This window comes from Leptinotarsa decemlineata, unplaced genomic scaffold (assembly GCF_025532065.1).
Source record: "Leptinotarsa decemlineata unplaced genomic scaffold, Ldec_3_MD MMD2_tig00003736_RagTag_RagTag, whole genome shotgun sequence".
Taxonomy (NCBI): domain Eukaryota; kingdom Metazoa; phylum Arthropoda; class Insecta; order Coleoptera; family Chrysomelidae; genus Leptinotarsa; species Leptinotarsa decemlineata.
Genome location: NW_027412593.1, coordinates 6919784 through 6991872, shown reverse-complemented (window position 1 = coordinate 6991872; position 72089 = coordinate 6919784). Strand labels below are relative to the sequence as shown.

The following is a 72089-nucleotide window of genomic DNA, read 5'->3' as shown; positions in this document are numbered from 1 at the left end:
AATCTGGTTCTTTTTTATATAACAAATTACTGAAGTGGTAACTGAAGAGGTAATAATAATAATATAGAAAATGATAATGAAATTTACATGAAATGAAGTTGATTTTCTGAACATCACGAAAGACATTTGGACCGGCCATGGGGCATAAATCAGAATGGATCTGCGCTATGAAGAGCTCCCAGATTATATATTGAAACTAGCAGACCCGGCCACGCGTTGCTGTGGCTAAGGTTTTTTTTATATAATGTAATATAAGTAATATAAGTAGTAAACTATTTGAGAGGAATGGTAGGAGAACATCAGTCACGGGGACCACCATGCTTTTTTACATAGACTAGAGAAATTCCCACTGGGAATCAGATAGCGGACAGCTGGAAAAAGCCGAAATCAGAAATTATTCACCCCCATCAGCCCCGGCCTAACAACCCGTACCAAAATACCAATGACCACTGCTACTGACCCGGGCCACCCTACCGGAACAACTGAAAAAACAAGAAGAAGAGGAACACAAAACAACACAACACTAGACATCAATACACAAAACAACACAACACTACACACCACTACATAACACAACACACACAACCCACTACCCTGAAGAGGCATAAGCCTACAGCAAGGCCCCACACAAAACACACTTAAACAACATGTTTTGTAATCATTTTTCAAAAAGATCAATGAACGTTTTTGACTTGACTTTACATAGACGCCATTTGTAAATAAATATAGCGCCTGCCATGACAGACTTTCTACTACCGTAATCCCTTAGTACAATGAAATTATTGTTTACGAATGAAGACGGAAACGTTAAAGCTGGTATAAAAATCCACTGGATTGGGATTTGAAGGGGAAGGACTTTGAAGACGATTGATTAAAATTTTCGTACAGTTGATATTTAGCAAAAATCAATACAAAAGAATTGATTTTGAAGTTTATTATTATTTTTATTCAATTTTGTAACAAATGAGTATATTACAAAGTTGTGAGTAAATAATATGTAACACTTACACTTATGAATGAGGTAGGTAGGACAGATAGACTTAAATTTTTAACAATGATATTTATTATTTTGAATTTATTATTTTGATTTCAATTTAATTCAGAACTGATCGGTGCACAATTTCCTGTGATCTCTTTGATGACCAAACGCGTACCATTGCATAATTGAGGTAGATTAAAATTTCGTAAGAGAATAATAGGGGAACCAATCTTCAATCGAAGATTATGTGGTGGCATTCCAGATAATAACAATTGAATTTCACGGTATTTCGTTTACTACAAAATAAATTTAACCAACACTTATATAATAATTTATTCATTTCCACAAATTAGTTTGCACATCAACATTGTGATAATGCAAATAGAAAAGCCAAAAACGTCAGTAAATTCAAGTAGAGAAATGATATAGAAAATGTATATACATTTTGAATGTCTAGAATAATTAAATATCTCTGGATGTGTATAAGACATCCACGTCACAACCAATTACTAAAAATAATATAAAATATATTAAAGTTCCTAATTCTACGTTTGTATAAATAAAAAAGTGTATATTAAATAAACCGTACACCTCAGATGGAAATAATGTTATGGTTGAAACTCCTCAACAGTGTAGCAGTTTTTTGACAATAAGAGTGGCCTAACTTTTCTTTTGAAAATATGGACATTTCCTGAAACTTCAATGTCGTCGGGGAGTTTGCTATACAGTTTGCATCCCTGACAGTCAATTTTTTTTGGTAGAGAGCAGTTAGATGTTGACTGGGTAGGAATAAGTGGCCATTTCGTGTCAAATGGGTATGTGAGAGTCTGTTGGCAGCCAATTTGTTTTTATTGCGGTATACATATGTACCTGCCACAAGTATGTATATTCCTGCAACTGTTAATATTTTTGAATTCTGAAATGCTCCCTTACATGACTCCCTAATTCCTAACTCAGCAATGATCCTTACTGCATACTTCTGTATCATGAACACTTGATACACAGAGGAGCTTGTGCCCCAGTTCAGTATTCCATACCTGAGGTGAGAATTAAAATTCGCATAATAAAGCGTAAGTAGAATCTCTTGACTGCAGTGAGTGGAGAGATACCTGAGAGAATAACAGGAATTGCTGAGCTTTTTACACAAATTATCTACTTGCGGCTTCCATTGCAAGTTGTTATCGAAGGTAACTCCTAACAATTTAGTTGTTGTTGTGAGATCCAATTGTAATTCGGGATTCTGGAATAGACTCACCTCATGGTGTTGTCGTCCTAGCGTGAATTGCAACATACTAGTTTTTGTTTTATTCATTATCAAGTTGTTTTTTTTCACACCAAGTGATAACTCTACTTAAAGTGTTTTCAGCTGTATTCATAACAGTGTTTAGGTCATCTTCAATGACCAGTATATTCGTGTCATCAGCGTAACATATACAGTGAGTGGCAGAATTTCCATTTAGATACACTAATACATAGATCGTTTGCAAATACTAAATACAGAAAAGGTCCCAAAATGGATCCCTGAGGCACACCATCAGCAATGTGTTTCTCAGAACTTATATTCTCCCCAATTTTCACTATTTGTCTCCTATTTTTAAGATAGGAGGTCAATAAATTGAGTGGCAATCTTCTCACCCCATATCTCGAGAGTTTTTCCACCAAGAGGCTGTGATTATCACAATCAAACGCACGTGAAAAAATCAATGAACAATCCTAGAACATATTTTTTTTCCCAAGGCCGTTATTATGCGACTATGAAAGTCGCAGAGAGCTGCATCAGTGCTTTTGTTAATCGTGAAACCATGTTGTGATTGTGATAATAATTTCATCGCAGTAAAATAACCATTCAACTGCTCTTTTCGATTCATTTCATATAGTTTAGAAATGCTAGAAAGAATACTGATTGCTCTGTAGTTATTCAAATAATTTTTATTCCCTTTTTTATATACAGGGTGTCCCTGGACTTCCTCTTTTCCTCTCGGGAATGTATAGATGGGGTCAAAATATCACCAGTACTTCATATAACTTTTTTTCCTAAAATCCTTCGTTACCAAGTAACGGGTCCTCGAAGTTACAAAATGAAAAATGTTTTTCTTTGATAACTTTTCAAGTGAATATTCAAAATCATTCAAATTTTGGTAATTGACTAAACAAATGAATTCCTTCGATGAGCTTTCATGCAGGAGTCAGTTGTTTTGCTACAAAGTCAGGAACGGACTACCCCCGATGGTCCACACCCCAAAACTTTGAAATGACAGATATTTTTCAATATTTTTCAACAAAATAAGGTTACTTGGACAATTTTATGAATAAAAGTACTCGTGTGGAAAGTCGATCGGAGCAACGAGTCTTGATAAAAATGTAGTTTCACTCGACGACATCAAACCCGCTCGTCCACCATTATTTGAAATGAATAATTATCAAAGCAGAAATAATAATGATAACGTTAATTCAACAACATTTATCCTGAGATGTCTACCATTATTCGAAAATATTAGTTTTTAAGAAAAATGGAAATGATAGGTAAAATGTTCATAACGAATTTTTATAATGCAAACACGTTTAACTAACGAAACTCAAGAGCCTCAAGAGCAAACAGAAATGAAAAATCCGCTACAGAAACTGCTCGATATGACCACCTTCTGTCTCTATACATTTTCTTAGTCTGCGAAGACACCCTCTCTGTACTTGAAATAGCATTCCAGGGTCGTTTCGTATGGCTTCATATAATGTAATGTTATTCTATTCAACAATGCATCTCTTGTGTGAATAGGTGTAGCGTAAACAAGGCATTTTAGATGCCCCCACAGAAAAAAATCCAATGGATTTAAATCCGGAGACCGCGATGGCCATGAATATGGCCCACCTCTACCAATCCATCTATTGTGGAAAATATGGTTCAGTTGGTCACGCACAATCAAACTAAAATGAGGAGGAGCGCCATCATGCATAAACCACATATCTCTTCGGGTTTGCAATGGAACATGTTCCAAAAGTCCATTCAAATCGTTCTGAATGAATTCCAAATAACGTTCTCCATTCAATCGGTCCTGTAGAACGAATGGTCCTATAAGATGGTTTCCTATGATACCAGCCCAAACATTCACGTTGAATTTCCGTTGGTGTTTGGTTTGCAATATCCCATGGGGATTTTCTTCGGCCCATATATGGAGATTATGAGAGTTGATAACCCCATCTCTACTGAAACCTGCTTCATCAGTGAATAAAACTCGATTAATAAAAGTCATATCCTCTCTTTGCCTATCCATGAACCAATTGGCATATTCCAGTCGTGCTGGAAAATCTTGAGGTGTCATGGCATGTACCTTCTGGATGTGAAATGGGTGGAGCAGTTGTTCCCTAATTATTCTATGAATAGTGGACTTGGATGTATGGAACTGTTCTGATAGACTTCTGATGCTCATTGAAGGATCATCAGCGACGGCTTCCAAAATATTTTCCTCCAATACAACGGTACGTACAGTCCTAGGAGCACCCTCACCACCTCGTTTTGGCAAAATTGTACCTACAATAATATCGAAATAAAACAACGTGCTTAAATTAATTATCAATTATTACATACCTGTCTCCCTCAAGCTGCGATCGACACGCTCGAATGTTTCTCTTGACGGTACCGTTCGATTGGGAAAATGCTCGGAATACACACGACGAGCTTCTGCAGCATTACAAAATGCTCGTCCATAAAATACATGCATATCTGCATATTCATTGAATGTAAACTGTTCGGCCATATCAAAAAAATTCAAAATATCCTATAGAATATTGACAATACAATTATAGTCATATGACAACGCACCACTCAACAAAACAAAATCGCATTCCAGTTTCTCATTTTTTATCAAAACTTTCTAAAAGGTTTTTTTGTCAACATCTGTGAAAGAAATGGAACATAATTATTTCCTGGATATTTTTCACCTGATCATGTGCAGCCGTTTTTGTAGTTCATTCGTTTGCTTTTTATTAGTATAGTAAATATTTTTTCCGATGTGCGTTATTTCAGCTAAATTTAGATTCGTGTTAAAGAATTTCTCTCATAAAATTATAATTATCAGTGAAACTCCTCAACAGTTTAGCTGTGAAGAAGAATTTGAAACATTCGAATGTTGAGTTTCATGAGATTCAGATAACTGATCAACACGAAACGTGATTACTCCACACGTATTATGTACATACAAAATATGGAATGAATTCGATATTTCATAGTAGAGTAGCTTGTTAGTTTAAAAACACCACGAATCTACAGAACTTGATATTTCTTTTGAAAAAATATCTGCTATCACAATTGTGACTTAAACTTCCATATAGTTACTGTACTTTTTGTTTACGATTTCACTTTAGCATACTTTGTATTATTCCTGTTATAAATGTTGTTGAATTAACGTTATCATTATTATTTCTGCTTTGATAATTATTCATTTCATATAATGGTGGACGAGCGGGTTTGATGTCGAGTAGAACTACATTTTTATCAAGACTCGTTGCTCCGATCGACTTTCCACACGAGTACTTTTATTCATAAAATTGTCCAAGTAACCTTATTTTGTTGAAAAATATTGAAAAATATCTGTCATTTCAAAGTTTTGGGGTGTGGACCATCGGGGGTAGTCCGTTCCTGACTTTGTAGCAAAACAACTGACTCCTGCATGAAAGCTCATCGACGGAATTCATTTGTTTAGTCAATTACCAAAATTTGGATGATTTTGAATATTCACTTGAAAAGTTATCAAAGAAAAACATTTTTCATTTTGTAACTTCGAGGGCCCGTAACTTGGTTATGAAGACTTTTAGGAAAAAAAGTTATATGAAGTACTGGTGATATTTTGACCCCATCTATACATTCCCGAGAGGAAAAGAGGAAGTCTGGGACACCCTGTATAGGCGTCACCCTGGCTAATTTCAGATTATTTGGAAAAATGCCTTCTTCTGTTGATATATTTATTAAAAAGGTGAGTACAGTACATAGATCAGAGGAGCAACATTTAATAAACCTGTTTGATAATTGGTCTGTTCCGCATGCATTTGTGTTTTTCAGTCTATTCATTAACTGTATCAATTCCCTCTCAGTGATGGGAGACACAAAAAAGTGGGGAATTGAGGAGGATGTTATTATCAAGAAATCCGGTATCTATTGAGAAATTTTCCGATAGCGGCTTCGTAAAGTGGGCATTGAATTTTTCCGCTAGTATTTTACCTGTATATTGTATACCGTTTTCAACTAAAATCAGTTCATGTTTTTTGGATTGTTTCTTTTGTACGTCATTGATGATTCTCCAGGTTGCTTTAGACTTGTTGTGTGCATTGATAACCAATTCATCATTATATTTCCTATTCATAGATTGTAGTTCTTCTCTGTATTCCTTGTTAACCTTCCTACAAATTTCATTATAATTGTCATCATAATTTGCTAGCCTATCGAACAGTGAAACTCTATTCTTTTTCTAGCTCGGGAGACACCGCTATTTTTGAATTAGATTTCTTCCTCAATGGTCCAGTCGATACCTTTCTTGATGGGAAAGATATTTCAAAATAATAAGTTAGAAGTTGTGCAAAGAGATCATATGCCAAGTTAGGACACTGCTGCACAAATACTTCGTTCCAGTCTTCACACTGCAAGTAATTTCGAAATCTCATTATATTATCATCACAGAAATCCCGACGATGAATTTTTTTTGTCTGTTTCATTGCTGGCTTCATTTTGTGAATTGTAAGCGATTTTCAAGAATTGTGAGTAATGGTCAGACAAATGTAGGCCTATTACTGCTACATCGTAGAGGTAATTTGTCTTAATTAGGAAATTATCGATACATGTCAAAGATTTTGCATTCACTCTTGTTGGTATTCTCAAACTAATATCAATTTTATAAGAGGAAAGCAAGTCTTCCAATAGTGTTAAATTAGTATTATCAACCATAAAATTGATATTAAAATCTCCACCAATAACTAGTGTTGTTATTTCATTATTTATGATAGACAGAATTCCATTGAATAATAACAAAAATTCTTTAGGTGGTCTATATAAGACAATACAAATTATGCTTCGAGTGATTAACTTCATTCCACAAACTCCTAGAGTACCTCTTTACAAAAGTTGGACAGGTTCAACTCACAAATGTTTTCGATAAGAGTGTTCTTTTTATATATAGCAACCCCCATGTATCCTAGTGCTCCTAGAATAATAGGAACACAGATCAAAGTTTTTCAATTTGAAAATTTCCAATTGTTCAGCATTTAGCCAATGTTCCGTAATGAGAAGAAAATCACAAGTTTCATCTCCATTAAATATCTCATCTATAAGTACAATTTTGTTGCTGATACATTGAATGTTTTTATGAGGGAAACAAATAAACTTATTTTTTTTAATTAGTTTTACGCCCATAGCTCCCTGTGTTAGAGTTATAGACAAATGTTACGTGATTATTTACATTGTAATCATTATCATGCTCTGTATCACGTGAGTTGGGTAAATATTTAATACTCTGTTCTGGGAGTCAGAACTTCGTCTAAAAAAGAATTTGATGACTCTGTAGCAGAAGAATATACCGGTTCAGTGATAGCTAATTCAGTTGTTACTACAGTTTTCAAGACAATATTTTGCTGATTACGAGATATGCATTCAAGAACTCTCTTCATTTTCTCCAATAGTTCAAATTTACTGTTTTTTGTGTTTTTTGTCGCGCGCGAATGCTTTTATTCGATTCAAAATTAGTCTATTAATATTTTTGTCGTGAAAACTGTTGCATTTTGAGACAGTAATCAGATTTGAAGACCTTCCAAGACTCAAAATATTCTTCAGAAACAAGTGTGAAGTTTTACTATTGCTTACGTTTTTTGTATTGAACATAAGGATGATTATATCTTCCTGACCATAACTGACCGTGTCATAGAATAAATTTTTTGTCAACGTACAAAGTTCAATATTGTTTTTCATTTTCACATTTATAGCATACGTGGATGTATCCACAATCTTGGTAATAACCTTGGGAAACCCTGTCGCATAATGGTCTCCACAGAAGTACATTTTTTTGGGGGATTGACATGATTCTGATCGGTGAAGTCTTCTTTCTCCTTGCTGTTGTTTCCGCTTAGTAGTGATTGTACCATCTGATTTTCATTATCAGTAATTTCATATTCCTCAGGTTCCTGGTCGTAGCAGCTGGTAGAAATATGTTCACATAATTCATTTGACTGTATGTTTGTTATAGATTGACTCCTCATCTGGACTATTTCATTCGAGAGCAGGAGATCAGTAGATGTTGACTGGGTTATTTGTTTCACATTGTGTTCTGTTTGTGTTCCAGTACAGTTGGTCATTTTTTGCGACTTGGCTATTTTTAACTTGAGAGCTTCGATTTCAATTACATTTCACTGATAATATTCTTTTGTTGATGAAGTATAGGTATCATTCATTTCCGATTCTGTCCTCATAGCTTCCTCCATTATGAATTCCTTCTCCTTCCTTAGTTTTTCTATGTAATTGTCTTTCAGGTTTCCGTCAGTTGAGAGTTCATTTATAGTTTTCTCTAGTATACTCATTTCTTCTCGCTTATATGTGTATAGAAAGAGAGAGCAGCAATTTTCAAAAATTTTCGAACAAGAAGGTGATCTAGTGTACTGCTCAGACATTCCAGGTCTGATCAAAGAGTTTGGTGTTGAATACAAAAAAGAAGACTGGATGTTGTTTATTGATTCTTCCATAACTAGTTTAAAAGCTGTTTTATTAAACAATAGTAGCACTTATGCATCTATACCTGTTGGCCATTCTATACATATGAAAGAGACCTATGAAAACCTTGAAATAGTGTTGAATAAAATTGGTTATTCGGCTCATGGTTGGATGATATGTGGTGACTTGAAAGTAACATGCATGCTTCTTGGTCAGCAAGGCGGTTTCATCAAATTACTATGTTTTTGTGTGAATAGAACAGAAGAACAATGGATCAACATTGGTGCAGAAAGAACTGGCCTGTGAGGGAGTCTTTAAAATCCGGCGAGAAGAACATTCTCCGCAAAAACATTGTAGATTCTAGAAACATTCTCTTACCACCTCTATATTTGGCATCAAGAAACAGTTTGTGAAGGCATTGCCTAAAGATGGACCTTGTTTCAAGTATCTCTGTTAGAAATTTCCAAACCTCTCAGAGGCTAAACTTGAAGAAGGTGTCGTTGTAGGTCCTGACATTCAAAAAATGATATTCGACGTAAAGTTTGAAACCACAATGACCATACATGAGAAAGAAGCATGGGTATCATTCAAGCAAGTTGTTACAAAATTCTTAGGAAATGCAAAAGACCCAGAATATCGCACCATTGTAGCTAACATGCTAACGAATTTCAAGAAACTAGGATGTTTGATGAGCCTGAAAGTCCACTTCTTGAACAGTCATCTTGATTACTTCTCGAAAAATTTGGGAGATGTTAGTGAGGAGCAGGGTGAGCGTTTTCTCCAAGATATTGAATTGATGAAAAAACGTTACCAGGGCCGCTGGAACACCAACATGATGGGAGACTACCGTTCCTCTTGGCTGGGATTAAATCAAATAGGTGAATGAATGTCATTACGATATCATCGATGACATAAGCAGATCAAGCTTATTCCGTGACATTCAAAAATCGTAATTCATGAATGAATTGTGTGTATTTTCTATAATGTTTTGGTACTGAAGAGCCTTGGGGCAAGTGTCTTAAGGCGAAACATCGGTGTATACCAGTGAGGGTGACAGTGTTCCATGTAAGTGCAATTTATTACCATTCATTCAAAGTAGAACTCATGTGAATAATATCTGATTTTCATTCCATAACGAATGTTTGAAATACAAATTGAGTAGAGAAAAGTATCTTCTGTATATCAGTGTTCATATAGAAATATTTGTTTCGAAATAATTTTTTTCTTTCGTGTTATTCAATGTTTATATGAAAGTAGCTGTTTCAGGAGGACTTTCTTTCAGTTTGTGTCTAAAAGTTACTTTTTTGTATGATCTACACATGCATGTATAGAGTTACTTGTTTTAAAATTGATTACTTCTTTCCTTTCTTTGGAAGATTCCCTCATTCCTTTTTTTCTATCATGATGGAGTAGTAGAAAGCCAAAAAGTTTCTTTCCCAAAAAAAAACACTGTATCATCATTTCAAGTAAACTACTGTGAATAAAAACCATGATAGTGATTTAACATAGTGTTCCATTAATTTTACCATATACCGTACAGATTTCAAATTATATAAAAATATCAATTTCTCAAAAACTATGGGTGATACAAAAAACTAAGACCAGATTAGGATTCAGCACACAAAACTCTATAAAAATCAGCTATTGTAAACAAAGTTTTCGAAAACATTTTTTTTGTTGGCCTGTGTAATTTTCATTTATTTTTGAGATCGATGATTTGATGTATGTATGAGAGGTCGTGAGTACAAATCCATTGTTCAATTCTTGTTTTGTATCAATTAAAGGAGTATACAGCATCAGCATCTTTGTCCTATAATTTCATTCATTTCAGAAATAATTAATGTATGTTGGACATGTCTTACCTGGTGTACCATTTCTATGTAATAGAATAGAACTGGCCGATACTTGACGAAAATCGCTATACAATAGCTTTCTCAAGTGTTAATTCTGAATTACAATAATTTTATACTCTAAGATATTACCTACTTGTTTGCCTACTTTCTAATGAACGACTCTTCCTGAAAAGGTCAGGTATAAATTCATTATGTATATGAATAAATTGAATTTCCGAAAATCCCGTAATTATACTTAACTTTTTTAGCCTGGAAATAAACAGATTTAATAATGGCGAATTATTCAGTTCACTTTCATCGTTCATAATATTAATAGTTTTTAAATTTATCTATTTCCATACTCTCCAACTTAAGTTTTGAACTTTATTCTGGAAATTGAGAGACTTGAATTCATGATTGAACTCATAATCCTCTGTGATTGAAAGAGTGGCATATGTGGAGTTTATTTTTACATTCTGATAACTATTTGTGTTCCTTTATGCTGGCTTTGAACGTTCTTTCAGTTTGACCTATATAAAATATCGGACATGACCCACATGATGATTTTTACACTCCCGATTTTTCTAAAACTGAACTTTTATCATTCTTAATGTGCATGCCTAAGTTGTTGTTGGTTTTGAAATCAATATTTTACACCTTTGTTGTGCAGAAAATTTGAAATATTCGTAGACAGTTGGTCTAAGTGGGTTGAGGTTCTATAACTTTTATCCTCAACTCTTCGAATTGGGTAAACTTCCTTCACAGCTTGGTAGTATAACTTTTGTGATAATAGAGAATGTATTAGACTACTGTCGTAATCATTGTTGACGGCTATTTTTTTTATTATGTTCAGTTCTTTATTGAAATTCGCATCTGAAAAGGAAAAATTTATCAGTATGTTGATCATACTGTTGAATGCTGCTACTTTGTGCTGGTATGGGTGGGAGGACGAATTATGAATGATAATATCTGGGTGTGCTGGTTTACGATAAACTGAAAAATCATGTTAATTGTTCCTGTGACGCATATCAGGAAATCATCTACATATCTATACCAATACACGAAACTTCTTACCAGTGAGTTACTGTGTATTTTTCGCTCCAAATCGTTCATGGAAAAATCTGCCAGAATCGGACTAACTGGTTTTTCCATTATGAGACCTTTGCGGGATGAGTAAAAAATTCGTCCAATAGATTCTCTACAAAAGTAATCGTTTCATTCGGAGGGATACTGGGAAACAGATTCTTCACATCGAATGAAATCAATTTGGAATTTTCCGGGAGCATAACATCTTCAATTTCATTGATCATTGGTATGCATTCTTCAAACTGAATTTTGATTTGAAATTAGTGTGGTTTTGAATGAGTTTTTCGAATATTTTAACTGAAGGAGCTGCGACAAATAAAATTACCGACCTAAACAGTTAGTTATCTTTGTGTAATTTAATCAACAAATGAAGTTTAGGTGGTCGTGGGTTCATGACTAACAATCTGGATTTTTCTGTGTTGTGTAATTGTTCCAATTTCGAATCAAAAAGTTTCAGTAAAATCGTTTGGAAATACAATTGCTGAATGTTAACAGTTATACTGATATGGTCAGTCTGAGAAATATCTGAAACCTTTTTTGAGAATAATTTTTATGATCCGTTTTTAGTCAATATCCAGTTTATTGGGATAGTTGTTGATAAGGCCACCCCAAGCAATTATCACGTATGCCAGAAGTGATTGAACGATAGCATAGTGGAGTATTCTTATTTGATTAAAGTTACAAAATTGTGAACATGCTTGAAATTTTACAGATAATCGTCTTATTTTGCCAAATAATTTTTTTACATATACGTCCCATCTGAGGTGACAATCAATAACTATTCCCAGATATTTAATACTTCCTTGTCCCATTATCTCTACATGCTCATCTGAGAGGTACAAGCTCAAAGTGTTATAATGTTTCAGATTTGGTGAATATTTAGTGATAATATGATATTTCATCTGATGAGTAAGTGAAATAAGTCATTCATAAATATGAATAAATATGCTAGTCACAATTAATATTTTGAATAGCAATGGCCAAAGTATCGTCCCTTGCGGAACTCCAAGTTTCAGTTTTTCAATTGTACTCTTCTCAATTCCAATTTCAACATGTTCTTTCCTCTCATTTGAATAGCTAGTTAACGAAGATATATTATTTTTCCGAATTCCAATATTTTCCAATGCTTTTAGCTATCAATTTGTCCTTCAATATTTTTTTAGAGAACCTTAGCCAAGCTTGATATAATCGATATAACCCTACAATCTTCAACTAATCTTTTTTTTCGCCTGTTTTATAAAATGGGGAGAAAACTGCTACTTTAAATGAACGAGAAAAAATAGCCGCCTTCTATATACAAGTATTAATAATATGAGTAGAAGGTAGTCCTATATTTTTTGCTTTACATCTCAGCCTTTCAGCGAATATGTTGTCATACCCAGGTGCTTTTTTAAATTTGGGACTAAAAATCGCTTTGTGAACCTTTTCTGGAGTTATTTTATTTGTTATTGTATTTCCTCTGGAGTCTTTCAAGATTTTCATCTCCGTTTTTTCAGTTGATATGCCTCTTTGATGCATTTCCAGAGATGTTTCTTACAATTTTTGATTTTTTCAAATTGAATAATCTAAGTGTTTTTCATATTCTTTGAAATCCTTAGATACATTGTCATTGAAAGGGTTATTTTTTATTTGTTCATACAGTTTGTTTTTGTTTTTAATCGATTTTATCAGACCGATAAAAGTCTAAGGGCTTCTATTTCTAAATTTACTTTTAATTTTTATAAGTGAAGCAGAGTTTTTATTTTTGATTTTATATATATATATATATATATATATATATATATATATATATATATATATATATATATATCGTCTACAGTCGTCTACTGAAAAATGGAAACAAGAAGAACAAAAAAGAGCTGATAGTCAGAACAGACTACAGAGGAAAATGTGGAAGAAGTACAGCAGGAAATAGGAGACACCATCATGGAAGAACCAGTAAGACAAACACCGATGGACATGAATGAATTGTTCGAAGGACTGGAAAGAATGAAGAAAGAAGCAACAGAAACCAGGAAAGAAGATATGGAGAAACCTAAGTAATAGAGAAGAATCAATAAGACCAATTATAGCTATAGGTAATGAAAATAAATTAATATTTTATGGAAACATTAAAGGACAACATCCAGTACCTTTCATAGAATTCATAAAAAGTAAATATGAAAATTTGTCATTTAAAGAAATGAAAGAGGTTATTAGAAGTCAATTGCAGGAAGAAGCATTATTGTGGTTCACTGATAAAGAGAAAGAATTGACAAATTTTGATGAATTTTCAAATAAATTTTTGAGCTATTTCTGGGGATCTTCCCAACAAAAGTTAATAAAAGATGAATTGTTAGGGGGAAAATTCAATTTCAATAGAGGAACATCTCACCACAAATATGCCATGAAAATATATAGTGCATCACAGTATTAAAATTGCAATTTCACAGAAGAATTTATAGTCAACTTAATAATTCAACATTTTGATAATAGTTAAGAGGAGATTATGATGCTGTTCAATTTTAAAGATATGGATAGTCTATGTCAATTTTTGATGACACAGGAAAGAAGGAGAATCAATTACAATAATTTTCAAAATAGGGTTGATCAAAATAATAATAGACAGGAATATGCTAATAGAGAAAGTAATAATAATTATAATAATCGGAATCAATACAACCAATCATATAGGAGACAGAATAATAACAGAAATGATAATAATAATTATATAAATGTCATATATTACAATAATAGAACACAAAATAATAAATAATAGATACAATAATATGAATTTTAATAACAACAATAATAATAATACAAATAGAAATAATTATAACAGAGAAAATAACAATAACAGATATGGACAAAATAGTTACAATAATAATAATAACAGAAACTATAACAGCAATAATAACAGATATAATAACAATAATAATAGAAACAACAATAATAATACATACAGACACAGAGCTAATAGTACAGACAGACAAAATTACAGAGACAATAGGGATTACGATGACGAAAGAAATGATAATATGTACAGACATAGGAGGAGTAGAAGCGTAGAAGAAATTCGACAGCTAAACAATATACAACGAACACACGCTATGAATGAGGTACAGAGTAATAATAATGAGGTATAAATTACAAATTAACAAAATTCTTAGTAAAATAAATAAATAACTTATCTAATATAAACATATTACAAAAATAGTAAACATATTACAAAAATAGTAAACATATAGAGGTGCATGACTTTTACAAGAGTATGATCTTGAGTAAACATATTAAAGGTAGAGATACTATAATAGTACATGCATTAACAAGATCAGATGGCAAAGTAAAAAGAGAAAGAACTTTGCAAATTGGGGTAAATATATCAATTGACCAACAGGGAATATTTTCAATCAATAAAATTATAGAAGATCAAAATAAATTAGAAGCAAAAGAAATAATCAAATCTAAAAAAACCAATGGTATTTGGATAAAAATCATAAAGGATCAGGAACTATATGTAATTAGTAATGAATTAGCTTATAATATATTGAAGTATTAACATGAACATAATGGTCATCCTAGAGTGAGAAAAGTATGGATAATGTTTAGGGAAAATTATTTTTGCAGAAAAGATATCCAAATAACCAAAGATTTAATAAATAATTGTAACATTTGCCAAATTTATAAGAGCAAAAATTTTGTGAATACAAATATCCAAAGAAATATAATTACCACCAACAAATTAGAAGGAATTGCCATGGATTTTATTAGTGATTTAATAACAACAAATGGTAGAAACAAACATATTCTTGTAATAGTAGACATTTTTACAAAATTTATAAAATGATATCCTTGTAAAAGAACAAATGTGTATATTATAACAAATTGTCTTCATCAATATTTTAATGAAGTAGGAAAACCACAAAAATGTATTTTGGATAATGCAACTTATTTTCAAAATGATAGATCTAAAAACTTTTGTCATAAAAATAAAATTAAATTGATATTTACCAGTATTAGACATCCAGAGTCAAATCCATCGGAAAGATATGTTCAAGAAGTGATCAAATTTCTCAGAATATTATCCAGAGAAAATCATCAAAATTGGGACAATAATTTACCAGAGGTAGAGAAATATCTCAATCAGTTGCCACACATGGTAACAGAAATCAGTACATATTTCTTAATGAGACAACATCCTCCCAGAAAATGGCTGAAAGAGGAATTTTTAAAACAAGTAAGAATAAGACAGAATAAAAGTGGTAGTAAATATTTGAAAAGAAGGAATAAAAAGAAAACACATAAAAATATAATCTTTGAAAAAGGTCAATTGGTTTTGATAAGGGCAAATAGAGTAACTGATTCAAAAAAGAAAATGTGTGCAAAGCTACTTCCAATATTTGAAGGTCCGTATGAAATTGTCAGTGAAAATAATGTGAATAGCTATTGATTGAAATATTTAAATGAAAAAAGAATAAGAGGAATTTTCAACATAAATGATATTTATTTATATAAACAAACGTAAAAATAGAAACATGTCATAATCATAATCATGATCATAATTGAAAGTATGAGCTATATTTTTTTGTTTATAAAAAACATATATCTAATACTCGAGGTATTTATTATGAAAAGACTCGAAATACAACAGTGTATGGGAATTTTAAAAAACATCACGAAAGAATTCAGATACAGCAAGGACACCCTGTACATGTATTGAAACCCACAGTTTTGACCGGAAACAAGCAAATAAGAGTGGGAAATTCAAATATTACATTGAAACGCATCAAAATACGAAAAACTGATAACCGATATAGGTTAGAAAGAAATGTCAGATAAAATTAAATTAACATCTGTGATGAAAAAACGAAAAAGGCATGATAAACTAATTGTTATTATTTAGGAATGATGTAAAATTCAAAATTTATTATTGTGCATAACTTCCTTAGAAACTGACATGAAGTGATGTTTTTGAAAAATATTTATATTTACATAAAAGGGAGGTTAACTATTGTTGTACGAAACTATAAAAAAATGTATCTAAATTTAAGAGCCAATGTTGAATTAGTAGAATAGAAAATTTTCCTGGAAAAGAATTTGAAAATTTGTATATGTGAAAATTGATAGATCTAGGGGAACGAGATAGATTTTCAATTTTTTTATCAACAACGAGATTCTTTTTGAGGCAACGAAAGAGACGCCACGCTAAATTTTTCTTTCCGTAAAATTTTAATTATATAGTATATGAATTAATAATTGAACTGAATAGTAGTGAATACTGATTAGTAATAATAAATTCAGCGAAAAAACCTACCTGTTCAGCCAAGTCAAGTAAGAAATCCATGAGTTCCAGCTTCACAGAAATATCACACCACACACACACAGCAGCGTTGGAGGAAAGTAAGGTATTTACTTAAACCATTTATAAACCATATATGCATATATCAATGAAAAGACCTACGAACTGAATAAGAATAAAAAGTACTTGAAATCAGAACCAGAAATTGGACTCTGCCGAATTACAGTGACCTGCAATTCATAAACTGACAATTACCACATTTGTTCGGTGTTTCTATATTGAATAGTTCGTTGTTCGGTGTAGATTTAGGACTTCCGCAGAAATTTTCTCTTTTGGCAATTGATGCATTTATATATTTCTGAATTAAACATATTTTTACTTTCACAATTGAAACTGTTCTATATTTCCTAAGAACAATTGTGTCTTTTTCCAAATTTTTCCACAGGTGAAATCTACTAGAAAAATCAAAGTTTGGTAAGTAATTGTTGTGTTTTTGCCTGAATCCACCTGAGAGGTTGAGAAAAATCTCTATATACTAAGGTATAAAATTTAAACTCAACATAAGAGTCTAGCCGATTGAAATTTTCATCAAAAATAATAATAATGATGAAAATTGAAAATGTTTAGATTTTTCAAAACCCAAATCAAATTTAAAATCATTCAACAACATCATCACGTGATCTCGTGACGTAACAGTGGTGACTCTGGATTAATTCGATAGTGCACTTTTAAATTAAAATAAACGAATTTCATGTAAATCCCTTATTAAAATTTTATTTTTATATAGGATTAAATACTTAATATAAATGGATTAATCCTAAGTGAAAATTTTTCTTTTGTGGATGATAGGGCGAGCTATTTTGCCCTTTTAAAAAGTAGGAGGTTTCATCAGTTTTTTATTATTTTCGTGAAAATTGTAACTCCCTCAGGAATTTTGTAATGAACTTCATTTTAGATAATAGTATTATCTAAAAAAAATTCTATAACTTTTTGTTCCATCTTTGATAATAAACGCTTGATAATCAAGAATATATAAGTAATAAATTGTTTATAGGTGTAACAACTTTTTTCATTTACCTGATAGAAAATACATGATACGGTTTTAATTTTTTATCAAGAGAATAATTTAACTTAAACTTTGTTCCATAAATGATGAAATTGATAAATCTACAATTTAATATATTATAATACTATATTATAGCAAAAATGAACTACTTTATCCACTAAATATATTTTATATAATTTTAGTTTGCATGAATGTAGAAAAATAAATTTAAAGTACTAATGTATTACTTCATTTAATTTTCGACTTTTTTTCTAATATCAGAATTGTTTAAATTTTTTCTTTCAAGTGACCTATTTTCGTCGGCCTTTAAGTTATTATATTTCATTCTGATAATTGTTATCAGTTTGAAAAATTCAAAAATAATATTTAAAGGAAAATTTTTTGCCAAAAAAATTATCCTATCAAATTCGTCTATTTCTAGTCATGTGTGTCGAAATAACCAATGAAACCATCATTACACTGATAACTACCCATGGATAGTTTTCACGGGTAGTTATCACTTATGTCATGACATTGCTAAACAACCAACACAATAAAGTTGTTTGACATTTCAGTAATTCAATTTATTTCGAAAATGTCACTTCCTCGCTTTGGTGTTCAAAATGATGCGACAATTGACAAAATCATTGAAGAAAATACACCAAAAAATACTGTCAATAGTAAAAAATACACTTGGAAAATATTTATGGAGTTATATCATTATACGAATCGTTCTTTCAATAACTGTGTGTTCAATAAATAATTTTGTTCGAATTGCAAAAAATTTTCTCACCGAATATCCCTCGAACATTGATAAATAACTCATAATTTTATCACAACTTCCTCAAGCACGTTATTTTAGGTAACATCCCTTCGCCTTCGGCGTCGGGATGTTACCAAATAACGTGCTTTCGAAAACTGTGATAAAATTATTTCGTTAGTTATCAATGTCCTTGGGATATTATAGTTGAAAATCTTCCCTTTTTGCTTTTTTTTGAAAGAATTTTTACAACTCCGGGCTCTTTTCTAAATCCATTCAAATGATGTTTTTCGAAAAGCTTGTTCCACTTTTTTTAATTTTCTCTAACCAATTATCTGTGGCTTCAATAAGACCTCCCAATGAAAGTTGCTGGACCCAAGAAGGTATATTATAATTATGATCTTCTGCTTTTATTTTATAAGTATAATCGCCCAAACCAGGTAGATCATTTTTATGCTTTTTTGCAAAATATCCGACAATATATTCTAAAGAGTCCTCTGTTATTTCTGGAATATTTGTATTTGAAGTTGAAGGAATGTTAGTAGAAATATCAGAACTACTAGATGAAAATGAGCTACTGCAATTTGATCCTATTGTCTGCTCTAAAATCGTGTCTGCGTTAATTTCAATTCCATTTGGACCACGGCTTCTAGTTTGAGAAAATTCATTTTTGAGACTGAATATACTCCCTCTTTTGCAGCGACGAATTCATTCTTTTTGCAAAGTTGTGGAAACCATATCCTTAGCAATAGGAAAAATAAACAAAAACAATGTAATACTGTCCGAAAATAATCCTCAAAAATATTAAAAAGTGGCTTCAAACAGTACTGCAGAAAGAGTGAACCAAATTATCGAAAGAAGGATATACTGAATAGTTACCTCGAACAGTGAGTTGAGTATCGAGAGTTCGAATTCCATTGGGTATAATTATAGAAATTATTCTATTTTCAAAATCGTTTGTTATAAAGGAGGTGTACGTGAATCCAAATAGAATTGAATGCATAATTCACAGATATTTAGTCATTTTTTTAATATAATATATTATGTACTTATTAGGTCAAGATATAATTTCACATTCATATTTCTTCAATTTCACATCTTTACTTTCATACATATTTTTTACAGTTTAACATTAGAAATTTAATTTTTTTACATCTTTACAATCTATATTTATACATTTTAAAATTTATATTTAGGCGTCTGCTGACATTACTATTTCACATTTATACATTTTAAAAATTTATATCTTTACAAATTTTGATGTTTACATTTCACATTTGAAATCTCCAACGTTCATTGATAGATTATTTAACTTGTTCATGCACAAGGTTATAGGTACCTTTCATGAACAATAAACCGATCTGTTTGCTGAATTGGATTGAATAATTGATATTGTAATTTTATATATTTTCGATAGTAAATAAAGAATAAAAAAAAAAAACAAATCGTCAAAAAATGTTGAAAGCATTTCAAGCTTGAGTTGCCAAATGAGTTTGAAAGTACATTTTCTTCATTCTCACCTCGACTACTTTCCAGAAAATTTAGGAGATGTGAGTGAAGAGGAGAAGGAAAAAAATACCAGAGAAAATGGGGCATCTCAATGATGGCAGACTACTATTAGACGCTTCAGAGAGACCACCCAGATGCTTCATACAAACGAAAATGTACCAATAGGAGTTTCACTAGAAAGAAGAAATGTGTTTAGTGCTTACTGCTGAATCTATTTCAGATACAGAATAAGTTTCGTTACGCAATCATAAATATAAAAAATTGTTTAGTCTTTCATGGTTTATGTCAAGATGATAAGTCGTTCAACATATATATTTACATTGGCAGAATACGTGAAAGTCATTTTCTGATTCAACAAATCTAAAAACATAAGGATTACGTAAAACAAACAAAACAGCTCCCAATATTTTTGTTGCGGACCTGTGTAATTATTTTTGACTTGAATTTTCTTGCATTTTTGTAGAACTATCAACTTCCCTTCATACAGAACACCTTCATAATTCACTTTCGTATGAAACGAATCAATTTTAATTCACCGTTAATCACCTTTATTTCCATTCGAAACTTCCAGTTCGTGAATTATTTTCCTAGTCTGTCATGACTCATTTGAGTCGTCGATGTCTACATCAATTCTTAAACCTGATAATTTCGGACTGAAATAAAATTCACGTCACCATATATGAAAAGTTACTTGACTGGCTCACTAAAAACTTCTGCCGATAATTTATTTTGAGAATTACGGATGTTCATAGAATATACGAAGATTTTCATTTCCACAAGTTTCGTCAGTACATAAACTCTCTAAATTGTTTACACAAAAATGTAGAAAGCGCACTTTGAGAGACACGACCTTGTTAATACTCAACTTGAACAAGTGTCGACTTCTGAGGATTGTTGTTCGTAGGGGCGACAGTTGGTTGACGGAAAACAGTTTTTAATAGATTGTTTAATGGATATTCTCATTGAAATTCTATCTACCTGTAAACTATTTAAAGGAAACAAACAAAGAAAGAATTCAATTCAAATTATCTACAAGATTAATTCGTTCAGGCCAGTCTCAACTTGTCTACATTGTAGGTTAATGGACTGATACCTGTCAGAAAATAACTACTCCCCTGGCTAATACCACGAAGGGCGTTGGATTATACCCGACAGGTGTCAGTGCAGGATTTTTCACTGAAGTTATTCCTGCATATGCTGTTGGCGATACAACTGCCGGAATAGATTTTAAATTATTGAAACACACTTTCGATTCGAACTGTTTGGCCATTCGTCAGTGCAAGGTAGTATCTATCATCAACATAAAGTTGATGATTTCCCATGATTGAAAATCGAATTCTTTCAGAGCATCACTTCTCGAACTAGCCTGAAACGAACGACAAACAACATGTTTGTCATCGCCCCATCTGCCTGTGAACGAGGTAACCAACCGCATATCCGAATTTGCCTAAATTCCTCGTATAAGGAAAGAAAACTGTACACGAAGTACATGGGCATACTTGAAGACTGGCTATAAATTAAATTATCTACAAGAACAACTTGTTCAGGCCAATCTCAACTTACCTATACTTCAGGTTAATGGACTAACATCTGTCAGATAGTGTCTATCATCAACATAGAGTCGATGATGGGAAATTATCGACTTTATGTTGCACTTACGAGTGGCCAAAGAGTCTGAAACTGGTCTGCAAGTGTGTTCTGATAATTGAAAATCGATTCCTGCAGTTGAATCACCAACAGCTTATGCAGAAATAATTTCAGTTAAGAATCCTGCACTGACACCTGTCGGATATAATCCAACGCCCTTGGTGGTATAAGCCAGGGGAGTAGTTGTTTTCTGACAGGTGTCAGTCCATTAATCAAAAGTGTAGGCTTGAACGAATTGTTTTTGTAGATTATTTGATTCATAAGCCCGTCTTCAAGTATGCCCATTTAGTTTATGTACAGAATTCAGATGGTTCAATCGTTTTTTTTTTAATTTTCCTTCATTGAAAATTTTATTAATCTGTATCTGGTATTACCATAAGGTACAAAAAAATCAATGTTTCGAATAATATACTTAGAGTGTCATATAAATAAATAAAAATTACAGTGTGGATCTTGAATTGGACTGATTGTTATATCTCTCACAAATGAAATGAAATCGTCTATCACAGGAATTGTCATTCCACTCGAGACGACCATCATCAATGAATAGATGTAAACATTTCTCATCAATATCATTCGGTTCACCTTCGGCCCATCTTGTGAAGTCAATGGGTTCAGCATAGGGTAACCACAGCCAGGTGTATCCATCGACTAGTCTTGTACCTGATGACCAGTAATCACCACCTTTACCTGTAACAATTGTATTTGTAATGCACTCGAAAAATCTTATATTTTATGTCACAAAAATTAGGTCAATTATCATTGAATGCGATATAAAATATAATTGACCATGCTGTAGTACAATCGTGTATCTAACTTAAACAGTATGTAAAAGCCAAATGGAATAATTTCATTATTTCGGTTACGGTACATATTTTAACAAGATCCCGAAACACATCAAATTCAAATTATAATTTTACATACTCAAACTGAAAAATGCTATCCCTACCTTCAACCCCCGTCGAATGACAGGTACAACCCCCAATTTTTTAAATGAGAAGTATAGGCTTGTGATATAATCATTTGAGAGGTCTCTCCATTCTCTATTCAAAAATGTTATCGCTATCAAGTTCATTGCAACAATTAAGATAAAATAAATGAAATCATGTGGGGACTGAAATTCGATGGAATACACTCAAAATTCATTGCAATATACTCAAAACTTTTTCATGTAGTGATATTGATGATGAGAAAGTGAGTTCTTTCTAGAGTTCCTTCAAAAAACTGTAAATAATTTCTCTGTAGAGAAGTGCAAGCACTGGTTGTGACGGCTTCTCTTTCTTGCAGTGCTTCTTTTCATCAGATGATTATCGGAGAGGATAAGAAGAATTGGTTTCAAGTACAACATCAGAACCTGCTTCAGATCCGGTAACACTATCCGTAGCAGCCTCACGAAAACCAGGCCACCAAACACGGACTGCGATTCCAAGAATTACATTTAGCGGATACCCTGTGACTGCGGAAAATCCTATATTGGTGAAACTATGAGGCCATTGAATGTTCGCATTGCCAAGCACAAGAAACACACACAACGAAGGGAAATCAGTAAATCAGGAATAGCAGACCATGTTTGGACCCATCAACACAACATCGAGGTGTCCCAAGCTGAGATCATATACAGAGAGGAAAATCAAGGAAACCGCATACATGTTGTCCAACAACGTATTCAGCCAAGCTAGCGTGGAGATACGCAACATATGGAAACCCATCATCAAGCGAAAATTGGCCAACTCCCGCTAAACGGTCATCTCCCACTGAACCAGTGAAGCGGAAAAAAAATGATGAGTGTACTTTATCTCTCAATGTTAATCGACAAAATTGCCGCTACTGGTCAACAGAAATAATGAATTCATTGCATTTGGCTTTTACGCACTGTATATGTCATGTGTTTGAGTAGCTCAAAATCAATAGATAATTGTACTGTTTCGTGGTATATACTGAATTATAGAGAATTTTGTACTCTATAATTGATGCTGTTTATTTTTTCAAAAATCTAATTTTTTTCCTCTTTTAAACTTATTACTGTAGGCGTTTAGCGACTCTCAGCTAATTTTACTCTGCAAATTGAAAATGCACCAATGCGCTGCGGAGACATTTCGAAAAATTATTTAGGCATTTGGCAATGATAATGTTGATGAACGTACACTGTTCGACGTTGATTCGCTAAATTGCGTTCCAGAGATATCAGCTTCGAAGAAGAGCTTCGAAGTGGTCGACCTATAGTAATTCAGGACGAGGCTTTAAGGACCCTAGTGGAGGCTGACCCATCTCAAACGGTGCCTGGGATGGCGAAAGAAATGGGCGTCAACCACCATACGATTTTTGATGGATTCAAATGTATAGGAAAGGTCAAGAAGCTCGAAGAGTAGGTGCTCCACGATTTGAAATCGTCACGTATCGAGATTTGTTCTATTCCGCTTTTGCGCAACCAGAACGATGCTTTTTGGATCGGATTATCACGATCGAATCCTCTACGACAACAAGAGATATTCAGGACAGTGGTTGGACACCGACGAGCTACCTAGGCACTTCACACAGGCGAAAATTCACCAAAAAAAGACCATTATTACTGCATGGTGGTCAGTGGCTGATGTGTATTATTGTGAGGAAATCGACGAAATATGCCAGCCGGCACTGAGTGTCAAAATTCTGCCTTACCCACCTCTCCCCGCACTTCTCGCTAACCGACTACTTTCGCCAATCAGGCCAAGGAATAAACGGCCTTTGCCGACTTCACCGAATCCCAACGACCCAATTTTTATGCTGATACAATAAGTCGACTTTTGTTACGTTGGCGAAATGGCACTCATTTCCATTGAATTGAATGAGTATTTTCTGAGATATTACAGTTTGAACAAGACTCATAAAAATGGACAAAACTTCCGAAACAACCTGATAAAATGACTTCAGCTTCACCAATAATCGATATTTTTCTCAAGAGAATTTATCTAGTTGAAATTGGAATGATTCTGCAACGTTACATGGCTGACGGACTGCGAATAGCCATGATGCTCCCTAGGTCACTCAGGATACGAGGCTAATGACCAAAAAAAATCGATATTTTCTGGTTTCGCAACTATTTCTGACAGTCATATTTCTACTCATACTTGAGAGAAATATGGCATGTATCATATCACCAATTATATCTGTCTCAGTAACAGACTACATGTTTAGTACTTCAGGTTCCATTCGACCACGGCTCACGAGCCCGGATTTTATTCTCTTTGATAGTGACTTCGGCAGTGAGACCAAACTTGAGACCGAACATATAAATTTCAGAGTGAATAAGATTTGTCACCACCCTCGTGAAATATTACATCAAATCAAATCAAATCAAATCAAATCAAATCAAATATGCTTAATTGTCCAAAGTATAAACTCGTTGACAAAGCTAATCATGTATAAATGAGATTCACTATAATAACTATACATTATACATATACATTGGTTTAATGTATGTGTCATACTGAAATATGGTTACGATTTTTAGTGAACAGCTAAAACAATTATAGATAAATGAAGGAATATGCATATATAAACGCACATAAATACCACACACATACATATTTATATACATCCTAAATAAACGAATACTCAGACATTAACAGGTAAATAAGGAAGTGAATAGATAAAATATATGAATAAATAAGATAAACAGACACTTTTCAAAATTGCAGGAGCTATTAAAATCAATATAAGCAGTGCTTGAACAGGAAATAATTTCATTTCAGAATTCCATCCATACTCTTGAACACTATAAAACACCTGGTTAATGAGAACTTGCTTTACAGATTTCCTGAACTGATAAGGTGATTGGATATCTTTAAGACTGGTCGGTAGATGGTTATATATTTTAGCTGAATTATAGATCAATGAGTTTTTAATCAAATTTGATGATGGAGTAGGCAGTCTTAATTTGTCGCTTTGGCGAGTGAAACCAATAACAACATCGTAAGACGATTTGTTCTTATGTACTATGCATACAGTTTCGAGTATGAATAAAGAAGAAAGCGTTAGTAATTTTTGCTCCTTGAACAACGGTTAACAAGACTCTCTAGGCCCAACTTTGCACAGATATCGGATGGCACGCTTTTGGAGAATGAAGACTGTATTGAAGTGTTGTTGGTTGCAGGTGCTCCAGAATGATATGCCATATCTTAGATGCGATTCAACCATAGCGTGGTACACAATTTTTGCAGTTACAATACCCAATTCATTTGACACCGTTCGTAAGGCATAACACCCCGAAGCTATTTTTTTGCTCAGCAAACTAATATGGTTATTGAAATTGAGGTTGCTGTCCAGATTGATTCCAAGAAATTTATTTAGATTTTTGTTTGATATAATATCATTACCCATCGGAATTCCTGACAAGTTGCAATTGGATGATATAAGATTGGTTTTTTCTATATTGAAGGATAACAGATTGGAGTTGCACCACTCTCTCACTTTAAGAATATCTTGTGCTATTTTTTTTTTGAAGATCATTTTCATTAGTGTCATGCCACAGGATGGTTGACTACCTGTAAGGACAATTTTGTCCCGCTTGTCAGGTGTAAGAAATATTTTATCATTAATTATTCATGAAAAACTACCTGCAAAATAAGTTTCCAGGTGAATAATATGTGATAAGTGTAGCAGAAAAAGTTACATGTTCATTATCATCTTTTGGATCTATGTCCCGCTGACCGACCTCGGCACTTTCTTACTCGATGAAAACAGCTACAGCCACAGAACAAACACATGACATCACCGCAAAAGAAATGCAGTCGGCAACCGCCGGTAAAACTCTAGTCGAGTATCGAACCGACTACAGATTTCGAGAAAGAATTGGTTCCAAGTACATCAAAACCTGCTTCAGATCCGGTAACACTATCCGTAGCAGCCTCACGAAAATCAGGCCACCAAACGCGGACTGCGATTCCAAGAATTGCATTTACCTGATACCCTGTGAGTGCGGAAAATTCAATATTGGTGAAACTAAGAGGATATTGAATGTTCGCATTGCCGAGCACAAGAAACACACACAGCGAGGGGAAACCAGCAAATCAGGAATAGCAGACCAAGTTTGGACCCATCTACACAACATCGAGTGGTCCCAAGCTGAGATCTTGCACTGAGAGGAACATTGGTTTAGGAGAAAATTCAAGGAAGCCGCATACATGTTGTCCAACAACGTATTCAGCCAAGCCAGCGTAGAAATACGCAACATATGGAAATCCATCATCAAGCGAAAAATGGCCAACTTCCGCCAAAACGGTCATCTCCCACGGAACCAGTGAAGCGAAAAATGGAAAGCGGGGGTAAGTGAAAGTACTCGAACGACCTATAAATAGTCATCTCTCGGAGGAATCAGTCCAGTCATCACCCGAAGACGATTGTAGATACTAACAATCGAAACGTCGTGAGCTAACGTGACTTGGAATCTCTCCACTTTTTATTTTCATTTTCTTTTTTCATTTCTTTATTTTTATTCATTCAATTGTTCTATTTTTACATTTCATTTCAGGTTTATTTTGGTTAATATAATTGTTATTTTCAGCTATTCATTTTCAATTCTTCTTTTTTAGTTGTTTCAGGGATTTCAAATCATTTTATATAGTAGATAATGGAAGTTCGAACTAGTGAAATCGAGAAAGAACCGTTACACTATATAAGTCTGGCTTTCTGACCCAAGGGGGAGTTCAGAAAGTGAAAGACACTCAATCAATGATGCATTATTTGGAACCTCGACACGTGTTTCAATCACCAAGTGATCATCTTCAAAGAGGAAGATTAAACTGATCTTTTTTCTTTCTTCTCTTCTTCTTATCTTCCTCTTTGAAGATGATCACTTGGTGATCGAAATACGTGTCGAGGTGTTAAAAATAACGATTTGGTGTTGGAAAAAAACTCCAGTAATATTTAAGACACACAATTATTAAATTTGTCACAAGTGATGATCAGAAGTAGATTTGTAAAATAAATCTGTGAGCGCTTGGTGGACAATCTTTGTATTGTGGTGAAATTAACTATAAGACTTATTTGTTCGAGCAGAAGGACTGGTGATTCGTTGTATTTCGCGAAGTGGATAGTAACGGACTACGGAAACATAAACTGATAGACCTATCTCGCGAAAAATAGACTTGTGAAAATGAATAAGTGTTTCGGAATCGATTAAAATAAGTAAACATTTACAGTTTTGTGTAAAATAGACAAAATGTGTTCGAGGGCAGTGCGCCTAGTGGACTCAAAAATTGCCGAATTGAAGCAAGAATTGGAGGAGAAGGACCTAGATTGTTCCGGAAAGAAATCAGTATTCCGAAAGAGACTGTGGGATAACTTGACTGAATCAGGAGAAGATCCCGAAACAGTAATGAGCAAACTCGATGATAATACCAAATCGCTGAAGATGAACTTCAACAAATTTCGAAGTGCCTGGAGGAGAAGCTTCGCGAAAATTCGGTGAGTTCAAAGGATGAACTTTAACAGACAAGATAGTCAGCGATATGGGGAAAAAAGGAGTCATCGAACCTTCTGACACCCCTGGTCTTCCCCAGTCGTATTGGTGAAAGAGAAGGACGGCTCGACAGAGTTATGCGTGGAGTATTACCAAGTAAATAACGTGATGAATAAAGACAGCTACCCTCTTCCAAGAAACGACGACACCCTAGACACTCTAGCCGGCTCCACAATTTTCTCGACTTTGGATTTGAACAGTGGATGTTGACAAGTTGAATTGGTCCCAGAAGATCGAGAAAAGACAGCTTTTACCATCGGCTCAGGAGTGTGGCAGTTCACGGTTATGCCATTCGGGCGTTGTAATGCTCCAGCGACCTTCGAGAGATTGATGGAGACGGTTTTCAAGGGGCTCTCATGGAAGACGTGTCTTGTGTATCTCGACGATATAATCGTGGTCGGAAAATTGTTCGACGATCACTTGAAAAATCTGGAGGAGGTATTCATGCGTCTGAATAATTTTGGATTCAAACTAAGTCCCAAGAAATTCCATCTGTTCCAGGAAGAAGTCCGGTACCTTGGCTACGTTGTCTCTGGGGAAAGAGTGGTGGTAGACGAACAAAAGATCAAAGCATTTACGGATTGGCCCATTCCAAATGACATACATCGGCTTAGGAGCTTCCTTGATTTGTGCATATACTATCGCAGATATGTGCTGGAGTTTCCTAACATTGACAAACCATTGACCCGACTCACAGAAGGACAGATCCAGTTCCGGTGATCCGAGGAATACCAGGACTCATTCAACGAAAAATTAATTCTAGATACGGATGCCAGCAACGTTGGAGCAGTCCTTTCTCAGATCCAGGATGGACAGGAGAAAGTTATTGACTACTTCAGCAAAACGGTCTGTGAAATAGAGCGCAATCATTGTGTCACCAGGCGAGAGCTGTTGGCCGTTGTCAAAAGTGTAGAACATTTCTACAAATACGTCTATGGAAGAAGACCATGCAGCTCTCAAATGGCTTCTGCAGTTCAAAAATCCCGAAGGCCAAGTAGCGCGCTGAATCGAGATACTTCAATAATTTGACTTCGAATTAGAACATCAAGCTGAGACTAGCCATAAAAACGCAGATGCCCTGTCACGGAGGCCATGCCCCGATGACTGCTCACATTGCCGACGAGCAGAAGAGAAGAAAGCAGCTATTTGTAGAGCTACAGCTGTAGATGACAACTGGGAGGATAATAATATCAAGGAAGACCAAGAGAAAGACCCAGATCTTGGTTTAGTTATCGAATGGAGAAAAATTAATCGAAGACCATCGTGGCAGGAGGTAGCAAGTTATTCGCGAATGATTAAGTCCTATTGGGCCCAATGGAACTAACTTACCTTGGAAAGCGGGGTTCTGCAGCGGGTGTTGAAGTTCGAAGACGGTGGAGGAAAAAAGCGTCAGACAGTGGAACCCAGGAACAAACGACGGTGGCTGCTCAGAGAAATCCATGATGGAGTCACTGAAGGACATCTGGGAGTAACGAAGACCCTCCAGTGAGTAAGACAACGGTTTTACTGGGTTAATTGTCAAGCAGACATCAAGGACTGGTGCAGAAAATGTGCTGTATGTGCTGCCAGTAACGGACCTCTGATACGACCGAGAGCTCCAATGTGCCAGTATGACGTAGATAGTCCCTTTGAGAGAATCTCCATCGACATGACCGGCCCGTTCCTAGAGTCCGACCACGGGAACAAATACGTCCTGGTAGCCATGGACTACTTCAGTAAGTATGCAGAAGCCTATGCCCTACCCAACCAGGAAGCCTTTGCCTTCGCTGACGTCCTAGTAAAGGAATGGATATGTCTATTCGGTGTTCCATTGGAGCTGCATTCGAAACAGGACAGAAATTTCGAGTTCAACTTGTTTCAAGAAATGTGTAAACTGTTGGACATTCCAAAGACCAGAAGCACAGCCTTACATCCACAGTCCTTTTGGCCTATCGTTTGGCAGTGCATGAGTAAACCGGCCAAACCCCTGCCAGTATTATAATGGGCCGAGAACATCAAGCTTCGACAGAGAATGGACGATAGTCATGAACGAGTCTGAACATCCGGAGTGCCAGCGATAGGATGAAGAAGGCCTATGACATCAAGGCGAACGTTGGAGGATTCGAAACCGGTGACCTAGTTTGGCTGTAAAACCCTAAGCAACGCCGTGGTTTATCACCGAAGTTGCGGAACTCATGGAAAGGTCCGTACAAAATCACGAAGAAGGAAAGCCTAGGGTGGTCCATTTCAATAGATTGGCTGCCTATGCTGGAAATCACGACTAAGTTCGCGCCCTCAGGCCACCAGGGGATGAAATAACGTTCCAGAAGTTCAAGTCTTTATACTCGAACGGACAGAAGGTCGTACATGGAGTAACTCAAGAAGAGCCACGAAACGTTTTCAAGGTTCAAGTTGATTACGCACTAGCTCACTGTGTGTCAGAGGATCTCCAAATGTCCAGGGGTATCGCTGTGGTATTCAACAAGAAATTCGGTCAGCTCCAAACATTACGAGAACAGAATCCTGAAGGAGTGCTACAGTTGAAGAAGGGTCAGAGAAACATTTTCTACTTGGTGATCAAAAACCATTCTCTAAACAAACAACCGTCCTATGAAGATGGGGAGTTCAGAAAGTGAATCGAGCGGTTGAACAAGGAATTCAAATAGTGGAAATAAATTAAGCGTTAGTTGCTAAGTGTTGAAAATAAATTAGGTCGTGATTAGTGAAATATTATTGGAAATAAATTTGTTTGAGACAGTTAATTCTTTAATTTGTCACAATATTCTTACAGACAGCTAGGCTGCAATTGGAGCGCTAACGAAGCTGAAAATGAATGGGGTCTGGGAAAGCAGTGAAGAAGTGAGGGTGCTGACGGAAAGGAATATATTGACTTCATACTGTCTCCCAAGACATGCAGAAATCACATGCATCGAAAAAAACTGGCGAGTATGCCAGATACAACATCATCATCAACTACATCAGTCCCCAACTGAATAATAATTTTGGAATGGAAAACGGTAATGGTACCAATGTTGAGTTTGTTGGATAGATAAAAATACTTTTATTATCTATTATTTGTTATCATTATGCTTCACATAGCTTCACCATGTTAAGTGATACTCACTGGCTTCTCTGATATATTTGAAAATCCTCTCATTCTCTTCAGCTGAACGTATTGCCAATAGTTTCATATGGATTTCATTGCAGAATTGAATGGCTTCATGGAAGGTAGCCTAAAAACATTGAAAAAAATATATTATGGTTATGATGACGTAATTTAGATTGAAACGTATGAGACGATTTACTGAAATTTTAGAGTATCTCATTCAAAATTTTTAGCGCTGGACTTTCGTCTATAATTTATAAAAATATTATTTTACAAATTACACATATATAGTTTTCCAAAGTTTCAGCCAAATTGTTAGTGTTTTTTCCAAAAATATATGTCGCGATTCTTCTAATTGACATTGCTTTTTCATTCATGATTAAACTTTTTTTTAAATTTTTTTCGTCATTGATAGAGACAGATACCACCTCATCATTATCATAGATGAAGCCTTTCGTTTGTGTTGTTGTTCTTTCCTCAAAAACTTTATTACATCAGTGATTTGTATTTTTATTATGCTTTATGCTTTTAAAAAGCCTGATGTTTTTATAGTCGTTATGTTTTCAACACAAAGAAACTTCTTTCTGATAAGTATTTATTCATTGTTATAGAGCCCTGTAAAATGATTTTATCAAATCTGTAACGCTGGCAAGAATATAATTGTTTTTTTTAAATCATCGTGTTACCCAACTAAGCCTCATTGAGAAAAAATATGTACACTATTCACCACTCATATCAATAAATTCTACTGGATTGACGTTATCAGGAAATAGTAAGTTAACCAGCTGGTGAACTCGGTTTAGTTTTCGACACTGAACGAAATTATCACAACTCTGCCACCAAGTTGGAACCCGTTCAGCAAAAGGCCCATATAAAAGCCGCAGATATCACTTCACTTCTGTGGCAACATAAGAATGAGCCCATGCATGAGGTCTTCAACAACAATGTTGTTGAAGAATACCTTGGCTTATAGCGCCTGACCTCCGCCTTCCACAGGTCGTGTGGGCTAGATTCGGACAATGAGGGGTTCGTCATGGCCTGCCAGGATGATGTTTTCAATACCTTAGTCTACAGCTATCGTGTGATGGGTAAAGAGGTTCCTGACACAAAGTGCAGGCCCTACCGCGAGGCGTTTGACACGAGAAGTGCCGAATTTATTGGAACTATTTGTTCTCCATCGTCAGGTTCATGGGAAGTGATGAACCTTGATTTAGTCCTTCTCGACCCCCAGAACAAGAAAATATTTGTCGTGAAGTTTTCAGCTCCTGGCGAGATGAATATCGCCCGAGGAGAGAAATAAAAAAATTATTAAAAACTCCTCTCAATGCGTTGAAAATATCTTTTGGATGGCTGACGTCTCTCAGGGTACAATTCCCCATATGAAGCTAGAAATACAGAAATATTTCTTAATCACATCTCGCGTATACGAATAGCATATCAGTTTTTCATTAGAAAAAAATCATCGTTTTCCCCTCATAAATAAGTACATTCCTATGCGTTTGTTTCAGTAGCTAGACGCTTCGCCTTTCGCACCACAAAGGCGCAACACAAAAAATATAGTAAGATCTATACTCTCACATACAAAAACCAACAGAAAAAAAAACAAAAAATCCATTTACCAAGATGCCTTCAAGACCATTGAAATTGCGTGAGGATGAACATTCAGATCACATCAGGAATAAACAATTGTCATAGGGATGTTCAAAAATGAAGTGAACCAAAGGAAAAATTACTAGTTACATTGGATTTTTTCCAATTTTGAAGAGTGAGTTGTTAAGATAAGTATCTGTATATTTTGGGTAGCCAAAATACAACAAATTACTGATGAATAGAGTATTTTTCTTTGTGAAAAATACTTTGAATTTACGAAGTAACTTATCGGGCTGATATATCTATACAGGGTGTCATTTCGAAAACTTCCCACCCTTAATATCTTCCTTCCAGTAAACAATATGAGGAATCAAAAAAACTGATCAATTTTATTGTCAAGAGGGACACTTTCGAAGACTATTTGTGGGTCTCGTGGTTCAACTCCCTAGAATTTTAAATGGGGAAGAGGGGTCAAGTGTCACATCATTTTGATTGGCGTTCAATTCTGCTTCCAATTGAACCCTTACTTATTATTTTTTGATGAGCATTTTCCGAAAATATCGTTCTGAACTAATAGTACGCCTATGCATGGTTTGACCAGAACTGGTAAGAATATTAGGTGGTATCGTTCCAATCCTTCATTAGGGGTAACATTAGCGTCAGTAGTCTAATAGGAAAACGTAGATGGTAGTGGCAGAAAGTGTATGAATAGCCGTTCTTTTTGCTACTTCTGCTGTGAAAAGTATCACAGTGTCTGTGTTTTCAGACAAAAAATTGGTTGGCAAATTTGAACGATTGTGCATATAGTTTTACCTGTTGGGCTGTTTGGTGATTACTTTAATGAGTATATACAAGTGTAGAAATGGTTTACATTTTCCAAGATAAAATCGAAATGATTATAATTTATGGAGAAGTTGAAAAGTGCGCACGGAGGGCGGCATGTCTTTTTAACGAAATACATCCAAATTGTAACATGTCACATTGTAACATGTGCTTGATTTTGTGAATAAGTTTTACGAAACTGGTTCTGTGACAAACAAAAAAAAGGCATAACCCCAGAGTACTTAATGAAACAGCTATCATTGAAGTTTTGAGAACATTTGCTGCATAGCCCACGAGCTCCTTACGTTCAGTATCAGAACAGAAAGGAATGTCACACGAGACTGTAAAGAAAGAATGGAAAATGCATACATTTCATCCTTATAAAATGCGGATTCTTCAAGAGCCCCATGAGGATGATTATGATAGAAGAATAGAGTTTTGTGAAACCATGTTTCATCGAGTCAATACCATCCCTAATATTTTGTTAAACATCTGTTTCAGCGATGAGTGTTCATTTTTCCTGAATGGCAATGTTAATAATAGACCAAATGCCATTAATAGTCCATTATTTATGGAAGAAAACTTGACAGGCAATCGGTACCTAGAAATGTTCGAAACGACTATCGATTCTCCAATAAGTCACGAGCTAGAAACTCAAATGAATGCAAAAGGTAATGCACTTTTGCAGGAGGACCTGTTACATTTCCAGTAGGTCGGTGCTCTACCTCAATATTTTCTTCCAGTCCGACAGTGGTTGAAAGAGGGATTTTCGGATAGATGAATTGGCAGAAGGGAAGCAGTTGTACGGCCTCAGAGTTCACCGGATTTAACACCCATAGATTTCTTTCTTTGGGGGTATCTTAAATCCAATGCTCATAAAACACAACCTTCAGATATCGAAGAACTTAAAAAATGAATAACATCAGCATGCCAGTCAATTCCTAGTGAAGTTTTCTATTATGTTAGAGAGGAGTTTCAAAACAGACACTATTATTGTTTGGAGCAGAATGGACGACATTTCGAACAGTTTATAAGATGAGCGTAGATAGATTTTATGTTTGAAATGTTTTTCCCGCAAATTAAATTTCATTTTGTAAAAGGACAATAACTAACCAATAAAAAATCCCACGCGTAATATATTTATTCCTGTCATTCAAGGGTTGGAACGGTGCCACCTACTCCTCTTACCATTTTTTTCAAAAGAAGTCAATACAATAATGCATCTCAGAACAGGCAAATTCTAATAGCATGTGTATGTTTAGAATGTTATTTTTTGGAAAATGTTGATGAAAAAATAATGTGTCAGGGTACTACTGAAAGCAGAATTGAGCGGGAATCAAAATGATGTGCCACTTGACCCCGTTTTCCATTTATAATTCTAAGGAAAACATCTACCCCTCCTAGAGGTTTGAACCACGAGGGCTACAAATAGTCCTTGAAAGTGTCACCCTTGACAATAAAATTTACCTGTTTTTTCGATGCTTCATATTGTTCACTGGAAGGAAGATATTGAGGGTGGAAGTTTTCAAATTGACACCCTGTTTAAATATCTCCAATAGAATTGTTTATTTTTTCACCCTACCGCAAAGGTTTTATTGATCACCAACTATGAAATTCAGCAATGTTTTACTTACCTCAAAGTGTGTTCCCATGTAATAACTCTTTCCTTGATGCTGATGTAAAGGTAATATAGATGTTATTCTTTTATCGAACACTTTCTCCCAACCAGCATCTACGAAAAATTTGTTTTTCAATATAAAAGTGAAATTTTAGAATATGTTTTATTTTATTCAAGCACTGATGGGTCTCACATAACAGTTACTAGTTTGTAAGGCTAATATTGAAAAATAGAAATGTGTGACTTCAGAAAAATTTTTATGTTGAATTGAATTTTTTTTGACGATGAATAACAAGTAGTAAATTGATGATAAAAAGTAAAATAGTAAAATATGATAGAACTGACGGATGCGATTATAGTTGATGGAAATCCATTACAACGTATGTGAGATTTCCATTTGAAAGTAGAAAATTTCACATTGAATTACGTTCTTCGAATAAAATAGTTGAACATAAGGATATAGGAAAAATTACTGGAATTTTGCATTTTTCATTAGAATGTTTCGCATTGCTTCACTTATTCAAAACAGAACATCACTCAGAAATCTTGTGCGTGTTGAGGGCATCTGAGGCGGAAATTTCATGTATTGTATTTGCAAAATATCGGTCATATATGACGTGAGACTTCTGCCAGTAGATTAAAGTGGTCCTGAAGAATTATGTTCGTAATGTGAATTATGTTTAGATAATCATCACTTTCATGAGTTTCATCATTGCATGTCACATATACATTTTTTTCATGAACAAATTATTTAGTAAAACATTGAACTTCACAAATATGTCTCATATCAAATTATTTCCTGTGAGCTGATGCAGATACGTATTTTCTCAATCAATGAAAATCTGCATTTCTGCTGAAGAATTCCTAATGTGAGAAATATACTATTTTATTAACAAACATAGGGAAATTTATTAAGAATTCGATATGACGTTATTTCAAGTCTATTCTAGAAACATAATTTCATGAATGTAAGAAAGGTCAGTCATTTTTATCATTTTTTAGACGATCTATAAATTATATGACTGGCAATGTAAATGAAATTTGTTTTTTCAGGATTTCAATAATTGATAAAACACTGAGAATTATAACAGTTGGACTGAGAAGTTTGTAGGCTAGCATAGCTATTTTCTTTTGGCAAAATTCGATTTTATTACTCAATATCATTGCCTTCGAAGGCGATACATCGATTATAGCAGTAATACGATTTTTCGATACCACTTTTCAAATCGATTTGTCTTAAGCCTCAAAATATGCATCAGCAGCAAGCATTCTTTTGAGATCTGAGTAACGAAAGAAGTCGCTGGGGCCAAATCTGGAGAATATGGTTGATGCAAAAGCAATTCGAAACCCAATTCATGCAATTTTGCTATTGTTTTCATTGACTTGTGACACGGTGCATTGTCTTGATGGAACAGCACTTTTTTCCATCAAATGACGCCGTTTTTCCACGATATCGTCCTTCAAACGCTCCAATAACGCTGTGTAATAGTCGCTGTTGACGATTATTTCCTTTTCGTATCCCATGCGTATCCCAAAATACTATTACCATAACCTTGCCAGCCGACGGTTGCGTCTTTGCACGCTTTGAAGTCGATTTACCAGGTGTAGTCCACTGAGATGACGATAGTTACGATTCTGGTGTGAAATGATAAAGCCATGTTTTATCCATTGTCACATATCGACGCATAAACTCGGGTTTTTTATGGTGGAATAGCTTGGAACAGTGCTAAGAATCATCAATTCCCTGTTGATTCTGGTCGATTATGAGCTCGCTAAGCACACACTTTGAACAGAGATTTCGCGTATGGCCAACACGTTCCTTCGATATCTTTGGAGACTCAGTTATCTCGATCAATTTCACTTTGCGGTCATCCAAAATTATTTTGTGGACTTTTTCGATGTTTTCATCGGTAACAGCCTATTTGGGGCGTCCACTACGTGCATCGTCTTCGGTGTTCATTTCACCTTGTTTAAACTTGGCAAACCACTTCTCAACGGTTGATTTTCCTGGTGCAAAGTCCGAATAATGTTTATCAAGCCAAGTCTTGGCTTCGAGAGTTTTTTTTGCCACAAAGCAATGCTCAATTCACCCACGAGTTTTTTTATTCATTTTCTTCAAACCAACAAAAGTTGCTTCACTCAAATTGCTTTATCCCACAAACTGATAGTCCGACAGATGTGATATTTGTTCATGTGTCTTTTGAAGGTTTGATTCAACTAAAAATAATATGGATTGATTATTAGTACTGCCAACTGTGTATTATCCTACAAACTTTTCAGCCACCTAATAACTATATTATATATATGGTATATATATCTTCGAGCTAACGTATTTCTATATAATAAATAATAATAGTAAAAACTTTCATTTCAATAACGTGTAGATGAAATATAGATACAATTAAGTAAAATAGTGAGAAAGAAGTAATACGTCACTAAAGCATCTCTTCTCTGTGACAGATATAGCTATACTAAAAAAATTTAAAAATACAGTGATTCAAATAAATACACAATTAATAAAAGAAAGTTGTGTTTACAATAAAACAATAATTAGATAATCCTGTAACTAACAGGCAATTTATATACAATGATTTGTTTCAAAATTTGTATTCCTAATAAATACAGTGATATAAATAAAATTCAATTGGATAGAGAAAAATTAAATACAATTGAATAGAGAAAGAAGAAATTATGCTTATGATAACACAAACATTTAGATAATCATAAAACTAACCTGCAGTGGATATACAACAATTTGATTCAGATTTGAATTCCTAATAAATAAGAGTTATCATGGTAAAAACTGATGTAATTCAAAATGTTATGAGCAGAGTGTTTAATTTTTGTATTATTACAAGCAGGAAATAAGTTAATATTTGAAAGTGCGAGCTTTGTGTATTCTTTAATAACGTGATTTCAAGATCATATGAAAGTCCTTCATTTAAAAAAAGCAAAAAGACCAAATATTTCAATATCTTATGAAACAGTGCATATATTGTGTGATTATGGCTGTCATTTGTGAGATGCTCATTCTAGGATATTATATGTACATCATTTTCATGTTTCAAATATCCAATAACACATATGGAATTAAACATATCTTGTACGTACTGTTAGATATCGGAGGATACTCTGCCAACCTGTAGACATGCACGTGCACCCCTGCAAGTTATTTCAATGCATAAACAGCCAAGAATTTATTCAACCGATACATTTTGTACTTTGAGTTCGGGACCTCAACTAATATTGGGAATTTAAGAATTGGGTTGAAATATCTAGTTTTCAATGATACTTCCCAAAACGTAACTATATAATTTTTTGATAAGTTCGGCCGTTACTTGATGAAGATCCATAGTAATTTCACAAACTACACCGGACATGATTTGATTCCCACAAACTTCATTTTCAACAATATTACGTGTAGCATAGTAGCCTTCCTAAAATTCGCATCTTTTCTCCAACTCAATTTTGAATTGTAGAGTTGAAAAAACTGTACTTTGGGACCATTTTCTTTCCACAAAAACCAAGGCCTGTTGCGAATATTTTTGCAGAATAATAATATTTTCTCCTCTTGTTTTACATTACTTTACACAGTGCAGAAGAAAATCGGGGAAGGAGAATAAATGGTCAAACCTACAGAAGATCAAGTTTATGCGTAGAAATCGATTAAGCGATTTTTAGGAAAAAATTGACCATTGGACTGGTATATCAAATTTCATAAAAAAATATTCAATATTGATAATTCTGTGGTGGACTCAAAAATTTTTACTATGAGTATCTGATGCACTGAAAAGTGAAAGGAACATCGAGTAATCGTTGATGACTATGTGGCAAATTAAATAAACGAATAAACATAGTCATTCTGATCAATTAATCATTGGAGAAATTGAACAATTTGAAAACGTTGATCAAATGTTTGTTGTTCCAAACAATCCGTCATTTATTGCACTGCACTTGTCATACCTTCCTCTCTCAGTTGTTCTGTTGTAATTTCTACATATTTTGATGTGTAATTCTTCTACTGACTGCGGTCTGGACTTCTGAATTTGTTGCTTCATATCACCCCGAAGAAAATATCTAGGGGTATCAGGTCAGGTGATCTTGGCGGCCACTCAATGTAAGGAATATTTCGACGTATCCATAGATTTTCATAATCAGTATTCAGTTATTCTCTTAGAATAACTGCATTATGTATAGAGGACCCATCTTATTGAAACTTCAAATTCAGGCGATCCTGCACTGGCAAGTTATGTATACCATTCCAAAAATCATTTCTCCAAAAATATATTTCCTTTCAGATTAGTTCCGAAGAAAAACGGACCGATAATCTTATCTTGGATCATTCCACACCACATATTTATTTTATGAGGATATTATTTTTTTGCGTTCATAACCCAATTAGGATTATCCGCAGACCAGTCCCTTGAATATTGGGTCGAGACTACTCCATTACTAGTGAACCAAGCTTCATCACTAAACAAAATTGTTTTGAAGGAAATTAAATCATTCAAATATTCTCCTTGAGTCCACAGACAGAACTCAAACCTTCTTTCTTTATCTCCCGGTTCCAGAGTGTGTAAACATTTTTTTGCTTGAATGGTTTAATTTTATTTTCAACAAGGTCTTCTCCTGATATTTTTTCATGGATATTTGAGTTCAAATTAGTCGTTCGCAAGCTTGATTGGGGATTTTCAGGGAAATATTGCAATATTCGCACAAGATTTCTATTCTCACGATGTTGATTGTTTCGGTTTTTGAGCATACGCCTCGATACATAACTTGTTCCGTTGTAAACAGAATTTATACGGTTCACCGTACTGCTGCTCACTAAACGTTTTTCAGAATGTCTGTTATGACATTCTCTGGCAGTTTCTCTTGCTGAAAGAGCAATGTCTCCGACAAGGCGCACAAGTTCAATTTTATCTCGCACATTTAGTTCTCCCATGATGAATCACTAATTCCCAACGCTTTGCAAAATATTATTCCTACTAATTGGGAATAATCTGATCTAATGCAGTTTTTGACAGCAGCAATAATTATCAACAATAGTCTTTTGTTTCCAGTGCCAAATGGTAAGAGCGCTATTTTGCATATCGGCACGGTATTTTACAGCCAACCAACCAAGATTTGAAAACCATTTAAGAGGTGTGCAGTTAACATTCTATCATGATACAATGTGAATGTTGATTTGACCACAGAATTATCAATATTGAATATTTTCTAGTGAAATTTGGTATTCCACCATTTGAGAGAATGCCCAGTCCGATGGTTATTTTCAATATTTTCTAAAAACATCGCCAATACGGATTTCTTGCATTTTAAGTATTGTAAAAATATTTTTCAGGAAGAAAAATATATTTGGTCCCAAAATACAGTTTTTTGAACACTTCAATTCAAAATAAAGTTATTCGAAGTAGTCCCACTTTCAAGTGGGTCACACTGTATATGTATGTAATTATATAAGATTCAGGTTTTCAAATTCATACAACATATTTAATTCAACTATTTTCATAATCGCCCATATGTCTGAAAAATAACAAAAAAACAGAGCAAGAGACCTACTTCAGATTTTGCATCATATTAATGCATAACCTGATACGCAATTTTGCTTTTATTAACTTTTGCTTTATACAGTATTTCAGAATTTTTTGAGACAGTTTTCATTATTGGACACATCACATCAGTGTTCGTATTATTCTTGGGTTATGTTGTATTTTATTTATTCTATAATATATAGCTATGATGATCTACTATGTGGATTTCTAAAGTATATATTATTGTCTTGATTTCATATGAATCATAATGACAAATGTATGTTTTACACTTTTCCAATGAAAATTTTATATCTTCTTGGGTATATCCAATTGAATATTTAATAACAAATGAACACTCACCTGAGTCCGCATTGATAAAACTATCAAAGTTCAAAACACTAAAAACAAATATAATTGAAAGTATAAGCATCTTGTGCAAATTTCAATACTTCTGAAAGTGAATCGATCGAACAAAGTGTATTTATATCAACAAGATAACTCTCATTCTCCAGAATAACTTGACTTGACCCCAATCACTCCTCGAAACATTTTTTATTGTTATGGAATAGTATTGAAAACAGGGCAAAATTTGTTGTGATTCACAAATACCCATCTCTGAGATGATTGTGTACAAACTGATACGATATAATTAGCTAAGATTAGTCTTTAGGAAATATAATATGACTTTCTATTTTTCCATCATTAAACAGAAAGTGTAAAACTTTCAAGGGAGAAACGACATTGATTAAGTATTATAATTTTTTTACGAGAATGTGCATGAAAGTTTCATCGAGATAAAAACTGACAGAAAAAATACACCTAAAACTTCAAAGTTCACCTGAATATTGAAAGTTTTTCATTTGAGTAGAATTTTATGTCGCATCTCTTTCATATATAAAGTCGTGTAGCGTTCTTTGAATAAAATCTTTTTCGAATTTCAAACTTTGGAATATATATTTTCATCAGAAGCGATCTCTTTTGTCAATGGAAGGAAATGCAGGAACCCCGAAACTTTGGATGTTATGTGGTTCCAAATAATATCACAGAAGATCACCAAATTCATAATATGCTGCGTTCATCGACCACCTAACGATACACAATATAGGGCACTATTATTATTTTCACTTACAAACATCATTGACTTTCTGCAAATCAATCATTCCAGTGACGAAATTTCCATATTTGGTGACTTCAATGTCCACAATATCGAATGGCTCAAATTTTCAAATATCAACGACGAACAAGGTCGCGAAACTGAGGCTTTTGTAATGAACAGCGGACTTACTCAGATTTTAAATGAGCCAACCCGGATTCCTGATGGAGAATATGCTAGTCTTCTGAATCTATACCTAACAACCAATCTAGAAATTCACACTGTGAGATCTCCATTGGGATCCACAAACTCATTTTAGCGTTGAGTGAATTACCGATAAACAATCTAAACCGCGCTAACAGGCATTACAGATCAGCTGAATGGGAGAATCTTCAAAATCATTTCCAAAATTTTCCCTGGCTAGATGTATGTTTCAGCTCTAAAGATCCATCAACTTGTGCTCCTGAAGTCACGGAAGTTATTCTATCATCCATGGATGCATACATTCATTTTCCAATGAAACGCCCTTTTAACGGCAAACCTTGGTTTAACAATAATCTCGCCTACTGGCAGTGGTGCAAAAATCTCAGTGCCGAAAACCGAACTAGGTTTGTTAATTCTCGCAACAGCTGCAAACTCAGAGAATTAGGTATAAACTGCTTGCCATTCCCAACGGGTCTAGATCTTTTTGGTTGATAGCTGAAGGTGTTAATCAGAACTTTACAAAATCCACAATTCCACCACTAACACAAGCGAATGGTTGAATTGTAACAACATGCATCACCAACTATTCCCACACTAAAATCCACAATGCTGGAAATTACTTTTCGACAGCGTCTTGTCAGGCAAATTTTAAATCCATATCAACAAGGCGTCTGGCCCAGATGAAGTGCCCGTCATTGTACTTGAAAAGTGCGCAAATGAACTCGCACTAGTATTTTGCAGACTTTTCAATATGTCTTACAGGAAAGGGGTTTTCCCTTCTTGTTGGAAAATTGCTCGCGTTCAGCATATTCCCAAAAAAGGCCAGAAAAGTCTTCCAAATAACTATAGTGCTATAGTGATATCAAAAAGGAGAAAGTCGTAACCACCACACCCTCAAATATTTGGAAAATATTTGAGCGATCAACATTATGGCTTTCGGAAACAAATATCAAAAGGAGACGTTTTATCATATGTCACCCATATTTGGAATAACGCAATCGAGAAACATGGAGAGGCATGAGGCATGAGGTTTTGCCAAGTTTCGGTGCTATGGCTTATCGGATCATGTTTGTGTATGACTCTTCAGCTGCCTGAAAAAACGTTCCCTGCAAGTGGCCGTCGATCGATATCTCTCTAATACTTCCACCGTCAACGCTGGTGTTCTCCAGGTATCCATGTTGTCTCCAACCCTCTTTGTATTGCATATCAACGACTCATTGGAAAAAACCAAGAATCCAATATATTGCTTTGCTGACGACAGCACAATTGTCTCGTCATTCCATTTGGATTCCAGGACATCGGCTACAGAGGCACATCTTCACCGGCAGCAGGAGGTTGCATATCTTAATGAAGATCTAGAGGTGATTTCGAATTGGGGTGAAAGTAACCAGGTTCAATTCAATGCCACAAAAACCCAGGCATCGGGTTTTTCCAAGAAGATAAATGTCAGGTCAGACAATTCCGCTTTATGCTTCAAAAAGTCTTGGCACAATCATGTCGCTGAAATTGCAAAAGCCGCTTCTCAAAAGCTTGGAGCACTGTTCCAAACCAGAAAACTGTACACACCCCAGATGCTTTATAAAGCTCAGATCAGACTTTCTTTGGAGTATTATTCTCATGTATGGAGCCCGCCCCTAAGCATACCCTGAAGCTGCTGAATTCCATACAGAGAAGAGTCAATTGCAAAGGCTGCTTCTCAAAAGCTTGGAGTACTGTTCAGAGTCAGAAAAGTGTACACGGCAACTTTCGATTCTTCATAAAGCTCAGATCAGCCCTTCATTGGAGTATTGTTTTCATGTATCGAGCTCTGCCCCCAAATATATCCTGAAGTTGCTGGACAAAGTCACGGACCGCATCGGGAAACTGTTCAAACGTCATAACACTGAGGTCATTGACAAAACAATTGATCAACAACGCAACACTATTATATAGACTGAGGACAAAAAAAGTCTGTGTCATCCGCCGGTGTTTACATAATTCCCTGTTCTTGTAGCTTTGGTTACATCAGAATCACCAAACGCAACATCAACACTAGTATACAATAATACAAGCGTAATTGCCGCTCAATGCAACCGGAAAAATCCGTAATTGTAGAACATGTTCTGGTAGAAACAGACCACGTTATAAAATATGGAAAAACTGCTGTCCTGTCTTATTCAATACATCACTACGTACGACTTCATAGAGAGGTTAACAACATCTATAGGCATCCTTACAATTCCAACAGAAAAGAAGAAGGTATACGATTCAAGGATACGTGGTATTCAGTACTCGAAAAGGCCAGAAAAAGACTAGAATACAACTCTGATCGACATTCCACTCCACCAATAAGGTAACCTGTCAATCACGTGGACTAATCAGAACAACCCAGTAACAGAAGAACAGACCAATCAGGAATGAGCATTTGCATGGATACTCAGCCATCACCTCCAACATTAGCCTCGCTACCATCCTCATCATTATCCTCCGTACCCTCTGGAATTATAAAAACGGGAAAGAGATTTCGAGATATAAACTTCTTCTTCGCAGCAGCGCCCATATCACTGTCATGTCTGCTGCAGTAGCAGATGAAACATTTGATACACCAGATAACTACAACTATTTTAGAAGACAGTATTTTTGGTATAGTGTGGAGAAAGTGTTTCAATAGATTTATTCCACGCCAGAGGTTCCTATTCTACCGAAATGAAGATCTTGTTCTTTCTGTTAAATAATCTCATAACGTAACTATTGTTCCAACAACTACTATTATACCAGTAATTGATGAAATACCGAATGAGTAACTACTTGATGAACTCATAAAATACTATTCATAATATTTTGCTGCGATGAATATAGAACATCAGACTAAATGAACAATTTAATCAATTAAGGCTTTGGCACGGAGAACGCTGTTGGTTGCGGCGGGCAGCTATTGCGCGATCTATAATGCCATACAGGTTGCGAAATTATTGTGTTCGTTCGTGCATGTATTCGCAATGTTCATTTCTCCTTCTCTTTGCTCTAAAGGAAAAGAAGAGACGTTGCTGGGAGCATCCCATGAAAAAAAAGAGAATGATTTGATGAATACCACTGTCTTTGTATTGAACTGCAGTCCCATGAAGATACATTTTTTCAATAATTCTGCATGTCGAGGTTGTGTTTTGAAGAATCACGTGACCTTTTGAAGACAAATATTGCTGAGTCCACCACGAACTGGAGGAAACCAATTCATACAAAAAAAATATTAGCTACATGTTTAAGGTAAGAATACTGAAAAACGCACACTGTATGTGTGATATTCAAACTACAGTTTAATGGAGCAGAAAAGTAAAACTCAAAATTTAAACCTAAACCAAAAAATAACATTAGAGTAAGTTGATTCATCCTCCAATTCATCCACTATCATAAATTGAAATGATTATTATTATCTTCGGAATCCCCTTTAATGTCGCTTGCTTCTTCATAAACATCTTTTGCTGAACGTCACGATGTCTCCGAATCCAAATGTTGCGTATAAAGTGAAGGATTGACTGAAGAAGCACGAGAATTTGGTTCCGTTGTGTTCGAATACTGCGTTCAGTGTGAGGAATGTGCTGAAAAAGCTCGTGAATATAGTTCTGTGTTCCGTTTCGTCCAGGGAATGGGCTGAAGGAGGTTGTGAATGGGATGTGGATGCCTTTGGGGCTGATGTTGGGTGTGCTCCTAGCACATTAATATCATTTTCTGCAAATAATGTGGCAAGATTTATTTTCATTGTTGCCTGAGTCAATGGATTGCATTTTTTGAAGGTCGCAGCATAACTTAAAAACAATCAATCACTTTGTTGACATCATATGGACAGTTTTCAGTTGATAAGTGACTATAGGACTTCTTGGTTTTTGTCAACTTGGTAATCGTGAAGTCGCTGAAGAATGTTCGCTAGATGCATTTGTTTGTTGGGTATCGTCAGACATCAACAAATTTCCTGTTTCAGATAACCTGGTTTCTTCAGTTTCTGTTGAATCTTCTGATGGTATATTGCTACTATGCGAACGTGTTTTAAGAGTATAACAAAAAAAATCATGTGGGTACTCCAAAGCCACTTATGGTATAGTCAAAGTAACCGATATAGTAATCTTAAAGCTATCGGCGAACTCAAAGGCCAAAAAAATCAACACAAAGAACTAATGCCGCTAGGAATTAGTCCACGTGGACTGAAGAATTGGCGGTTCGTATTGGATAATTTTCACTAACCGAGTTTCATGATTGGCTGAAGAGTCATAAAATTAAATTTGAAGTCATGTTACGGTGACGAATAGAATGCGAGCTGTCGTGTTGTCAATGTTCAGTTCAGGAACTGATCGCGATTTGGGTGATGAACTTCGATATTGGTGAAGTAATAATTACTTAAGATTTTTGTTATTTGTTTAGAATGTGGCGTCCTCAGAGAAGTACTAATGGTAATAACGAGTGTGATAACAACGCAGACTTTTTCCTGTGTAGTGATTCCAATAGCGATGGTGAACAATGCGAAAAAGAGTTACCAGTGAATAAGATTCGGATGAATTTGAATATTGAAACACAGAGAGTATGTTTCAATGTATATAAGAATCTATATATTAAGTTTGGTTTCGAGGGAAAACTATTACAAGCAACATCAGATTTGATCGAAGACCGCCTGCCCGGGTAGAAACCCATATATATATATATATATAGAGGAGAAGGTAATCGTTGCTGACTAGTTAGGAATGGAACCAACAAATAATGGGGCTGAGCAGCAAATGAAAGAGTACTCTTTAAAGTTTGTCCAAGCTTTCGGAAATTTAATAAATTGTTTCCATCATCAGGGATGCTACAATATGATGGTGTAAGTAATATTAATATATAATTATGAGTGGTTAGACTTACAACTTTTTGAGGATGTTTCATACGGTGGTCATGTAAAATATTGGACACAACATGATGGATGAACATTGATACAATACATTTATAAAACTGGTTAAAGGATGTCTAATATTGGATAAAATATTTGTGAAAAACGTTACAGTTTAAAATTATTTTGAAGGAAGAATAATGTCACATGTCGAAATTTCACAAAACATTAATTTGGAGAGATTGACAGATAGTTGACATGACATATGTCAGTGGTTCTAGTGATAAAGGCTGTTACCAACTTTGACTTGTAAAGAATTATTATGGAAATTTCTACCTGTGCAGCTTTATTCTTTTTTTATTTTTTTAAAAGTGAATGTAGGATAATAACAATTGGATTGAAATATATAATACATTATTCTATTAATGAATTCATTGAAACATTGTTATATGGATTTTTATCTAACGTCAAAAGATAGGAATATATCTCACTAAGATGATTAATGTCGGTTTTTTTGTTGATGCAATTTTCATTTTCAGCAATGAATGCCATTTCAAGAAAGGATCTTTTTGTTAAATGTGTTTCACTAGCTAAGACCTTAGTGGCATCAAAATTCATATGGTGGTCAAATTTATTGACATGTTCAGCTAAAGCACATCTTTCAGGATGGTGTCTACAGTCACTTTTGTGAGAAGTTATTCTGGAACTTAAAGTTCTTGAAGTTTGACCAACATAGATTTTGTTGCAAGATTGACATGGAATACTATATATTACATTTATTCGAGAAGTAATGAGGGGTTTATCTTTACTTTACACACCAGAGTTGTGATCACTTCTTTTCTTTCTTTGGAAGATTTCCTCATCCCCCTTTTTTTTTATCAAGATGGAGTAGTCGAAAGCCAAAAACTTTTCTTTCCCAAAAATCAATCACCCCTATATATATATATATATATTATATATATATATATATATATATATATATATATATATATATATATAAATATATGGTAAAATATATATGCCAAAAAAATATTAAAACTATAAAGAATTTGAATACTAAATTGAAAGATAAAACTGGTACAACAAAAAAGTCAAATGTGATTTATAACATTCCTTGTAATAATTGTAATTCGAATTATATTGGAACAAGATCTAGAATTCCTAATGATAGAGTAACTTCACATAAAAGTGATATAAAGCTCAATGAAAAATCATGTGCATTGGCACAACACTCTATAGAAACAGGTCATGAACCAAATTACTCCAATATCAAAGTTTTACATACAGAAAAAAATATTTCCAAACGCCTTTTTCTTGAAATGGTGGAAATTAATAAGTATTCTGATTGTATGAATAAGAAAACTGACATTGATAATCTCAGCAGTATATATAGTAATTTACTAGAACTACATCAAAAACATAATAATAATGAAAGATGTATCAATCAATAACTCTTTCATTGCAGTAAAAAATTATCAAATCATCATACCCATTGAAAAATGACATTTATGTGAAGGTATGACATTTGTCAAACCCACAAAAAAAAAATCGTATACATGTTAACTTTTACGTTAATTTATATCTTCAATTTATTGTTTTTTACTCATTTTTACTGTAAGTATGATTTGTAATGTTATTCAAAGGCGAAAATATTCAAAAATCATTAAATTATAGGCCCTGAAGAAGCTTCCCATTAGAAGCGAAAGCTTGGCAAAGTAAAGCAGAGTTTGATTTTTGATTTTTTGACTGAGAGACTCTGTTAATCCATTTTACCATACATTTCTCCAGTCGCTAACATTATATATATATATATATATATATATATATATATATATATATATATATATATATATATATATATATGTATATGGGTTTCTACCCGGGCAGGCGGTCTTCGATTGAAGACAAAATGTAACCTGCACGTCATCTTGATTTCACACAGGTTGGAGCCTGGCTCCCTTACCCTTTCAACTGATACGAAATCTAAAAAACCATGGAAAGTACTTAATAGAAATAACTGCGTGAACGCAAGCGAGACATTAGTGCAACCACCTATTGATGTGACACCCAAGTCAACTTGGCAAGTTTTTATTTCAGTGTTGGTGGTTTGACCAATGAAACGATAATGGTACTCATTTATTTATCTTTTGATTTCCATGGAATAATGCTTGAATGCATTAACCTTTCTCGATTTCATATCATTTCTAGAAACATGTGGATTCTTTTTCAATGACATTCCAGGTTAGCTTCTCAAATTTCTGCCACCGCAGTTGTCGGTTGATTGATCAAACCACCAACACTGACATAAAAACTTGGCAAGTTGACTTGGGTGTCACACCAATAGGTGGTTCCACTTTTGTCTCGCTTGCGTTCACGCAGTTATTTATATCAAGTACTTTTCTTGGTTTTTCACATTTTGTTACCAGTTGAAAGGGGAAGGGAGCCAGGCTTCAACCTGTAGGAACTCAAGATGGATTACGTCACATTTTGTTATCAGTCCAAAGGGTAAGGGAGCTAGGCTCCAACCTGTCTAAATTCAAGATGACTTCACATTTTGTTTTCAATGGAGGCCGCCTGCCCGGTACTGACGATGCGCAATAGGCTGAAACAGCTGTCGGTGGCTCTCAAATTGAAATCAATATGGGAATGATCAGAATGGTACTTAATTCGATCCTCAACATTGGGATCTCGGGAACTATGAGAGATACGAACATGGTTAAATTGGGGCAAAGATGCTTATTTACCTGACTAACAATATGCCGTTGAGTACGTTCTGAAATTTCGAGTATATCCGGAGATATCCGGAAAAAACAGAAATTTCGGAAAATAATCTTCATTTTTTTCCGGCTTTATTTTTTGAAGGATTCGAAAATAAATTGCTTTTTTGCATTGACACTTTTTCCCTGCTACATGATGGTGTTTTCAGATTTGTTATCCGACGTTTTGTCTTCCGGCTACCATCATCAACTTTATTTTTTCGTATGGGCGCTACATTGGATTCTTTCTGTTATGAGTAAAACCAGGTTTTACCTTTTCAATGATGTCTCATACGTTATCATTCTTTTTCGGAAAATTTGAGATATTGGAAAAAATTAATTCTTATCTTAATAGGCTTTGACTTTGATGTTTCTAAATTTGAATTTCAGTTTGTTACACTCAATGACATTTTGTTATTGCCCAAGTCATTGAATTTTTGGCGAAAAATGACTCTCACGAATGAACAAAAAAGATATATTATACAAATTTATTACAAATACGATAGAAACAATGTTAGGACATCGGAAATGTATATAAACTTGTATTCCAAAAGGCGACAACCACATCGAACTATGTTCAAGTAATTGAATCGAAATCTCACCGAGTTTGGTTTATTTGAAAAGCCGCGGAAAAATTATGTAGCAGAGAAGTAATGGCAATGTGGAAGTGCATTTTAGTTTCGAATCCTTCGAAAAATAAGGCAAGAAAAAAATAAATCCATTGTCCGAAATTTCTGTTTTTACGGATATCTCCGGATATACTCGGAACTTCAGAACTTTCTCAACGGCATATTGTTAGTCAGGTAAATGCGCAACTTTGCACCAATTCAACCATATTCGAATCTCTCATAATTTCCGAGATCCCAATGGTGAGGATCAAATTTGAAACACCCTGCATATATTACCACCAGCTCCTGCTGGTAACTCCATACATTGGTATTTCTTCCTTTTGGTAACCAAGTGTTGACCATCCTTGCCCTTAGCTGAACCATACTGATGATGGGACAAAAGCCCGAAACAAGTGTCTATGGTTTGCAAGCAGCATGCTGATTTCACAATCCAGTCAGCAGTTTCAGCATTAGTTTTTATGAATCTTAATTAAACTCGCCACTTCATGGTCAATATGGCGAATGCATTTTCGACTATACGACATGCTCGGCTGAGCTGTTATAATAACTCGGCTGTGTTTATAATAACTCGAGGTTTGGGTATACGGTCTCATCAAATAAGTTTGAAGTGCAAATCCTTCGTCTCCTACAAAAATTATTTTATTTTCAATATACTGTTGGTAGAAAGCCGAGTTGTCAAAAAATTGCGCTATCACTATGACGCACATAATTTCCAATATCCACTAACAAAAATAGGCTGAGCCATTACGGCGAGGACATTTCCGTCTATGCTTCCGAGGCAGTTTGAGAAGACCCAAAATTCAAAAAAATCCTCAACAGATTGTAACCACATCTGTCTGGTTGGTGATGGCAAATTAATTGGCTAAAGTGTTGTCCAGATTTCTTGGAAGACATTTCTCAAAATTTTGGAAACAGTTGATCGTCACACTCGATGAGAAAAAATGATAGTTTGATGGCTATCGCTTCTCGCCAAATAATCACACTGTATCATTTTATATAGAAAAACACTTGAAAAGTGACTTTTGTGTGATGATGTGTCCATACTTTTCAGCGATACTCTCAAGGGCATACACTTTTTCAAATGTTTTTGTCTGTAAAACTTCAAGTAGTCGGTTTTTGGTACAGATAAATAAAAATAAAAATTGTTCTTTGTCTAATTCTGAAGAGTTTTGTCACAGCAGCTCACGTTATGGCCGTAAGTATTCAATTTATTCCTTATGATTTCAATTGTAGGAATTTCTTTTTTTTTGTGACAGTCGTATATTTTTTTAATGATTTTATTAGATGCACATCTAAAGGTTTTGGTAATCACGCATCAAATCGCGTCTTGCGTTCATAAGGTTTGTTTTTGAGTATTTTACGTACAGTTGAGAAAGGAATTTAGGTCAAATCTGATGTTGCTTGTAATAGTTTTTCCTCGAAACCAAACTTAATATATAGATTCTTATATACATTGAAACATACTCTCTGTGTTTCAATATTCAAATGCATCCGAATCTTATTCACTGGTAACTCTTTTTCGCATTGTGCACCATCGCTATTGGAATCACTACACAGGAAAAAGTCTGCGTTGTTATCACACTCGTTATTACCATTAGTACTTCTCTGAGGACGCCACATTCTAAACAAATAACAAAAATCTTAAGTAATTATTACTTCACCAATATCGAAGTTCAACACCCAAATCGCGATCAGTTCCTGAACTGAACATTGACAACACGACAGCTCGCATTCTATTCGTCACCGTAACATGACTTCAAATTTAATTTTATGACTCTTCAGCCAATCATGAAACTCGGTTAGTAAAAATTATCCAATACGAAACGCCAATTCTTCAGTCCACGTGGACTAATTCCTAGCGGCATTAGTTCTTTGTGTTGATTTTTTTGGCCTTTGAGTTCGCCGATAGCTTCAAGATTACTATATCGGTTACTTTGACTATACCATAAGTGGCTTTGGAGTACCCACATGATTTTTTTTATTATACTCTTAAAACACGTTCGCATAGTAGCAATATACCATCAGAAGATTCAACAGAAACTGAAGAAACCAGGTTATCTGAAACAGGAAATTTGTTGATGTCTGACGATACCCAACAAACAAATGCATCTAGCGAACATTCTTCAGCGACTTTACGATTACCAAGTTGACAAAAACAAGAAGTCCTATAGTCACTTATCAACTGAAAACTGTCCATATGATGTCAACAAAGTGATTGATTGTTTTTAAGTTATGCTGCGACCTTCAAAAAATGCAATCCATTGACTCAGGCAACAATGAAAATAAATCTTGCCACATTATTTGCAGAAAATGATATTAATGTGCTAGGAGCACACCCAACATCAGCCCCAAAGGCATCCACATCCCATTCACAACCTCCTTCAGCCCATTCCCTGGACGAAACGGAACACAGAACTATAGTCACGAGCTTTTTCAGCACATTCCTCACACTGAACGCAGTATTCGAACACAACGGAACCAAATTCTCGTGCTTCTTCAGTCAATCCTTCACTTTATACGCAACATTTGGATTCGGAGACATCGTGACGTTCAGCAAAAGATGTTTATGAAGAAGCAAGCGACATTAAAGGGGATTCCGAAGATAATAATAATCATTTCAATTTATGATAGTGGATGAATTGGAGGATGAATCAACTTACTCTAATGTTATTTTTTGGTTTAGGTTTGAATTTTGAGTTTTACTTTTCTGCTCCATTAAACTGTAGTTTGAATATCACACATACAGTGTGCGTTTTTCAGTATTCTTACCTTAAACATGTAGCTAATATTTTTTTTGTATGAATTGGTTTCCTCCAGTTCGTGGTGGACTCAGCAATATTTGTCTTCAAAAGGTCCATGTAAGTGCAATTTATTACCATTCATTCAAAGTAGAACTCATGTGAATGATATCTGATTTTTATTCCACAACGAATGTTTGAAATACAAACTGAGTGGAGAAAAGTATCTTCTGTATAATTCAGTGTTCATATAGAAGTATTTGTTTCGAAAGAATTTTTTTCTTTCGTGTAGTTCAATGTTTATATGAAAGTAGCTGTTTCAGGAGGACTTTCTTTCAGTTTGTGTCGGAAAATTACTTCTTTGCATGATCTACACATCCATGTATAGAGTTACTTATTCTCAAATTGATCACTTCTTTTCTTTCTTTGGAAGATTTCCTCATCCCTCTTTTTTTTTTTATCAAGATGGAGTAGTCGAAAGCCAAAAACTTTTCTTTCCCAAAAATCAATCACCCCTAAATATATATATATATATATATATATATATATATATATATATATATATATATATATATATATATATATATATATATATATATATATATATACAGATAGATATTTTATCTAGTGTGTATGATACAAATCAAGAATGAAATAAATAATATATATATATATATATATATATATATATATATATATATATATATATATATAAATATATATATATATATACAGCGTGATTCACGGTCGATGGTACGTTAGAATCAACGCAAAGCATGATTTTTCACCTCTCACATCACAGCTTTGCGGCGTTGCCACTTCCATCAAAAATCCCTAGCAACTTAATTTCTTTAAATGGAACACCCCGTATATTAATACATTTTTGGAATCGCTCTGGTATTTCAATACTTTTTTGTTGATAATGTACTATACCTATCTCTATCTGTTTTCGAGATAAAAAATAAAGTGTGCTAAATATGGTCCAAAACATAGCCTTAATTGAAATTAAGTACATCAGTACTCTCAATTCATGAAAAGTTGATATTTTGATGATAGTTTGGACAAACTCGAAATATTCAAATAACACCAAGAAATCGACTCCATATCATACAGGGCGTGCTAAAATAACTATTATTTCCATTGTGCATAAAAGTAGTCAAAAGTTCATTTTTTCAAATTTAACCCCCTGTATATCACTCGGTAAATTGAAAGATGGTGAAAAATGCTTCAAGATAATATATCATGTCCCTATACCTAAATCGTCAAGTTTTCTCAATAAAGTCGCTTCTTCTAGAAACATTTTTTTTTTTAAATTTGGATTTGGGTAGCAGTGGAATTATCAAGGTTATAGCAGTTCGGTTACTTTTATAAGTAATTCACGAAGAGTTATCGACGGTGTTTCGAATCATCTTCCAAAATGAATGCAAATATCAAACGAAGTTCTTATGAAATTATGTATTATACACATGAACAAAGTGATCAAATCATTGTCAGAACGTGTAAAAAATTCAACCAAATGTATCCTGAATTAACACCAATGAACGAGAGGAAGTTTGTAAGGTTACAAAATAATTTCCTTAACTATGGCTCAAAGTTTGCAGGGAACAACTGTAACAAAAATCAGTCATTTCTAGGTAAAAAATAAGATTTTGTGGGCTAAAACGTGAAAGTACAGACAATAACAGATTTGACTGATTCAAAATAACAAAATTGTAAACAAAATATCAAATTTTCACAATAAATGCTGAAAATATTGTCCATTACATTCTAAACACTTCAAAATGCTTTTTTGTACGCGACTTGTGGTTGCTTTTTCAATTTTCTGGGGATCCAGATCTTCAATACTCCGCACTATTCGCCGTCGCAATTCTTCTTTGATAGGCACTGGAGTACTGTATACCCTTTCTTTTGAAACACCCCATGAAAAAAAGTCAAGTGGTGTGAGATCGGGTGATCTCGGTGGCCAATCCCACGGCCCTAAACGCCTAAACCAACGATCGTCGAAGAGTTCGTCAAGTTTCCTGGAAACTTCTCGGGTGGAATGTGCTGGCGCTCCGTCCAGTTGAAACCACGAATTCCTGAATTCCTCTAAAGGCAAATTTTCAAGAAAATCGGTTACAGTCATCCTTAATATTTGGAGATATCTCTCTGCATTCAGTGTGTCTTCATAAATAAAAAAGCTAATTTTATTGTTCTTCAGAATACAGAAAACATTCAGGTCAAATTTTTCTTGAAAACCCATTTCTTTTGTAACATGAGGATTATGATCAGCCCAAAAATGTTTATTCCTTCTATTGAAAATACCATCCCTCGTAAATTTTGATTCGTCGCTCCAAATTATTTTTGACAAAAATTCCCGATCTTCCTGTGTATGAATCAAATGGGATTCACAAAAATGCATTCTACGTTCGAAGTCTTCTGCTTTTAGAGCTTGAACTTTGGTAAATTTATACGGATGCTTTCCGTGATTTTCCGAAATTCGTTGTACTGAAGCATGTGATACACCTAAATCTTTTTCCGCACTGTGAATGGAAGCTTCTGGATATGCATGAAAATATGCCAAAACGTTAACAGTATTGTCCTCATTTGAAGTAACAAGTTTTGGTAATGTTGAAGGCGCTTTTAACATGGAGCCATAGTTAAGGAAATTATTTTGTAATCCTACAAACTTCCTCTCGTTCATTGGTGTTAATTCAGGATACATTTGGTTGAATTTTCTAGAAGTTCTGGCAATGATTTGATCACACTGTCCGTGTATAATAAATAATTTCATAAGAACTTCCTTTGAATAATCAATATTTGCATTCATTTTTGGCGATTTTTTTAAACACCGTCAATAACCATTCATCAATCACTTATAAAAGTCACCAAACTGTCATAAGCTTGATATTTCCACGGCTACCTAGAAATCAAATTCTTTAAAAATTATTTTTTGTACAACTGTTATTGAAAATCTCTTTGATAGAAAACCTTCAATCAGAACACCTACCAAAAAATCATTTAGAAAAGTTCACACATGCAGTTCGTGCTATTGGTAATATTAAATCCCTGTGAAATTACTGACGATGACGAAGTAGTATTCAGTCCAACTGTAGAAAGTCCTTCATGACTAACCAATAATCCTGCTTAAAATAACTTGAGTTGGCGTATGTAGCTGTAACATATGCGTTGTAATCCAAAGATCGTTTGTTCAAATCCCATGGATCCCATAATTTTTTTCATCATCAGCAGTAACGTTATACAAAAAATTTGTATGATACATTTGTTAAAAGAGATTTTATTTTGCTTGTGAGTTTGCTCCACTTGCTGACGCTCGTTTTGCAATAATCCCCACTCACAAAATAAAATGCCACTTTCAACACTTGTAGGTAAAACGTGAATAACTATTTTTCCACAAAAACGGCTTTATTAAGAAAACTTGACGATTTAGGTATAGGGACATGTATATCATCTTGAAGCATTTTTCACCATCTGAACTTTCGACTACTTTTATGCCCAATGAAAATAATAGTAATTTTAGCTCACCCTGTATGATATGGAGTCGATTTCTTGGTGTTATTTGAATATTTCAAGTTTGTGCAAACTATCATCAAAATATCAACTTTTCATGAATTGAGAGTACTAATGTACTTTCAATTAAGGCTATGTGTTGGACCATATTTAGCACAATTTATTTTTTATCTCGAAAACAGATAGAGATAGGTATAGGACATTATCATCAAAAAAGTATTAAAATACTAGAGCGATTCCAAAAATGTACTAATATACGGGGTGTTCTATTCAAAAAAATATAATTGCTAGGACTTTTTGATAGAAGTGGCAACGCCGCAATGCTGAAAATATTTTAGATCGATAGAACAGGTGAAGAAATGTGAGAGGTGAAATTTTCAGAAAAATCATGCTTTGCGTTTTCCAGAAACGATATATATATCCATATACTCCTAAGCTGAGAAGATCCCATTTTCTGAAAAAAATTCTTTCTATATTTTTTTGAAGCAAGACATATCGAAAATATCCCAACTGTATGGTAATTTATGATAGAGAGCAATATGCAGGGAATTATTTGCAGATTTATTTAACCAAAATCTCTGTGGTGTCTGCGAGTGTTATATTCATGAAAGTTTGAATTTTCACTTAGTTCATCTTTTCTACTATGAATTTCTAGCACTTGATGGAAAATATAAAGAGCAGGTAGTGTCATGACGTTAAATTTCTGGAATAAAGGTTTACATTGGTCTGTGTAGGCAACATTTGCAATAATTCGAATGGCTTTTCTTGAAGCCCAAATACTTTGACAGAGTCTGATGCATTACCCTATAAAATAAACCCATAAGAAATATGCAACCGACAAACAGAAGATCAAATACAACCGTCGAAAAATGCGAGAAAAATTTACAGATTACTTCAGTGCATTATGAACCATAACCTTATGTTGAATCTATAATAAAAATACAGACATGTACTTACCCGCCATGCCTAGCGTTTTTGCTATTTCGTGTCAAGCTTCACTTTTTTTTTACATATTCTTATAATATTCATGTGTAGTGTCATATAGGAACACATAACTTCCCACAGTTTCTATAAATACTTCAGTATTATCCGCCATGATGTATAGGATAAAACCGGAGTAGATGCCTAAGAATTAATTAGGTTTGTTCTGGTTCTTCGAAATTCATGTTCTAAGACGTCAGGATCATGCGCAGGTGATATAGTACGTTCTGGTTTATTGAGGATAAGTTCGGATTGACGAATCCCCTGTTCTGGTTTCAACTGCAAAATGATCCCAAACTGTCTTGAACCGTTTCGAATCGTTCTTGCTCTCGAGGCTGAACTGTTGAGAACTGTTTCGTTTGCTCATGCGCATTCATGTGAAAATTTGTTTGGGCTATTTTCTAGGATATTTTTTTATTTGTTTGATTTGAATAATTGATGATTGATGTGAAATAACATTTGAACTGGTTACAGGATAAGCTACCTAACAAAATGGTCATGATCAACAGTATTTTCTCGTCTTCATCTCTTCATATATACGATAGGTGGCACAGTGGTCTCCTCAAAATGCGTCTAGTTTAACCAAGTGTCCGAGACTATTTCGGATTGTTTATGATTTTTTGTATGTACGCATCATGTCTTGCGCAGTTTCCAAACAGTTTTGGATGTTAGAACCAGAACAAACCTATTCTACAATTTAGTCTTTCCCTGGAATCACTTTTATTTTGTGGAAGGTTATAAACCCAAAAAGGAGTAAGAAATATAAATTGCAATGAATGAATTCATAAAACCAAATACAAAAGTAGTACTTAAACCAAACAGCAAATGGTTATATTTCTGTATTGAATTTAATATTCGCGTCGTAGTAAATTCATACTGAAATCTTATTGACAGAATAGAAAGGCAAAACTGAAAAAAATTGAACCCGTTTGAAAAAACTGTAAAATTGGTATCTTTTGCTATAAAATCGTATGTGCCCACATCCTATATCTACGTTTTTTTTTCTATTTTATTTCTAAAAATAAACCCACAAGTCTAAAAAGATATAAGAGTACAAAATTCTCAGCCTTTCAATATTTTGTGGCTCTTCATTTGCTTATCTGAAGAATTTCATAATCAAATAACAAAAGTACTTTACTGTGCTTTGGTTAGGGTTAGATCATTACTTGAATATGAGACTAAAGTGTGGTCTCCTCTATACAGGGTGTAACTGAATAAGTGTAAAACATTTAAGGAGGTGATTCCTCATCGAAAAATATTTCAATAATGAAACTAATTTATTTATGCATTTGAATCCAAACAAGAAGATCAGCCGTTACAATGCAGGAAGGCTTATACATAATGCTTGGATTCGCGCTGCCACCACTACAAACGCTCTTGGTGGCTTTAGAGTTACACAGTTGACCTGAATACTTTGCCAGATACAACATTTCTGTTATCAGATACTGTACAGGGTAGTTTAGTGAAAATCCTGGCACTCCTCGTGCGCCTGATCAAGTTGTAGGACGAAAGTCAACAACCCAGCTTCGGACACCTTATTCGTTAGATTGCCAACCAAAGCTCGCCAATGTCTCGGAAAATATAGAATCTCGTGAGTCTATGGTGGCCAAACAAAGAAAAGAAACATCTTCACTCCAAATATCAGCTTCGGTAGTTTGTCGATTAGAGCTGAAGAATGAAAAAGAAAATATTTCTGAACATGAACAAAATAAGACACCACCAAATCCGATACGCACTCCAATTAACAGATAATCTCCTAGTTTCTTAATCGATTTCGAGATTTTAGGGGACATTAGTATTGTTGACATTGATGATTCTACAATTGCAAAGATTTTAGGAAACGATATACTCGAAGAACAAGAAACACCTTCAAAAATTCTAATAGAAGCATTACCTATTCCAAAAATTCCTCTGACCATGGCTAAGAGGGCAAAACAATCAGCAGATATTTTGAATTAAAAAGAAAATTTAAAACACAAGAAAGATGTGGCTGAAAAAAAGAAAAAACTAATGAAAACTAAGTTAGAAAAGAAAAACAAAACTGAAACTATCAAAGAACTCAAAAAAACAAAGAAAGGAATCTCTAATGATAAAGAACAAGACAACAAAAATTAAAAAAGAAAACAAAATAAAGAAAATTCTTTCGTTGAAAAAGATGACAACCTATCTGATTTGTGTGATGAAGAACATGATAATCCACCTAACTATAAAATTAAAGGAAAGAAAACTGAAGGTTGGCCCGTAAAATTATCTGAGAGATATGAACAGGATAACTCTGAAGATACAAGTCAAAATAACTTCATTGAATGTTTTGAAAACTATGAAAACATACAAGTCGCAATCTGACTGGATTCAATGTGTAATGTGTCTGACCTGACTACATGGAACCTGTACACTTTTCAGAAATTATTGCTCAAAATGTGGAAAATTGAAAGCACTATCCAGTTGAACTTCAATTGAAATGAATAAAATAATGAATATATCTTCATTGTGTTATTTCAATATAAAAAGGAATAATTGTGTGATGTACATGTTGAAATTCAATGTGAATGTTTCATAACAACAAGTAAGAATTTATATTTTTGTTAAATAAATGCTTATAAACTTTAATTTAAAAAAATATGATTACCTATGCATGTTAAAACTTAAGAATTTATATTTCAGTTGAACAAACGCTTTAAAAAATTGATTATGATCATTAATGTGATATTAGAATTATTTTCCAATAATAACAATTGAAAAATTTAAAAAAAATACAAAATGTTTTTTATAATTATGACTCATGTTTTTGGAGACAATTGTTGTTTCAGGGGTGAAACTACCTAACATTTGGTTTGGGTTTTTGTTATGGAGAAATTTGTTTTTTGTATAATTCAGTGTTCACATATTTCCACATATTTCCACATATATTGGTATTGATATATTGATATATTGAAGAACAGTTTATATATTTACATGTAACATATCGTGTTTTTCAAAAGTCTCAGATCCAGTAACTTGGCCTAGATATGTTTATCTGTTCTGCCATGTACTAGATCTATAGACTTTCTAAAAAAGTGTACATTTTATGATTATAAGAGGAAAAAAGTAGTAGAGGAAAAAAATTAGTAGAAAAATTAACATGATAGATTGAATGAATTTTTTTTTCTTTTTTTAAAAAATAACAAATAATTACATAATATTGTTGCAAATGGTTAGGATTCCAAACCGTTTCAAGCAGGGTCAGTTACAGAGGAGAACAGATAGTTTTTGAAGGTAAGGTTCATCTTAAGTTATTATTCATTATATTATAAAATTTGTTTGAAAATTGTAGAATATGTTTCTTTGTTTCTTTTTTAAATTGTTCTAGTTTTCGAATACATTTCAATTCAATCGGAATGCAGTTGAAGAATTTAGGGCCGAAGAAAAAGAAAGATCTTTGCGTTAAAGATTTTCTGAAAAGTTGTATACTGAGATTCAAATTACTAGTGGATCTGGTTATTCCAGTTCTTCTCTGGTTAGATGTTTCGTGTCTGATGTACATTCTTTTCAAACACTGGTGAGTAAATAACAGTTTTATATTCAAGACCTGTGATTCTTGGTATAGCATGTCAGTGGAATAGCGTTTATTTTATTTCAGAATAATTCTTAGAAGAATATTTTGTGTTTTTTGTAGAGAATCAAGTGTAGTATTGAAGGCCCCACCCCATGCTGTGATACAGTAGGTCATTACAGATTCAGATAGGGAATTGTAAAGTAAAAGGAGATTTCTTCTGGTAAGTACGTCTCTCAGGATATAAAAACTATGCATCAAGAATCTTAAACGGTTATTAACATTTGTGATGTGATCTGACCAGCGCGTGCATTGATCTAAGACTACTCCTAAATATTTGATTTTTCCACTTTTTTTACTATGGAACATGTGCAATCGATCTTATGACAGTTTGTGATGTGTAATTGTATCAGAATATTTTTGGTTGGGTAGTGACTGTTGGCGTAAATGTGAGAAATTTTGTTTTTTCAATATCCAGGGTGAGTTTGTTTAAGTTTAGCCAGTCGTGTATTTTTTGCAAGTCAGTCTCAGTAGTTTCTTTTACTTCCTCCCAAGTTTCTTCTGTGAAGATCAGAGCTGTATCATCTGCATAACAAATATAGTGTCCTTTAAATCCATTAATTCTTGTTATATCATTCATGTACACAAGGAACAGTATCGGTCCTAATACTGTCCCCTGTGGTACACCGATTTTTACTTTTGAAACGTTACTTATTTCTTGTCCAATTTTTACCTGTTGTACTCTACTTGTTAGGTAATCAGTCATAAGGTCAGCCGACAGACCACGTATACCGTAATGGTGAGTAAAATTTCGTGAGAAACTATGTCGAAGGCCTTGGCAAGGTCGAGGAATACTGCAACGCATTTCATCGATTTGTCCAAGGCCCCGACTGTCTCCTCCAGGAAATCCACTACAGCATTCTCAGTGTTTGAGTTCTGCACAAAACCATATTGCCTATCAGTGATGACATTATGTTTGTGAAAAAAATCCAACAGTCTTTTTTTTACCACCTGTTCAAATATTTTTGCTAAGTTGTTTATAACAGATATTGGTCTATAATTACTTGATAATTTGATTTGATTTGAAAATTGAAGTGATGAGAGACTCTTTCCATTTCTGTGGAATTTTTCCACTTGATAAGCATAGATTAATTATGTGTACTAGTGGGGATAGGATAAATTCATGAATGTATTTTATGGTTTTAACTGAGAGTTTGTCTGGACCTGAAGAACAATTATTTTTCAGTTTAGATATCTGAATAATGATTTCATTTTTTGTTGCAGGTTCTAAATATATGGTTGAATCATTTCTTGCTAAGGAGTGTCTGGCTGAATTCATTTTGGGAATTTTTTCTGACATATTGATACCGAGATTGGTGTAAAAATTATTAAATATGTTGGCTCTTTCTTTGTTGCTTGTTATCATATTTCCAGTTTTATTTTTCAATGGTGTGTCTTCTATTTGTATATTGTTCTTTTTCTTATTGCGACCAGTTAAATCATTCATGACATTCCATATTTTTTTATTGTCTTTTTCAGCTTCCTTTATTTTGTGCTGATAAAATTCATTTTTTGTTTTTTTAATTAAAGCATTGAGTTTATTTCGAAATTCTTTGTAGTTTCTCTCGTTTTCGACAGTGTGGTTTTTAATTAGTTTTTTTTCATAAGATCCCTGCGTTTAATAGATGTGATGAGACCTAAGGTAATCCACGGTTTGATTTTTTTATACTTTTTATTATTTATGATTCTTACTTTACTTGAATTTGTTATGTAATAATTTAACTTGTCGATGAACAGTTGATACGCTGTTTGGGATTCATTTAATATGAGAACGTCATCCCATGTTTCATTTATAAGAAAACTTTTCAATTTTTCACAATTTACGTTGGTAATTCTGACATCATTTTCTCTATTTTCAGATTTGTTATTGTTCAATGGAATATATATGAAAGGTGTAAAGTGGTCTGTCATGTCAGTTCGAAATATCACGGGTTCGATTTCGGTTTCGTTTTTTATACTGTTTTTCATTCGGACAAATATATGATCAATTATAGATTTTGTGTTTTCTGTAACTCTTGTAGGTTGATTCATGTACGATATGAAACCATTTGAGTTTAATATATTCAGGTAATTGCTTGATTCTTTTTTCGAGATGTCAATATTAATGTCTCCAATATATACCTCTGTATTTTGTTTTTCAATGTTATTTAAGTATGTCTCGAGGTCCTCCATAAATACTGTACAATCTGTTGCAGGTGGTCTATAGTATGCAGTAATACCTATTTTACATTTTTTTGTTGAATACCCTACGTTACATATCAGCCTGAGGAATTTACTTTTACTTTTTTCAACAATAATCGCTTCCACTGATATGCTATTTTTTACGTATATAACCACACCATCACATTTATTAATTGTAGATTCGTTGTAATGAATACTATAGTTAGGAATACTGAAGTTAGAAATGTTTTTAATATTTCCCGTTTCTGATAATACAACTATATCTAATAAAAATTTTGCATTCTCAATATAAACCAAGAGTTCGTCATAGTGCTTTTGAAGACTTCTAATATTGAAGTGAGCTATTCCTATGCCATACCTGTTTCTATCTATTATCTCCTGTATGTAGCCCTGGAAATTATCGTGAACTTTCGTATCAATTCCAGTATTATTATCTAGCACCTTCAGGAAATCTATCATGGTAGGTACAGAAAATTAAGAGCAACCTGAAAAATTGAAAAAAAATCATTTAATTTATAGAATGAAGTAGTTGATATGATATGATAACATTACTCCGTGGGATTTACATGTATAATTTCACAAATCATCATGCCCATTGAAAAATGACATCTATGTGAAGGTATGACATTTGTCAAACCAAAAAAATCCATCAATGTTTAACTTTCTTTCATCGATTTATATGGTCAATTCATTTTTTTTACTCATTTTTACTGTAAGTATGAATTATAATGTTATTCATTGGCAACAACCCACAACTCAATAAATTATAGGCCCTGAAAAAGCTTTCCATTAGAAGTGAAAGCTTGGCAAAGTAAAGCAGAGTTTCGATTTTTTGACTGATAGACCCCGTTAATTTATTTTACTGTGCATATCTCCAGTCGCTAAGATTCTCAACTTTATCGCTATTAGTTACATTATTACTGATTGAAATATTTCTAAAAGCTCCAACAGAGTATCAACAAAAAAAAAAAAAGAATCACAAGGCTACTATTTGTGGTTCTTTAATATGTTCTTTGTGCGAGTGTCTGATTGCCTTTGATTAAAAACAGGCTGTGAACTTCAAAGTCCTTTCTAGTTTTCATGATATGTACTTTATTGTTATTATTGTTTCATGTAACTCAATGTTTATATGAAAGCAGCTGTTTCGAAACGGCTCTTACTTTCATTTTGTGTCTGAAAATAACTGATCTGCATATCTTTGTTTATAGTTTATTTCGAAAGCAATTGATTTCTTCCTTCTTTGGAAGATTCTCACATATCGAATACTGGTTCATTTTATACAACAGAAAAGTGTCAGTGATAGTGAATAATTCCCTCAGGAAAAAAGATCCGAATATTACTGGAGTTTTTTCCCAACACCAAACCGTGTTTCGATCACCAAGTGAACATCTTCAAGAGAAAGATCAAAATGATCGGCTAATAACCTAGCAGTTGATGCCGTAAAATAAATGAGTCTCATAATGGGAAAAATGCATTACTGTATTCACAGGTTACCTTTTTGAGCACTGACCGGAAAAACCTTCGCCAATCAGGACCAGGCAAAAATAGCCTTCGTCGACTTCATCGAATCCCGAGGAATATTACTGGAGTTTTTTCCCAACACCAAATCGTTATTTTTAACACCTCGACACGTGTTTCGATCACCAAGTGATAATCTTCAAAGAGGAAGATTAAAACTAGAAACTGATGCGAGCTAGTCCTATTTATGCTATACAGGTATCCCATACAGGTAAACCATCCAGGCGTACCACCCATACAGGTATACCAACCTAAATTAATTTTACAATTTTGCCTTATCTATTATTTTACAATATATGTTTATATAAAACAATTTTCAGCTATATAAAAATTAATTTCACAATATTGCCTATCCAAATTTATTTTTGCAATGTGTCCTTATGTAGTAATCAGTAAACCCAACAACATTATTTCATTTTAACAAGCTATATAGTATGCTCTTTGGTATAGGTCCGTTATCGTTATTCATAATATTATTGTGTTTACTTATTTCTACACTCTCATAGGCATCTAGTTGCCTGTTGTTGTTGACTTGTCTAACTAATCTTAATGAACTGAAGTCTATGGAATGGTTTTGTTGCAAAATATGATGGGCGACTGCTGATTTTTCAGGTCTTCCATATTTTAAGTGTGCTATGTGTTTCTTATATCTTACTTTAATAGATCTTTTTGTCTGTTCATAATATTTTGCATCGCAGTCCTTACATTCAATATCGTAAATTCTTGCGCAACCTAGAGTACCCGTTTTAGGACTATTTTCAACCCTCTGGGAAAATTATAAATATTGGTCTTACAGTTCTTCCTCCTTTTGAATCTTTTTTCAAATTTGAAAAATGTCAAATAGTTTCTGAGATATTTGCAAAAAAGCAAACATCATTTTTTCCAGTCATTTGTTTATAACTTTTGCAATTTTTGCAAGCGGAACTTGACTTTTTTAAAATTCATCTACACCTCATTCATATTTTTGGAGGCGGAGGAAAAAGTTTAACCTGTAAGACCAGAGTATGAGTATCATTGAAACCACTTTTTCTCGATCTGTGTGGAATATTACTCATTACATTCATTGAATTTTGCTCATTAAATTTGTAAATTATTTGAATATCTGAAAAATGTTATATTATTACCGTGTTCGCAACTAACAACTGCAGTAATTGATACTGCATACATTTTTTTAAGCTAGTTTTCAAAAAAGTTTTTCTGATCAGTTGGTCTACACAAAAAAAATCTCAAAAAAAATTTGTTTCATCGTTTATTATCATTTTCTTATTTTTCCGTAATTTGATAATTAGTCGGGGAATAATTTTTTGCTTGAAAAATCGAAATTAGACTCCCAATAGAAAAAGTAAAAAATTATAATCAGCTGAATTGTTAATTGAGATTGGATTCAGTTAAATGAGATTTTGTTAAAGAAATTCTGACTCTTATTCGAAATCTACCTGTGAAGTTACTTGAATTCCATATTCTGTTACATATGTAACAGAAAAAAAAATTGATTGAATATTACCATTATGTCACGATAGCGGTTTCTTGATTCATTGAGAAATGAACTGATTTAACATTTAAACTACAGGTCTCGGTGGATATATATATATATATATATATATATATATATATATATATATATATATATATATATATATATATATATATATATATATATATATATATATATATATATATATATATATATATATATATATATATATATATATTCGACGTATATATATTTTAAGCGTATTACTTTTTTCGTGGTGTTCTTGTATTGGACTGAATACTTATTAGGTAGTTAAGTAATGTACTTTTATCTCGAAACAGGTGTTTGCTCACTTATCGAATATGTATCATCTATACAAAAAAAATTACTGTATAAATATTCTCATTATTGTGTTTACTTTTTGTATTACACTATCATTTCCATATATTTTTTTCAAGTGTGCTGCTTTTTTACGTAATGATCTTGTATTTGAATATATTTTTCTTTTTATGTAGTTAGATAAGGTAATTTTATCTCCAAACAAGTGTTTGCTTACCTATCGAGTAGGTATCATTCATGCAAAACATTTTATTTGCTGTATACATTCGCTCTCTTCCATTATTGATAATGATATTATTTTTTTTACCGAAGTATGCTGCGCTGGTCAGGCCCTATTCCCCGAAGCCCCGATACATTCGGGAGGTCGCGCCAGCATTATCAACCAATGACCATTTCCCACACCGTGGGATAAGTGATCATTGGGTCCAAGAATCATGTGCCCTCAGCAAGCGCAGTGAGCCAAGAATTACTGCCTTCTGCATCTGTCTGGCTAAGATTTGTGCCTTAGTGCGGTAGGCCGGTATGATTTTGAGATTCGAGAGTAAAGAGGGCATCATTCCACCAAGGACTCCAATAATTAGAACAACCATCTTGACAGAGTGATCTGGATAGTCTGCGGAGTTCGAAGAGAAAATCTGGATATTTTATCCGTTTCTCCTCATCTATTCGGACGATATCCGTCTCGCCAGGAGCTGAAAACTCCATGACAAATATTATTTTATTATAGACAGGATGATTGACAATCGAGTTTTTTATGAATTATCAATTATCGTTTGAAGTAAGTTTGTAGCTCTTTTTGGTCACCTTTTATTAGCGATTTATTTATGAAAATTGAATTTTTCATCCTTCGTGACTAACATCTTGTTGAATAACGCATATACGGTAATAAACTATTAGGACAGCTTTATTCAATTGAATATTATCTGTCTGGAGTAAGATAAATAATATTAATAATAATGATAATAATAATATCATTTATTAATGAAAAAAGAGAAAATGTATACAGCAAATACAATTTTTTGTATAAATGATACCTACTCGATAAGTGAAAAAACACTTGTTTCAAAATGTACAAATGTCAATTAAAACACGTATATAGTTTAAAATATAAGGAATATGAGAAATGAAAGATGATTTGGTAGATATTTTATGATTGAACAAAGTTGTCCTGATAGTATTTGCATTATTCAACAATTTATAAGTCATAAAAATACGAAAACTGCAAAAAATCTTCAAAATTCCAAAACTTACTAATGGGATTGATTTTTATTCTGACTATAAACGGGTTACAAAACCTCAGAATTTCCTGCATTCATAAAATTTCATTTCATTTCCAATGAACTTGTGATTTTTTTTCTCATATTTTGATAAGACTCTTGAACTGCAGAAAGTATACACGATTTGATAGAAAAATATTCAACAGAATACTTTGTAGCAGAATATTCTCTTTATTTTCATATGATTTGCAAACATAAATTCTATGATGGTAAAATTGAAAATTGATAGTCCCATGTATGCGTTGATGTTTTCAAAATGTTCCTCCGACACCAGGTAGACTTTTTGATCTTTCACATATGAAATAAAATCGAGTATCACAATGCCTGTCATTCCACTCTAGACTGTTTCTTCTCCACCACAACTGTAAACACTTTTCGTTAATGTTTCCTGGTTCTCCAGCACCCCAATTTGTATAATCAATCGTTTCTCCATAAGCTAGCCAAAGCCAGTTGTAACCATCTACCAATCTTGAACCTCCAGTCCAGTACTGGTAACCTTTACGAAAAGTGTGATCGGGCAAGGCGGAAATCGAAGTAAAACTTCTATCCGCGCTTGACTTGGGGAGTAAGCTGGTGAATGCGTGACGGGAGCGTTACGAAGTGTGACTGGTCGAGGCAAACAGAAGTTGAGAGGAAGGTGTAAGTTAGTGAAGATTGAAAGAGAGACAGTTACTATGTGTGATTGATGACTTGTTTATTTTGTGGTAATTAATGATCACTTTCTGTATCTGTATCTGTAGAGTAGGGAGGGTGAGTGTAAGCCCACGCACTTAGGCCACATGTGACCCATTGTACATCCTCCCGAAGAGTTGTCCTCCTAGGTCGTCGTCCATCCTGTCCTTTCCAGGAAGGTGGACAGGTCGCTGGGAGACATCTCCTTTATATCGGCAGGTGTAGGCCAAGACTCGCCGAACACACACTCTCTTATTGACGATAACTCCGGGCACTCGCACAGGACATGCCTGACAGTCTCATCTTCCTGTTCACACATCCTGCATAGAGGTGTGTCCACTAGCCCCATATTATGTAGGTATTTCCTTAGCTGACAGTGGCCAGTCAGAAATCCTACTGTAAGGCGTAGATTTTTCCTGGTCATCGCCAGATATTTCTTCGGCGCCAGCTTCCCAGGGTCGCCCAAGGTGATCCTGGCAAGATTACATCCTTTGATTTCATCCCATCTCTTTAGAGATTGAGCATGGGTGTAACTTTTGACTAGTTCCGCAATTGTCGAAGTCATCAGGCCGTGGGTGCCACTTGGTCCTAAAATTCTTAGTCCAGCCGCTTCCTTGGCTAAAGAGTCGGCAATGCGATTACCTTTACTCCTGTCGTGCCCTTTAACCCACCTCAGGATAATGTTATTATCTACCGAGGCTTTGGCTAAATCTTGATGGCACTCTAGTGCTAACCCTGAAGTAACACGGTGTCTGTTCGAGGCTAATAGTGCTTGTCTGCTATCAGTGCAGATTGTTATGTTTTTGCCAGAAATTCTTTTCTTGGTTATTTCTTTTGTGGCGATTGAGATACCAGCCAGTTCTGTTTGGACCACGCTGGTATTTTTTCCCATTCCCCACTTAATCCTTGTGCTTAGTGATCTGGAGTACACTCCACATCCTGAGCCTTCTTTGGTTTATGAGCCATCTGTTAATGATCACTTCAATGAAGTGAATAAAAACACTTTGGTCTTTTTTCTATATTTCAAAGAAGAACTATATTAAAAAATGAAGTAATACAAATCATGAAATTTATGAAATAAAAAAATTAATTGGGACTCCGGGGCGATTTCGTTGATTCCAGTGGCGCATTTGCTGTTTCAGCTACAGAAAAACCCGGAAAATCCTGCGGCACTACATCATCTGAAGATCTTGACCTGCTAATATCCTCTCTTTCATAAAACAAAATTGAGGCTCAATTAAATTCAAGACATCGCCAGAACATTTAGTGACACGACTATCGCCAAACCAGTCCGTTTCGTCTTTGACCAATGCATGATAATGACCAGATTCAACGCCATAACCACAGTGAACAATAACTGCATGAAGATTATAATAGTGTTCATTCATTTCTAAGCTTCGTAAGAGTTTGGTGCTTTCGTCAGAGGTTGAGTCGTATTTGAAAATCATCAGTGTTATTAATATATTGACTAGTGTCTCAGCTTTACTTGTTTTCTTATAATAGTCAGTTAGTTTAGCGCATGTTTGACAGAACAGTTGATCATCACCCGTTAAATGTTCCATTTTCAGATGGTCTAATTTTCACTAGTTAATTTTATGTATACGACCGGTTTAGGGTTTAACCACATTATCAAGTATAAAACTAATATGTGAAATTTGTAAACTCGATTTTATCGAGAGTTTTTAGGTGAGATAGAAGGATAGGTAGTTAAACGAACCAGAGTGCCAACTATAAAATTAAACAATGAAGATTATAGGGGTTGTTGAACTTATAAATTCAAGAAAAGAGACCTACGTAAATCGATCTGCTCGTTTGGGCGTATATATTTCAGTTTTTTTAATGGATTTGTTGACTTTCATTTTGAGGTTATCTTTACTTACTGTGTTTTGATTCTTGAAGATGTTCATACATTATAGATTTTTGTCTTAACAGACGTTGTCACGGAGCCTTACGTCAAAATTTCTACCGGTTTGGCCTGTATATACTGCAGGGCATTCGCCACACTCTATTCTATACATACCTGATTTTTTCATTCTATATCGTTTGGGTTTTGCATTAAACAGAGTTCTGCCTGAATTAGTATTACTTATGAAAGCTGTTGTTATTTTGTGTTATGGTAGTTTCGTGCATTCCTGGACTTCGAACAATGAAAGCTAACATTGCGCTATACAGTTGGCCGTATCATGTTCCCACATTTGTCAGTAATGACAGCGGTAAGTACTGTTTCATGCTTTATATAGTAGGTAGCCTGAGCTTGGGATTTTTCTCTACTGTAACTTCCGTGATGCGAAATGTTTTTATCCATTCCAATGACAACCACTGCTTGCTTAGGACATACAAAATATTGACATGAAAATGAATCAACATTCAGACACGAGAAAGCTGTCCGCGCATTAGGTGCCGCGCATTAGGTGCCGCAAAAACTTGTTCGAATAAACCTTTGCAACGACCTTTTGGGGCAGTTAAGGCGCAGTTAATCTTAGTTTCGGCGCGGACAAATTACTGTAGATGAAACTTGGATACACCATTATACGCCCATTATATGTTCAAAATAATTCTCCAAAATAATCTCCAGAAAATCAATGAGTTTCATCAAGAATAACTTTTTGTCGGAAAACCCTCAATAAATAAGTTTCCCATATGGTGCATGATTTGGGAATGACACTGTAGGTGAAATAATACAAATGAACATTCATATAGAAAAACCAATTCCCAAGAAAGGTTCGGTTGGTTGGGAATTGTGGTCCTTTCTTTCATGATGATCATTTGAATAGTGAAATGTATTTTCATTTTCTATTAAATTGATTCGATGGCTACTTAGATGATTTTCCACTGAATTTCCGCCATGAAATACAATATTTTCAACAGAACGGCGCTGCTTCCTATAATGCAGCAATAGTAAGGGAACATTTAGATGCAATAATCCCAAGAAAATATATTGGAAACAATGGATCAATCAAATGGCCAATTCGATCCCCAGATCTTACTCCTTTTGATTTTTTGTCTGGGGATACATTAAGGGTGAAGTTTTTTCAACACCAAGTATAGGTATCGATCATTATGCTAGAACATTGCCATAGAAATTGTCTGGACTGACAACTTATGTGCTTTCAACGAAAAGATCGTCGATTCGAGCATTTAATGTTGATTGCCATGTAGCTTTTTGATTCTCCGTATTGATTTCATTTTTCTCAGAAGCTCATAATAAAATAAATTGTTTTTCTGTTGATTGTCGTCACTGATAATGGTGGTTATTTTAAATGAAACACTATAAAAATATCAAATGTGACATACCCTTGAATTTATCGCTTTATCAACATCTG

The 72089-nt window shown here is 34.1% G+C and overlaps 2 protein-coding genes across 3 annotated transcripts in view; both read right to left on the bottom strand.

The window, feature by feature from the left end:
• Nucleotides 1-22215: 22215 nt before the first annotated feature.
• LOC111513832 (C-type lectin mosGCTL-1) lies at nt 22216-41488 on the bottom strand. 2 transcript variants are annotated; one of them, XM_023170050.2, is made up of 5 exons: nt 41329-41488; nt 38546-38596; nt 35451-35548; nt 31423-31531; nt 22216-22510 (listed from the first exon to the last, which is right to left on the bottom strand). In XM_023170050.2, exons 1-5 carry the CDS (start codon nt 41396-41398, stop codon nt 22260-22262), a joined length of 579 nt encoding a protein of 192 aa, XP_023025818.2. In that variant the 5' UTR covers nt 41399-41488; the 3' UTR covers nt 22216-22259. The 2 variants fall into 2 exon arrangements, with proteins under 2 accessions (XP_023025818.2, XP_023025819.2); XM_023170051.2 differs by lacking the exon at nt 38546-38596.
• Nucleotides 41489-68242: 26754 nt separating this feature from the next.
• The window catches only part of LOC111513833 (C-type lectin mosGCTL-1), an 11941-nt gene continuing 8094 nt past the window's right edge, over nt 68243-72089 (bottom strand). The window contains exon 4 of the mRNA XM_074178369.1: nt 68243-68596. Within this exon, the coding sequence (XP_074034470.1) occupies nt 68346-68596 (251 nt within the window). The 3' untranslated portion in view covers nt 68243-68345. The remainder of the gene's footprint in view (nt 68597-72089) is intronic.

Bases quoted from the DNA above. Each gene is read 5' to 3' on its own strand.
- LOC111513832 (XM_023170050.2), bottom strand. From the start codon at position 41,398: ATGCTTATACTTTCAATTATATTTGTTTTTAGTGTTTTGAACTTTGAT. The intron at 38,597-41,328 runs GTGAGTGTTCAT...AATAACTTGCAG, and splicing joins TTTTATCAATGCGGACTCAG to GGGTGCACGTGCATGTCTAC. The intron at 22,511-31,422 runs GTGAGTATCACT...CAATTGTTACAG, and splicing joins CAAATATATCAGAGAAGCCA to GTAAAGGTGGTGATTACTGG.